At 41.1% G+C, this 72089-nt stretch overlaps 1 protein-coding gene across 5 annotated transcripts; it reads left to right on the forward strand.

Moving 5' to 3' along the window:
- Positions 1-12998: 12998 nt before the first annotated feature.
- Positions 12999-60234, forward strand: LOC102059702 (core histone macro-H2A.1). Of its 5 annotated transcripts, none has more exons than XM_055717932.1 (9): positions 12999-13131; positions 21570-21770; positions 35346-35452; positions 36972-37169; positions 39717-39827; positions 46171-46270; positions 51755-51844; positions 54796-54970; positions 59509-60234. In XM_055717932.1, the coding sequence occupies exons 2-9, from the start codon at positions 21599-21601 to the stop codon at positions 59672-59674; spliced, it is 1119 nt and encodes a 372-aa protein (XP_055573907.1). In that variant the 5' UTR covers positions 12999-13131; positions 21570-21598; the 3' UTR covers positions 59675-60234. The 5 variants fall into 5 exon arrangements, with proteins under 5 accessions (XP_055573907.1, XP_055573909.1, XP_055573908.1 ...); XM_055717934.1 differs by lacking the exon at positions 46171-46270 and adding an exon at positions 47775-47865; XM_055717933.1 differs by having other exon boundaries at positions 39720-39827.
- The last annotated feature ends 11855 nt before the right edge of the window (positions 60235-72089 follow it).

The following is a 72089-nucleotide window of genomic DNA, read 5'->3' on the forward strand; positions in this document are numbered from 1 at the left end:
TTCCCGAGTCCAAACTGGAAAAAAAAAACAATAACGTGTGGCAAGACTGTCAACCCGCAGTGAAAAAAAAAAGGCTGTGTCTTGAAACCATTGCTTCCCAAAGGGTGGAACTGCAACACATCTTCACAGATTCACAAAAGAGATGACTTTCTCATTAGGAAAATGCAGTTTAGTTTCCCTCCTGGCATCAGAGAAAGACTTGCTTTAGACTATCATTCCAAATGACAGCACTGCTGAGAGGTTTATGAAGAGAAGACTCAAATTAAATCTGCTTCTTTAACAAATTAGTTTGTCCCTGTATTTTCCTGGTACTTATATGAAAATCCTTGCTGCATACATGTTATCCTGCTATCGGCTGCCTAGAACCGTAATGAGTGTCTCTGGGATGCCAAAGGCACTAGATCCATCTTGCATCTGAACCTCTGATGAAAACGTTAGATACACAGGCTGGAATTGAGTTGGCTCATGAAGAAAGGCTGATACTTCCCAGAAATAGAAGTCCCACCTCTGTTACTCACCAGCTGGATGAGGACAGCATCAGCTCACATTCCTCATGATTTTCATATAGGGGCATCAACTGGACTATGAAACAGATGAAACTCAAAACCTCCTGCAGTGAGGCCTCTGGATTTGGTGCTCATGCAGAAAAAGAGAAAGAGCTGAGCAGGACTCAACTGTTTTAAGCTCTTGAGCAAACCTGGGACCTCCTGTCATGCTGGTTGTGCATGGGACATGACCTCCTGTCATGCCACTCTCCCCCCCTTGCACCCTTAAACTTGCAGTAAAATATTGTACTTATTCATAAATTCCGTAACCCTCTTGCTATTTGTTGCTGGACCCTGCAGAAACCATTTCAGCATCTCTTCATTCCCACTTCCCTGGCAGCTCTGCAGTCACATTCAGGATTTATTTCTTCTTGGAAGTACAGACCAAGTCCTAGACACAATCATATTACATGACTTCCCCACGCAGAAGTTGTCTTCACATTGTGCTGCATTCCCTGCAAGTTTCTGTATTATTTTAACACTGAATTTTTTGTTGAATTACATTAACTCTGCTTTTATAGCTGTTAGCTTGTCTGACAATCAAAATATGGTCATTGGGGTTGTACATTTAAGTGTTTTAATACAGTACCCATCTTCTGTATGCCTTCTGGAGGAATAGCTATAGCCAAGCTCATGCTGTCTGGGTAACAGGAATCCAGGAGCCAGGGAGAACATGGTACTCCAGCGTATTTTACACAGTTCAGAGCACTGGCAAATAACAAAATAATGCAAAATAATAAATACCTCACACAGTACACTGCAAGTACTGCCTAATGAGAAAATACACATCTTCAGGATGTGTATCTGACAGAGGTCTTTAATTGATGAAATCATCAAACTGTTTTCCGATGAATCTTCTTGCAGCCTCAATAGCTTAAACCTGCTCATTGCAGCTGCAATGTTACATCCATCAGCTTCTCGCATCATAATCCCCTCTTCTAAACAGTCAATGGCAATCCTTACACATTGCAAACTGATCACAACATCTTCATTTTAACTTCAGATAGTGAAACTGGGGGGCTCCTCTTGCTTTTTGAACAACTGCCTTTCATGGCCATTGAGCTCTTTCCTGGGTTTAAAGAAAGGAGCATTGCAAAGCAGAGCTGTGCTTGTCTCACAGCAACTACAGCACAGCCATCTGCAAAGGAACTGCACACATGCATGCCGCAGTGACAGTAACAAACGCTGCTCTTTGCAGCAGGAGGTGAACATTTCATGAACACATGTTGAGGAGAATAACCTAAAAAAAAACAATAGCCCTTGGTGATGAGCTACCATAGGTCTCCTGCATGCTTAAAGCTACATGATGCAGGAGCAGGAGCTCCTGCACAGAAACAAGGGCCCTTTAACAAAAAAAACCCTGAGTTTCCTAGAAACCAAAGGTGATGATCTTCTATAATACCCTCCCATGACCAGTTCGCCATCTTACATTCCTCCCTCCTCATTCCCTCTGACTGGTAGAAGTCAGCAAAGATGTGATAATAATAAAACATCCACTCTCTGCTTTGTCTTCTGATTGAGGTGATGGCATGGATTTCTGCAGAAAACAAAGACTCACTGCTGATGAAGTAATTTTAAAACCATCTGTTGTAATTTACTGACTAAGGAAGTCAAAGCTCGCTCTCCCTAGCCTCACCGCAATTTGCCATTTTTTCGGTACATACATAAAATGCCACTGGCCTCTTCTAGCAGACTCTGTGACAGTCTTGAGGTGACTGGCCAAGCACTCCTGACCCCTGACAAATGTCAAACCCTCCAACTTAGTCTGACTCTCACTGAAAAACATTACAATAGAGCTGGTTTTGCAATACTCTAATAGTAAGTTCTCTGCCAGCAGCTGTTATGTTGGGAGTAAAGAACAAGATCACAGAATATATACAGCAAATTTGAGTAAAACTGGAGCTCATCACAGAACTGATTGACTGAGGTTCAGATGCAACTCAAAAGGCAAGATCATGTATCACCTCAGCATCCCTTCTTTTATCTTATACAGCAAATTACCATGCTTGACTTTGAATTCCTTCCCTCTTCCCTTTTTTTAATGCCTATTCATTTCTTTTGATGTCTGAAATAAAAATCAGTGTGCTGGAAATATTGCAGTTAATACGTGGGAATCCAAGAAGCACATTACTAGTGAGAACCCATCTGATTTCAGGGACATCCCATTGACCTCACACCCCATACACTGGCAGCTAGATTTTGTTCAGAAACTGAAGAAAGAAATAATAAAAGAAAAGTTTATTTAATTAAAAAAATAGCCTGATCTTGGCAGAATTTCCCACTTTTATATATATATATATATATATATATATACATATATACATACATACATACAAGGAAGTTTATAGCTTGCCAGTAGTTGCAGCCTTCATCCTTTGCACATTTTTCTTCCTTTATGTCTGCAACTCCTTTCCAACTGGCAGGTATAATAATGTTGGGACTGTAACCACCGAAGTACACAAGTATGCTGACATCAGGCATGAAGCATTGCACCGGGAGACTGGAAAGGCAGTTTATAGCAAATCATTTCAAGAGTGGAACGCCATATATTTTCTTTGCTTTTTGTAGCTTTCTTTCAGAAGTCTTCGTGGAGTGAGCTGCTGATTCAGCATTGCCTCCTGGCGAGCTATGAGAGAGTGATGACGTGAAACTGTGAAACACTAGACCCAGAACTGGAACAGATCCTTAGATCAGCAAAGCCAATCTTCTGCTATGGCAGAAAGCACATCACCCAGGCCTTTAGATTACTGAGGTTTTCTAAGGTGGCAAGCACAATGCTGTTCATTTTTGCAGCCAGCGAGACAGCAGGAATAAACCTGGCTCGCTGTCTGAGACCACCCAGGCAGGGATGGCCTGCCTCCTGAAATGCTTCCCAGCATTATTTATGACAGCCTCCGTGGCCACGGCAGCTCTCCTTCTCCAGCATCAGTTGCCAACTTTCCTTTTCCTGGTGCTTAGCATGGAGAAAATTCTCCTTTTTGCCAGGTGAAATGTATTCACTGAACTGAGGGTATTTGGTAGTAAATTCTTGCTAGGGCTTTGTTTAACGTTACTTGGGTCGAGCGCAGTTTGTCCAGCTGCTCCCTAGCTGCTGCATCCATCCCTTATGGGTGCTGAGATGCTCATTTTATAGCTCACTCTTTTTCCTTCTCCCTTCTCAGGCATTCTGCTGAGCAGGTGCCTGACTGATTTGGGTATACGAGTGTGTTTTCAGGTGTAAGGACCTGAAAGACATTCAGTCCTCCAAATGCCTGGGCATTCTCCAGCGGTTTTTCTGCAATCTGTGTCATCTGCTGTGAAGATGCTTTTTGTGGTGCTTTGCATCTCTCCTTTGAGTCCTTCATCGCAGGTTTAGTATCACCAGTTCAGAAACAGACCTGGTTTAGGGTAAAGGAGTAGTTTTTCTGTAGCCTCTACAATTGAAATTTCAGCCTGTATATTTTTCTTCAGTGTTTTGCCTGTAATTTGCATTGTCTCTGCAGCAATCAGGTTGTGTCATCATGTGCTTTTAAAGGCTGCCAATTCCCTTTCTTCTCCTGCATAGCTCTGAGGAAGTCAGGGTAACCTGGCAGGCCCTGATCTGCCTGTCTGGTTCACTTTCCCTTTCCTTTTCGCATGTTCCTGCCTGTTTTTGTGTCCAGGATGACTTTAGATTTTACAGACTGAATCTCCATGAGGCTCTGCATTCCTGTCAGAAAGGTGCAAAATTTCACGCTTCAAAACACCACAGCATGCTGTAACCTTTTATTTTTCTTTTTTTTTTTTCCCCTGAAAACTGAGACATAAGGACTTCCCTGGATACCAGTACTGCTTACATCTCTATTAGCCAAAGCAAACCCCATCATTGTTTTTCTTCACAGTCTTACACGCTTACACCAATTCCTGGAGAACAGCAGAAACTGCCTCCAGAGCAGAATAGCTTATCATTGCAGCATGTATAAATCAGATTTTGCCTTTAACCTTAAGCCAGAACCCATAGTGCAAGATAAAGTGGTGCCAGACCACGCAGTTCATCTCTAAGATGGAGGTATAAGCCTTGGAGTTTGGCTTCATTCCCGGGCAGATGCCAGCCATAGCCATATCCTGCACAGAGCAGTCAGCCAGCTCTAGTTTCTCTTGCTTTGGCTGTTGTTCAGCACTAGGTTCATAATAAAGCTTAGTGACAGATGCAATAAACCCTTCTCTCATCTACCTCCCATTGCTACCAATGCAGTGTTATGATTTTTGTCAGATATTTCTTGACCCTCTCTTCTCTTTCAATGCTTAATGCAGCTTCTAGCGAGGCATTGCCATCAAATCCTAACCTAATCCTATCCTAATCCTATTTTTTGCCATCGAGGCAAAAAATAAAAAAGCTTAAATTGATAATTCAGTTCATCCGAGTGCTCCTTCTCCCTTTGTGTCTGTTCAGGTTTCTATAAAATTGACAGTTGACTTTTTTATAATTTTAATTAATGTATACAGTGACAATTATTTAGCACTCCTTTACGTTACTCCAAAGTCAACACAAGCAAGTTAATAAACTGTATGTGCTATCTTTGCACTAGCAATGCGGTCTACATATAAATGGTCTGACAGCCAATGGAAGATTTTACGACCCAAAGCTCTTCCAGAACTGTCAGTAAGAGGCATTTCCAGTAGCACAGTCAGCTAAGCCTTAGAGTCTAAAGTTCTGCTGTTTAAATGCAATTTAAACTCCACCTGCTGGCTGAGCTCCTTAACGGCATCATGTCTTCACATACAGCTGGTGAAAGTGCTTAAGGATGCTCCCCTTTCAGTGGTAAGGGGCTTAAGACCTCATGATACATCCCATTAAGAAAAGTACTAGGCAAGACTTTGTAAAGTGATCCATGATCTCTATAGCTCTGTTTAATAAAGACATGTCTAAATGATCTGATTTGCAAAATCACTAATCATGTTTGAAAAAATTGGTCGCAACAGCCCAGAAATAATCTGAAATGTACATGGCTCCAAGGAGAATCAACAAATGTCCCCTCAGTTAAAAAAAAGTGGAATCTATTTCATGAAGAAGGCCTGAAATAGTGGTTTGAGTGCCAGATATTGCTTTGTTTGCCAAATCCAATTTCCAGAGATACATTTCAAGTCATTGTATAACAGCGGACTTCACTAATTGTACATAGACATGCAGAACATGATGCTTGTGCATGGTAACAAGGGTAATGGGATGGCTGCAGAAAGTTGGCATTTACTTCTGTTGGGGTTCCTGCATGCCTATGTTTTTACAAAACTGTACATTGAAATAAAATTAGGATTTTGTTTTCTCTATTTTAGTACCTAAAAAGGAACTTCAGTGGAAAAACAATCTACAGAGCAGTTTAGGAGTATGAGGTGCATTCAGGAGAAATGCTGTGCACTGGTAAATGCTTCCATGTGTGATAAGGGTAATTTAGCATAAAACTACACATCTCTCACTTTCTTAAAACTGGCCAAAACTTAGAGAAATGTTATGATATTAATGAGACAGAAACCTCTGAGAATTCAGTGCATAACATGGAGGGAAATCAAAAATTAATTTAAGAGGCATATTCGGGGGTTATTCACAGTAATCAGTACATTCAGGAAGTTACCTCCTTCTCAAAATAGTACATAGAAAGATTTAGATTTTCATTTTGTTTCATATTCATATTTCATATTCATTTGTTATCCAATAAACAGTTTATGTGACAGTATTTCTATTGTATGACTCATTTGGAAAGTATTCACCACAACTATCACCCAGAGAATGCTTTACCTTCCATAGTTTAATTTGTGGTATAGGTCAACTGACACTTGAGACTAATTGCTTGCTTGGTTGATCCATAAGATTCAGAATGACCCTCTAAGCACTCCCAAACAAATATCCTGGCATATTTCTCACTGATATTCACCTCAATGCTTTCCATAAGCCATTTCTTATGGACAAAAATGTTATAGATGAATTAGGAAGAAGCAAATGCAAGGAAATAAGATAACCCAAAATGAATTGTAGGGCTTTATGTAAAAAAAGCAACAAGGAATATTTGTCCGCAAAAAAAAAAAAAAAAGTATCTATGTGTTACAGGCATCTGGTTATTCTTATTGTGACATAATGTCTCACATCTCTAGACTTGCTTGGGTTCAGCATAGTGATGTTTTCCTCCCTCTGTAACAGGTAAACCAATGTGGTTTCTTCTTCTTCCAGGGACTATGCACAAGGGCTGGACTGCCAAAGCACCAAAGGATGGACCTGTTCACCTGGTTAGTTGCATGCCGGTTACCCCGCCACAAGCAGCACATGTAACCACAATGATATTGCAAAGCCCTTAGGAAAACCAAAAAAAAAGGCAAAACGCGGCCTGCTCCACCAGAGAGGCAGCCAGCCCTGCAGGAGCCTTCAGCTGCCCAGAGCCTGGCGCGCGGTACAGGTGACTCCCGTAGAGGGAGATGTTGCTTTGTTTCTTCCTGATTTTAAAGTTTTCATCTGTCCCTGCCATGCGAACAACTTCACGTGCTCCAGTCATTGCACGGACACTTCCCAACACGTGGATTTTAAGATGAGAAAAGCTTGCACTAGAACTTGTCATTCATGTCTATCACTGAATTAATTTTTTTCCATTGTCCTGACAGACAGCTTTTCTTTTGACTACTACTCCACAAGGAGCTAAAGCTACACTGCTACAGAATAGCAGCAGTGACTTGCTGATTGTTGAGCCAGCATTACCAACTTAACAATTCATGACTGTTTTCTTAACCTATCCTTATAACATTGCCCAGAGGGGCGGAGATGGAAGCTGTTCTTACGAAGCAATGGGACAGCTACTGCGTTCCCAGCGCTCCTGGGGTCCGTCAGCAAAGCCCAGGCTGACCAATGCACCTGGCACTATTTTTGGCACAAGCACGCAGGTACAATTTGTACTGTGTCCCTCACAAACATCCAGCACCATCGTTTCTTCATTTTGTACCCCTCTTTTCACACAAAAAGCATACTTCAAAATAAACAGAACAAATAATGGTCTCTCTGATATGAGTGAATTTACAAAGTTCAGTTCAAACTGAGGGCATTAGCCTCTAGTAAGCTTTATTTTGCTGTGACGGTGATCTTCGTATCTGCAAGAGAAGTTTTGTTTAATTTAAAGAGTCAAGTTTGTCTTATGAGATGGATATGAAAGTCCCTGATTTCATTGCTGACTGGTATTATGGTGGACTCTAATTCTCTTGACTGCTTCATGAACTATATTCTATATAATGTCTGTTGTCCAGCACAGGAGTTTTTTTTAATTAATATTCCTCAGAGAGGTGATCTGATTTTGCTTCTGCAGGAGAAGAAATGGGTCTGCTTTAAAAATAACCTCTTATTTGAAATGATGTATCATAGCACTCTCATGCAGAACAGCAGTTAGTAAAGTATTCCATAGCAACAGCCACATCTTAATAGAAGATCATCTCCTGGACATCTCCCTCTACATTTCTGCAATTACCAACTATGTCTCCTACCATCTGCAATTATATAAAATCCCTCTGGCAACTACCAGTTATTGCTTACATAGAAAATTAATGTTGGGGAAGCAATGGGATTTAATAACGAAAAATAAGAAATATGACTTATTACTACATGACTATTGGCCAAGCTTTTCACCAGCTACCAGGAACCATTGAGCAGATCATCATGGGATGTAATTTTGAATCCTCTGACTTAATAATATATACCATAGCTCTTAGATTTAATACTTTCTTTGCACAATAACACAGAACCTTCCCCAGCCACTTGACATTAAAAATGCAATCATGCAAGAAGCTGTTTTGAATACCAGAAGAGAATGAACTGCCTTGCTTAATGCACGACCTGGAATCAGGTTATGCTCAGAGCAGAAGGCTGACTGCACGAGAGGCAGACAAGCGTGCCTGTTCCCTGTGTGCTCCAGGGTGCGTCAGTCTTATTTTAGATCACGCTTCTTCCACATTGCTGGGAAACAAGTGTTTACGTTTCCTGATGTCACTGTCATCCTGCTATTGGGCTACCAATCCTAAAACTCTAAACAGCATTTAGCCTTTATTTGGAAGAAGCAGGTTTTGAAATGCTTTATATTGGAGGTTAATAGTCTCCCTAATTTACAGATTAATTACGATTTTACAGACTTTGGCACTTTTTTGAGTCACAGCAGCATCCATTAGCTGTATGAATGTCTTCACAACCTGGGCTAAAAAGTGCAATTGTCATAGTGGCTCTCATTTTTGAGATTTAAAACGGAAGAAGTTTGCCTTCTTTTAAAAAAATGACATTATTTAAAGTATTTTCAAAGTAATTGACCATTTTTTTGATAGGGGACATAATTGATAAAGATTTCCATAGTTGATATTCTAGAAGAAAGTAATTACTAAAACGGCATACACATTTCAAAAAGTTGGCTGGCACGAATTTCATTTTTGGAAGAAAATAAGAGGTAGACTGCCTACAAAAATTCAGAACAGAAGTAGTAAATTATCTGTACTAACTTATCTCTGCCTACCAGCCTGGGAAATGAATCCCAGGCATCCACTTCTTGTGCCCTGGAAGTATTAATCTCACCATAACATATCAGCACCACTTGGCACTTCTGCTACAGAGCAACATGCCTGGCAATTAATAGAGTCGACAGTGCCTTGAGAACATTACGGCAGGAACAAATTATTGTTTTCCATGTTCAGAAGAGGGGGAATATCCTCACAATTGTCATGACTTGGATGTCAAAGCAAACAGTGACTGTCTGAAAATGGAATTAATTCTGTTCACCTGTGGTAGATAAAGGCTGAGTGTAAAACAGCAGCTCACTTTGTCAAAGTCAGCTGTCGGTTTTTGAAGTGTGCTGGAAACCAAATTGCACTTCTCTGTTTGTCTAGATAACAAAGATAAAAAGGGATCATTAAGATCAACGGCTCCAACCCTGTAGAAAGCAGGTATCAAAACACACGATGTTTCCAGCATCAATTTGTGGTCGATCTCACGTGCAGAAGCTCCTGATCTTGATGGGCTAATTTTGAATAATTGGGAAGCTGCGTAGCTTTATGGTGGCTGGAAAGCAGGGCAAAATGAAAGAAAAGCAAAGACCTATCCCACACACATTCAAGTACTGTAGAGCATAGTTTCTCAATATGGTAACAACCACAGTGGATTACAGCAATCTGCTGGAAGGCCAGTGTCAGCCCTCTGGAAATCACAGTTAATACTCTGCTGGGACAGGTACTAGCTCGGTGGGTTGCATTAAGAGCATGATGAACACTGACGGGATTTGGTACAAGGTCACTGTGCACATCTGATGGAGAATGCAAAAAAGTCAATAGCATTATGCACGTTACAGGTACATATCTGAAGCACGGATTAGTCATATAGTCTGTAAAAAGAGAGGTTACTAAGCAGCTGAAGGAGGTTCAGATAGCCCCTTTCAGAGAAGTAGGTTGCACCTGAGAAATCTGTACTTTCTTTTGACCATGTGAAGGTGGAAGGAAAACAGCAAGCATCTGCTGGCTGGGCATACTGCGTCCTGAAGAGATATTTCAGCAAACTGAAGTAATTTAGGACATACATTCTCAATATTCAATAAACATGCAATGACAAATAAACACCAATGACAAATGAGGTGACACATTCAGAATTAAGATAGCTATCTCAAAGTGAAAACGCTTATCTAAGTTTAAGAGGATTAGCATCAGCCATAACCCTTCCCACACTCTGACCCCTCCCAAGTAATATTTCCTTCTCCGCCACCTATGCTGCATAAACAAGTTAGGTGTTTATATTCTCAATCACTCAGAACTATCTTCTGCAAATAGTCCCTTGAGGTGGCTAAAATTGATGATGCATTCAGGGTGCCAAAATGAAGTAAGAATACAGGAATGTAAAAAATATGAACTGTTTATATTAATCATAAAGACAGCAGAGCTCTGGAAAGGTGCTTCTTATCATTCTATATATAAAAAAATACATCACTAAACTGGAAAATGGAATAAAATCTAAGCCAAGGCTTGGTTTAGGTAGCTTATGTAGTGTAGTTTCACAGACCTTTGTAGCAACGCTCCCTTCTAGACCTTCGTGACGTACCATGCGCTTTCAAAATGGGCACTCTTGGCAGACCCAGTAGATGTTCGGTATGGTAAATCTGTGCTTTGGTGGGACGTGAGCCAGTCAATGTTAGCATTAAAATCATCAGCCGCAGTCTCCGTGCTAGCATCCTATTCCACAGAAAAATTGTTCAGGCCCTCCGCAAACTCAGGCAGCTCTCACTTGAGAAACTCTCACCAACTGCCTTTCAAAGGCTTTCTTCGTAAGCATAAAATCCAGAGACTCCCCTTAAAAACCAGACAAAATGAACATGATAGTAGAAAAGCATAGGAAGTGACCTACACTGTTTTCCCAGATGACTCCTTCCAGCTGCCCTCATAGGTCAGCTCCCTTCACCTTGTAGCCTTGTATCAACCCCATTGAAAATGTGGGTTCTTTAAATTCCACACAGGTCTTTACAGCTCATCATGTCAACAGAGGTATTTGGGGGTTGCTGGTTTGGGCTTTTTTTAAATAAAACCTGCGTGGGTGACAGCAAAACAGAGTGGGAAGAGCCAAGCATTGGAGGACCGGTTCTGTTCACTGCTCTGCACAGCACATGGGAAGGGTTACTGTGTGGGTAGCACTACCAGCAAGGAAAAAGGGAGCGGAGCTCCGCTGTGCTGTGAACAAGGAGGAGGAGGAAGTGGGAGGGAGATGGTGTGTGTGGATGGGAACAGAGGGGAAGTAGAGTGTGTCCTCATCTGTGTAAACGAGCCATGGCAGCTGGCCTAATAAGTACTGTATCCATATCCTCGGGTTGTGGGCAGTCAGGGACTACAGGGTACTTTACTTGGGGAGTCTTTTGTTAGGCAAAACTGCGTGTCTGGATAGCATTCAGGTTACAATTAGCACTCGGGGAGCACAGTCAGGCCAAGGTTCCATTTGACCCCGTGCTGCACAGAAACATAATGAAGATGTCTTGGGAGACACAGAGTTTGGCTGCATTAAAAAACAGACCAAACCTGGCCATTTATATGGATGAGAACACCACAATTATAAAGCCTGAGCTTGGCTAGTGGAATTGGCACATGACCTTGCTTTTGTAGGCCACATGCATTGCATGTGCATACTACATCTTTTTACCCCTTACTTCAGAAACACTTTTTGAACACTCAGACCAGCCCCACATTTTATACAGGCTGTCCCCAGTCCCCTGTTTTTCATTCCTCCTTTAAACCATTTTCTTTCTATTGTGCATGGCAATGGTACTGTGAATATGTGCTGATATTGAGCAAAGTAAGGAGAGCTGGAGCTCAGGGCGGTTGATAAGTGGGACAGAGAGAAACTCCTTGCCTCTAGTAGCTGTTGGTAGTTGCAACGATATTACATGACAGTGCCACTGTCAGCCATCATAGCTCTAGCTGTGAAAGAACAGCAAGGGACACCAAGGAAGAGGCTCTGGGCTGGCGTCACACTTGGGCACTGAAGAAAGGGGATGCTCCGTTCAGGTGGGAGTAGCAGAAGAGTCTGGGAGCGTTAGCAAGGCAGGAGTCTTCCGTGACATTCAGAATGCCAGCTGCCTCTAGTCCCGTCATTGTAAACACACAGAGCCAATCTGTTATGGCTCGTCTGTCCTGCAGCCAAGACCCGCCGTAGCAGCCACCCTCTTCCATGGGCAGCCGGCCGGGAAGGCAACTGGAAGAAGGCAGGTGAGGAGAGGCGGTGAGGGGTCACTCCCCCATTTGCCGGCAGCACAGGTGGGCACGAGGCCCTCGCAGCCCCTCTCTCCCAACCTGGCAAGGTGTGCTCAAGGACATCCACGTGTCCCATGCAGAAACTCCTCCAAAAGCTCCATCTGGGGCCTTGTAAAATGGCAGCATGCCACTGTTGTACAGCGAGGAGGAGAGCAGCCAGAGCACGTACGCCTCACACCAGCGGTACCAACCCAGTCGCTCGTTCTCCCCCTGAATGAGAAATTTCTTTTCGGGAGGAACCTGGCATCAACCCCCCGCTTTGTCCTCCCCGCCCTGCCAGATTTAGGAGCGCTGAAGATTTAGGAGCGAGCACTGCCGCACACAATGGCTGGCGAGGAGCGGGCGAGGCGGGCTGGGAGCAGCTGTGGCGGACGCGGTGCCAAGGCCCAGCCCCACGCAGGGGCCGGCGCTTTTCAATAGCCAGGCCGGGCGCCCGCATGGCAGCCAGCTGCCGCGGGGGCCGCAGGGCCTCGCCCCCCGCCTGGGAGAGCCGCGGGGCTGCGCTGGCGGCCGGCGAGGCGGGAGGCCGGCGGGGCGCCGCTGCGGCGAGGCCCCCGGGAGCGCGGGGCCGGGAGCGGGCGGTGGCGGCCGCCGAGGGGAGCGCGGGGAGCCCGCCGGGCCGGCGGCCGCCGTGGGGGGCGAGGGGCGGGGCCACGCGGGGAGGAGGGCGCGCGTGGGGCTGGGGGGGATGTGACGCTCGGGCGCGCGAGGCATTGTGGGAGTTCGCCGCCAGCCCGTCGAGCCGTTCCCGTTGGCCCCGCGGGCGAGAGCGGAGGCAGCGGCAGCGGGGCCGCCGCCGGCCCACGGGAGACATCTTGCCGCCGGAGGCCGCGCCGTAAGTCGCTGCTGGGGGTCGCCCGCGGGGGGCCGCCCGCCGTGCGGGGAAGGAGGCGGGGGGTGTGTGCTGGGGGGGTTGGCGAGGGGCTCTGCCGCGGCGGGGCGGCAGCCGGCCCGGGGTGCCAGCGGCCCCGCGCCCGCCGGGGTGGGCTGTGAGGGAGGGGGGCACGCGGTCCCCCCGCCCCCGGCCTTCCCTGAGGAGAACCGGGGGCTCGAGGCGCGCCGGGCGGTCTGTCGGCTCTGCCTGTGGTGGCTGCGGCTCGGGCGAAGGCAGGCGATCCGCCCCGCGCCCAGCGAAATGGTGGCGGCGGGGCTGGCGTCTGTGGCAGCCGCAGCCGGGCTGCGCTGCGGGGGCTGGAGGGAGCCCGGCGGCCGCCCCGCGGGCGCTCGCCCCGCACGGGGGCTGCAGGCACGGCCGGGGGTGTCGAGCCGCGGCTCCCCCGCCTCTCTCTGCCTTTGCCGGCACGCAGGGGCTCCCCGGTCCCCTCCTGCCCACCTCGGGTCGTCGGGCGGGGGGAGATAATCGAGAGAAGCTGCGTAAAGCGCAAGTGAAAAGCAGCAGAGCGTGTCTGCAGCGTGTTTCACTTCGGGATGAAGAAACCGTGGCGTAAAAGTTACCTGCCACATGTGAATGACTTAATTAAGACGAATCAAATGACGTTTTTAAAACCGTAAGCAAAAGGTGCCACGAGTGGTAAAAATACGTGTTCGGCTGGAAACGGGGGCCCCTTATTCTTTCCGACCTGTCACTTCTCGTACAGCCTGCAATATGTCTGCCTGCAGGATCTGAGCAACCTGCACGGCCTGGCTCTAGGTGTGGGTGTTCCTCATAGGGGACTGCGAGTACTGCAAGACGCAGGTGAATGCAGGTTCCTAAGGCTCAGCACAAGGGATATCGCAGGAGCATCTGGGTTTAGACCGAAGACTGATATGTCTGCGCATGTAGGAGACAGTAAGGGGAACAAACTCTTTCTGTAACTTAGATACTCCTATAATCCTTTTGTCTCCTCTGTAATCTTTAAAAGTAAGTTGCGGAAGGCCTTGTGAATTTGCACCTGAAGCCAGGAGTTGGAGCCAGATTGTATGCAAGTGGGGTGGTGTAAAACTAAGGTTGCTTCATTTATGTTGATGGAAGGAGACTGTTGAAATACATTTGGACGAGGTTTGTTACTTATCTCTTGACCATACAAATGGACGACCATTTTTTCCCCCAGGACTGTGTGTGGCTGTCACTTAGCAACAGGTCTGTAGGGAACTTTGCAACTCCACTGCCTCCCCCCATTCCAAAGAGTAGAAGAAATAAGTGAGCTAAGGAGCAAGTGAGCAATTAATAAAAGCAGAATCCAGAGTCTTGGGTACCACCCAGAGGTAAAAGATTCAAGTGGGAACAAAACAATTACAGTTGCTTTAAAAAATATATTTAAATGCAATTGGGTACAAGATACTTTGTATCCAGTAGTGCCTAGAAAACTGGCCAGTGTGTTTGTTTTTTTGATGGCGGTTGTTTGGGTTATTGTTTGGGGTTTTTGGTTTTTTTTTCAAGCATTCTGAAACAAAGAAACTATATTGATGTTTACTTAGCAATCTTTGCAGGTTGTTTTGCTGTTATGTATCATCTGGATTCCTAAAGAGTAACTTTGTTTCATTGTGTGAAAGGCATACCCTTCAGGTTGCCAGTAAAGCCAGATTTGACAGTGTAGATTAAGCTATAACGCATCTGAAATATAGTAGTAAGACTAGAATTTGGCCTAATGACAGTAATATAGGAAGAGTGCTTAAGCACTGCTGATTTTATACATCAGCATTAGCAAAAAGAGAAGTCCACCACTGCCAAGTGAGTCTTAAAAGAAATCAGCGTGTTTAAATTTGTCTGTAGGAGTTGCTTGGGTCATCAGATAAAATACCAATGTACAGCAACAAGCTTTGATAAAAGATACTCCCTTGATAAGATAGGTGATATCACTCCAGAAGAATGGTCAAAATCTTGTGCTCTCAAAGAAATTCAGAAGTATTTCTGTACAACTCTGTCAGCCAGGATCAAGGCCTGTTGTCTGTTCTGTATAAAAAGTAGTGCCGCCCCAGCAAGGTTATAAAGCAGGAATCTGGAACTGGTGCCACAAGAGGAAAAAAAAATCCTCCAGAGAGAGCCTCCCTTAGGAGAGGGTATATTGACCCAGTGGGCAGTGCAGTGAGTGTTAGGTTTTGTCAGCTCAGTGCTGCCTAGAGGTAAAATCAAAAAAGAAAAATGCAGTGTTTGTTGAAAGAGCGCAGTGTGTGCTTGCTTGCTTGTTGGGGAAAGACACTATAAACATGTAAAGAACTTACAGTTTCTTACCCAGACCCATTCTGAAGAGAGGATGATCAGGATTCATTCTTGATCCTTGCTCCAAAAGGAGTGATGCTAGAATCACACCATTCATGGCCGCCTCAGTGGGTCAAGTTCTTGCACTCCCTTTCCTCAGCAGTAAAGCGTCTATCTTAAATTTCATTCTACATCTGGATTTTTCCTTGGAAGCATCTGTGTGGATCCTTTAGTACATTTTTTGCTTTCTACCAGAAATGTGAAGGGGCAAATATTTTTTTCAAAATGTTCTTCAAAACAGTTTTTCTGAACATTGAATTAATAAATGATCCAGTGATTTAAGGTCCTGGATCACATTTTATGCCTCCTACCTAGTATACAAAAACCTGTAATGAACAAATGGGCTTGATTTCATGCTAGTACTCCCAGCAGTGGTCAGTGAAGACAATTGTATTTACGTTTTCCTGACTACTGGTGGCAGGATGCCCAGCTAAAACTCTTGTCATGCTCCCAGTACTGTTCATAGTGGACGTTTGCACATTAAGGGGATATTTGTTTCAGGGTTTCAGACCCATTGTGGGAGGGAGAGACTTTTGCCAGTTGAATATGATTGTGCAACAGTATTTTGTTTTGCACTCAGATTTTGTGAAAATGTTATTACTCTTTTCCCCATCCTCTATGTTATCACTGTGGGACTTTTAGTGTCATTAATCTTCAACAGAAAGTACACCTATTGGGCAGTCATAGATGAGGAATGTTCTCTCAGTTTTCCAAGTGAACATAAATGTATGTATGGTGCTACCTTCTCAGATGAGAAATTAATATAGTGCTGGAATGGCTGTTTCACAACTGGTTTCACTCCTCTGTTTCAGACCACAAGGAGTTACTGCTTTGATAAAGCACTTAAGCTAAAATTTGAAATCACATCAGATCAAACCATAACTGAGTGATTAGCTCTTCATTTATTACTGTCGTACCTAGAAACCACAGTCACAGACTGAGACACTGTTGTGCTAGGCAAGCATTATTAGAGACCATTTTATACTGACTCTATAAGCAATGCATTTTATAAATATGCCAGACTAGCTTCTGATTAGCCAAGAACAGAGCAAGTTAGTTGTCAAAGCAAATTCAAACGCACCTTTTCAAAAAGAGTTCAGCAAGTGACTATTACTATACTACATAAACAGATTTAAGAGAGAATGGCAGCACTTACATTGTTAATCTTCCAAAACAATGGAAAGAAAATAGCATTGCAGTTAATCTCTTGTGATACAAAAATGAACTTTCCACTTAGTCTTTGTACTGGAAAGAAGAGGAAAAATAACTACTAAATCTTAGTATTTAAACTATTGTAGTAATGGTCTCCTGGATCCCACCACACTTACTGATGCGATGATATAGATGTAAATTTAATCATCTGTTTGCTGACTGCAGTTAATACGCCAGTGTAAGCCCATGATCAGACCAGTCCCTGCCCGACAGCAGTAGCATTCACAGTAATTTAAGTTATTAAGAACCAGTACCTGAAAACTATTAATAGCAGGGGGTTTTCATTACCACTGTTTGTTGAAAGTGTCAAATTGGCTGAGCTAATAAAGTACTGGTATTTGGAAATTAGGTATCACTTTACCAGGATGTGCAGGCTGTGCTTTGACAATTATGTGATGTTAAACCTTTCAGAAAAAGATGCCTATGCTCATTTTAAGAAGATAGCATTTGAAAGCGTGTTTTAGTGGAGTGTCTGTCTTTATAGAGAAAAATATGGCCAACCAGAGTTACTATAGCCAATTTCAAACAGGAAGATGTTACTTATACTGATTTCATCACTACACCTTAATATTATTTTGTTTCTTAGAAAATGTATTTCTGGCTTGCAAAGACATGACAGCAGAGGAGCTTGAATCTTTGCTTTGAGTGAAATTAATCTACCATCAAAATCTCGTTTCTGTGAATTTTGAGATCTTAGAAAGCAGTTTGAGTCTTGCCACAGTCTTTAAGGGATTTTCAAAAGGCTATGAATCGGGTGCTAAATTCTGCAACTAAGGCAATTTGTGTCCAAGCACAGCAGAGCCACTGAAGAATCATACAATGGTTTGGGTTGGAAGGGACCTTCAAGATCACCTAGTTCCAACTCCGCTGCCACGGGCAGGGACACCTGCCACTGGACCAGATTGCTCAAAGCCCAGTCCAACCTGGCCTTGAACGCTTCCAGGAATGGGGCAGCCTCAGTTTCTCTGAATATAGCATTAATCTTGATTTGAAGTCAAAGGTGAACTTGGGTAATTTAACTCCTCAGTGATATCCCCTGATTATCGCAGTGATAATTTTGTGAACTGTCATATATAACCAAAATCATTTTATTGTCAAATCTTTGAAGACTTTGCAATGTATTTGGTAAAGTTTCTCAGTAATTCCCTTGCAAAGGCAGGAGAGGGAAAAGAAAGGAAAGGATTGGTCCACTGACTGTCATTGACTTATTTTTCTTTTTAATTACCCTGCTCAAATCTTGTCTGAACTGTGGCGCATGTGATAAGGTTCCCTTTGGTTGCCTCCCTCATCTGCTGGCTAGCAGTGACTCAGCAAACAGCTCTGGTTCATTAATGTTGGCAGCATTCCAGAGTATCTGGTGTTAGAAAGATAAACTGAGAACATGTAAAGCATGCAGTTTTCTTTAGTTTTTGATTTGTCGCTATCTTTGCATTTAACTTCAATACATGTTTTTGTAGCTGTTGCAAGTGAAATCTCTTCTCTTTCCCTTCTCTTGTGCTGTGGAGAACTAGAAGTAGAGAAGAGACTTCAGGAGCTCATTGGGCCATCCCTTAGCTCAAAGGCAGGACAAACAGGTTCTGCAGAGTAATGATCCTGAATCCATAATTAAGCCTGAAAAAGATCTTCCATGCCAGGCTCTCTTTACCCCTTCCAGATTACATGGTTGGCACAACTAAAAGTGGTACTTGAAACTTAATTGGAATTTCCCTCCCTCCACCCTCAACATCTAAAGATACTGTGATTCGCTACGTGTTGTAGGAACGGGATCCTCGAGACAAGAAGCTCTGAAACTCATCTTTATTGCATTTCACTCTTAGTACTACAAGTTCCAGAAGTTCTTGCTTTTTTTTCAATATGCAAGCCCCCTCACCTTTCTGGTTCAGGCAAAATTTGTCCTCACAAATAAACTTACAGCTAGAAAGCTTGTTAACGTACAATATGAGAGGATCAGGTTAATTGTTGAGATAGGCTCAGGGTTATCCTAAATATTGAGAGAAGTGTCACCAGGAGTATAAAATAAAGGGGGAAATTAACCTCTAGAATTTGCAGAAGTGATAAAATAAGCCTATTATGAAAGAAAAAAAGACACCATATTATTTATGTGTAGGTGTTAGATAGCCACAGATGGCAGGAGACTGGAAGGTAGAAGTAGAAATGGCATGTTAAAGGGAAGAACATCTTCTGAACACTGGATGAAAGAGGTTGGAAACTAACAGCAAAATGTTTTGCTCAAGGGTGTTATAAGGGAGGTTGGTTTAGCGTGACCAATGACAATTGAAAGTACATTAACAACAAACTTAGCATTGCTATGGATAAATGATATGTATCTAGACAGTGATATACAGTACCCATTTGTTTCAATATATGAAGGAACCACTTCCCTTCTGGATGAATAGTCATTTTCTTGGAACTAAAAATGAAAGGGGAGTGCTCTTTCATTTTCTGTTACCAGCTACAGCATGGTCATCCATGTGTGTCTTCCATTTGGATTTTTAGATTGGGTGAGCTGTATTTATTCCAGCTCCTTCAAAGCCTCTTTGGCAGTAATTCTCTATTGCTGCATACTTTACTCATACTTTGGTCCAAATGTTACAGCAACTGATGGCTAGATGACACTCTCCCAAAGAAAAAAGCAATACTTCAGGAAGTAAAGATTTCCATATTCTCTTCCAGCTATTCTGACACTCCCATAAACTCGTAAGCTAAATGGTTAATAGAAATTCACTGCTGAAGTCTTGCAGGTTTTCACTAGAAAAAATAAGTTTTTCGTCGTTCACCTATCGGTTACAAACCAAAGGAATTATGAGGATAGCTAGAAACATGGGTATTTCTCATGCCCACTTTCTCTGGTGTTTGATTCAGTGAACTTCTTGACATTTGTGGGATTAAACATCTGTAGTATTGAGGAAAATGGATTATGAAAATAATTTTTGGCAGAAAGTCCATAGCCAACTCAAAGCCACACCCAGCCTTCCTGCTAACAAAGACAGAGCTAACTAGATGAGAAATGTAATTAAATGGAAGGTTTTTGAAAACACTTGTGAGCTCAAGTTAGGCAGTTTCTCAAGGCAAGAAATTGGCTTTTGTTCTCCTCTTTGCAGAATAATAGTTGTTACAGAGCTGAATTCACAGCAGAGGAAAGGAGAAGCAGCCCTTTTGATGGCTTCCCCCTTCCAAAGCTTCCTGTCTGGTTTTTGACATAAGTTTCATACATGTGGTGTGACTTTCATCTGAGCTACTAAAATGGGATTATTTTGTTTACCTTTAACAAGCAGTAAGCCCATCGCATTTATTTTACTTAATGTGCTATGCAAGTATAGGCTCTTTGAATGGAGTGTGGAAGTGGAAAGAAAAATTATTTATTTACTTATTTATTATGTTTCTTTAGTTATCCTGAGTGGTCTTAATTTGATAGGTAGTCTGAATCTCAGTGACTCATTGAGATTTAAAAGACTGCAAGACACGTCAGCACAGAACAGAAGTTGCAAAACTTAGAAGTGGGGTTAGTGAACCTGTCTTGCTTAACTGTGAGCTCGCTCAATTGTAGTGGATTCAGAAGTATGGCAAATATAGTTAAGTTCATAAGGACAAGGACAGAATTCAGAATAAATGAGAGAAAAACAAGAAAGGAAGCAAAGAAATGGTGTAATGGGAAAGGAAGTTTAAAGGGGTTTCATTGTGGAGTACATAAATACCAGGAAAATTGCATTTGTACTAGGATTTTTGCAGTGAGGAAAGAACGAGGATGCACAGAAGTGTATGTATCACTGATGCATACCGCTGCTTTCCCTAGAGTTCAGACGTGTGGGAGGGAGGGAGGGGGAGATGGGGACCATCTCCTTTCCTCTGAGTTAATTTCAAAACCCAGTGTATTGCTTAAACCTTCAAAGATACCTTGAGATCCTGTAAACCCTCCACCTCTTTGGATTTGTCAGCTTCTATTTACAGCCTCAGCAGAAATCAAAGAGAGAAAAAAATATGTTTGACAGCTGCATCAGCAGTAGGTTTCTTCACCGAGATAAACTGAGATACAGTTGTTAGATATCTGTCGGGTGATTAGACCACCTTATGTTAAGGAAAGGTGGCAGATGAAGTTCATCAAATTCCTAGAGGGCATGTTGAATCAGTGCAGTCTTTAATGAGGAGATAGCTGGTTTCCGGTAGGTTCAAATCTCAAGGGGTTCACTTCAGATATTTCTAAAAATAGAAGAAAATACAGGACATGTATTTTGCTATGCATAGGCCTTTGTCTTGGAAATTCACACATGCTTGAAAATACAGCTTTTTGAGGAAGGTGAATATACTTTACAAAAGCTTTACTGGATACAGGTTTTCCTAGTTAGGAACGTAGTTATTCATGAGCAAAACAGTCCTACCACAAATGTTAAAATGCCCAGTCAAGAGTTTTTCCCAGAGAGCGGAGGGTTGTGTCAGTCTCCTTGCAGAAAGCATCCTCTGCTTCAGTGCAGCAGATCTGTTTTACATTAGGTAGTTACCAGTCTTTGCTCCAGTAACTGTACTGGGTTTAATCTGTTAGGAATTTCAGAAAAGTAATTCCAAAGCAGATCTATACGAATTAATTTATCTGGCTTTATTATTTACTATGTTTATGATTGTTGGCATATATTTACTGTATAAAATTATGCCAAGATGACAATGGCAAGTAAACATTCTGTGAAAAATCATTTTAGGTTCTTGTTGTGTATACTCTGAAAAGGCAACTTGTCTGTGTGTTTTAGGCACCCTGATGCATTGCCTGTGCCAAAATACTGATTTGTCTTGAAATGAAGTATATGGGTATTACAGCATCAGTCCTTACTGATAACTTTTTTTTTTTTTTTTTTTTTTCTTCCCCTCTGTAGAGGGCTATTCCAGACCCAATACAGACAAAATGTCCAGCAGGGGTGGAAAGAAGAAGTCAACCAAGACTTCCCGCTCTGCAAAGGCTGGGGTCATATTCCCTGTTGGAAGAATGCTACGTTACATTAAGAAAGGCCACCCGAAGTACAGAATTGGTGTTGGTGCTCCAGTGTACATGGCTGCTGTACTGGAATATCTGACTGGTAGGTTTTGCTGAACAATGTGAAATAATACAAACTGAATTTGCACAGAAAAACCCAAAAAAGATCCTCTGATTTATAGATGACTAAAAAAAGTTATAGCTGAAGTAAGCTTAGATCACACATCTAAGCCAAAATGAAGGTACGCCCACCGCTGCCTTGGAACTTTGATGGCTTTTGTGCGCTCCAGCGCTGGATTTGCTTTGACCGCTTGTAAACGCTCTTCTTCCCCATAGGCAGTCAGAAGGATTCCTGCTAACATCAATGCACATGGACTGGGCCTATGGTGTTGCAGTCCTTCCTGCTCCAATTTTGTGCCTGGTGGCTTTGTTTGGGTTGTAATTGTCTGTTAAGCATATACATTCCTTTTAAAATGGAGAGCTGCTCAGTGTTTACACTGGGCTGAGATTGCTTACAGCATTGTTTAAACATTTTTGTTTAATTTACAGATTATTTTTGAGACTACATATGCTGTTTGCAATTTGTTTGGTTGAGTCTGTATAAATGCACACTGTGTTCATCTGCCCTGGATCAGCATAGCTTATTTGCTTACATTTGTAGTCCTTTTGCATCACATCAGAATAAGAACACCTTAAATAATTATCCTCACAGTACCTTCTTGGAGGATGAAAGTGTTATTTTTCCTCCATTTAGAAAGAAGCTTCAAAGGAAGAAAATGCTTTGCCCAAAGACATACACAAGTAGGCATGCAAGTAAAGATCTTTACATAGAAGTTCTCAAATGAGACTCAAAACGTTGCAAGTTTACCCCACAAACATTACAAAAGTAGCCTTCTAACAGAATATTAACCCCAACTATAATATCATCAACATATGAGCTTTTCACAATATTGGTTTGCTTAAAACAAAATACACTTTAAAAAATGGATAAGAATTAACCACCAATTTAATCACATCATGAAGCCAGACTGACTTATAAGCATATACCTATAGGCTAGAGGCCTAGCAAAAATCACAAGTGCTAGATGGATTAGCGTTTGGGGACAAATTCTATTAGCATGAGTAAGGAAAAGCCTGAATTAGATCTCATTTCTCATAGCAGTGTTTCTTTGTACAGTGCATCTGCTTATGTCAATGTTCTGGTTGCAGCAGGTTCATGTGTTTCAAGGGACAGTAGTCTTTAAGCTATAATGGTGTGCTCAGCCTCTGAGGAAGAGATACAGTTCATTCTTTCTTTGAATTAAGCACTAAGTAGCAAAGCCTGTGGTTTAACTTTGCTGGGAGTATTTAAAACCGAAGTGACCTGACTCTTAAGACAATTTTAGATACACCTTATAATGATATTGAAGAACAGAAATAGGCTGATATTTTTTTTTCTGCAAAGTTTCTTCTTCTCGTAAAGACGAAGACTGGTAACATTTGAAAATAATTAATAGTGTGCTTATTTTTAAGGTATTCATATTAAATTATTGAATTTTCTCAGCCTTCAAATATCCTTTTTTTTTTTCTTCACTTGTTCGCGTTCATAGTTTTCTTTATTTGGGCCTTTTCTTTAAAAGAATGCTTTTAAACTTCATAGATGGCCTTAAAAAATTAACATTTCCTTCAGCCAGGTTCCTGCTTACAGCAATAACAACTCAAATAAAATGCTTCTTAGGGTGAAGGGTGCTTTGAATGCTGCCCTTTTAAAGAAACAGAACAATACAGGTGAGCTTAAGGCACTGCTAATGAGCAGCACATGTTATTGGTTAACTGTTTGATTTAAAGTGTTTACTGAGGCAGTGATGGTTAAGGCAGCTAAGAATAGGCTGGGGAAATAAAGGTGTTTCTTTAACTGCTGTGCATCCTGGGAAACTGTCTGAGGAGGTTAACAACAAAAAAAAACTAAAAACCCCAAAGTTGCACATGTGGCTTCTTTAGGGGAAAAAAAAAAAGGAGGGGGGAAGGAGAGCTAAGGGCAAAAGTACCTTACTTTTCTCTCCCTTTAAATGTTTTTAAGCTGGTGTGAGAATTTTTTTTTCTTCTTTCTCCTCTGAAAGCAAAGTAGATAGTCCTAGTATCCTGTATCTCAGAGTTTTGTTACATTCTTACACATAGATACATCTCAAAAGCCTAGATACTCTTTTCTTTCCTTACGGAGTTAGTAACAGTTATATATTTTATGACTGTTTCAGTCTGGTGGGGTTTTTTTCCCCCTTTTCTTTCTGTAAGTGTTTCACACTTTATATAGTGTAATTTTTCAGCCTTTAATGCTCAGTATGTTTTCTGAACTTCAGGTCATTCATCTTTTTCAGTATAATTCAGAAACATTCCCTTGAAATGGGGTGCTTGGAGATTTTTGGTTTGTGTTCTTTTTACCTCTTGGCAGTTATTGCTTCACAAAACCAGAGAAATCCTGACTTCTCTCCAGGAGAGTTTTTAAAGATGCTCATGTCAGCACATGATCTGAGACTAAATCAAAGCATTTCAAAATAAAAGCAGGAACGTGACATAATAGGAAGGAGACCATGGGAAGTGGCATGCTAATAAATTGGCTAAATCAAAAAAGCAATCCTGTGCATCCAGGAAGGAGTGGAGAAGCACAGAATATCAAAAGCAGTTGTAGGAAAGAACTTCAGAAAAGACTGGGGGGGAGGGGGGGGGGGGGGAAGTGACAGAGACGTGACCTAATAGAACCTACTAAGGTTTGAAAATTAGTTCATGTGTGTGCAGAATATGGCACTGACTTTAATCCTTTAGAAGATGAAGTGCTAAATTTTGCTGGCCTTTGCTAAAGTTTACCTCTGATGTAAATCTGAAAATTAGTTCGTAATATGTTCAGATCTGGGGTTTTGGTTTGGTTCAATTTGATATTTGAACTTCCAATGTTTCCAGCTGTTCAGAACTGGAGTTCTGTTCTGGATCCATCTGTAGTTATGACTTTATCCATTTTGTACTTTGAAGGTAACCTTTGAAGCTGTTACCATGTATGTACAGCTACTCATCAGAAAGTAAAAATACACGTTCTGTAATTTCTTGTAGTCTATGGGCCCATTTGTAATTTAAGCCCTTCTTCATTCTGCCCGACAAAGTGCTTTTTCAAACTACATTTATTTGTATTAGCATGTTTATACACGGCACAGCTCCACTAGCAAGGACATGCACTGTTTTAGCACACAGGAGTTAGTCTGGCTGCTTCAGTTGCTGAGAACTAAAAACTGCATCTTTTTGGGTTGCTTTTCAGTCTCTTGTCTTCTGACAGCTTCTTGTACAGGGACTGGCTGGCGTGCATCTTCCCTGTGTTGTCTGTTATAGTAACTTTAAAAATAATAATAAAACTGCTATATTATTAGATGTACCGTTTGTCTTCTGGTCTTCAGCTAATGAAGTGTTTTTCCTTATCTTACATTTCAATATACTTGGCACATAAACAGGTTGCACAGTGAGTATTCTTCTGTTACCTGTTCACTAAAGGTTCTTGTTATCTACAAGTAATGCTACAAAAGAACTCACTAGCACACCCAGTGTATGCAGTTCGGTTTCTTAAGCATACTACCTTCTTATTCTTTTCTGGTTTTCATCTAAGGAAATAGTATGTAATGTCCACTGTAGATAGGATGTAAGTTCATGGGTGAGTGTGCAGAAAGTACCTTTGAGTTTTACCAATACTGAAGCAAGTGTATATACTTCTTTCTCTGCTCTGGAGGAATAGTATGGATGCTGAAGAACCATAATGCATGGTTCTTCTTTCTTTTCTGCCCTTGCAGTAGCAGTTCATGCAGTGCTGTCTGTCTTGCAGGGAACAGTCAGAATATTTGATTAACTTCTGCTTATGCCACAGAATTAATTTTAAGCATTATCAACAGCTTTAAGTTGACAAGAAGTTCAGTGTTAGTAATTCCTTTTGTCATCTTCCCTTTTTGTGGCACTTGTTTTACAATGGTTTATTGCCTATTTATCTTCCCTAACGTGTACTTCATAAAACTGCAATCCACTGCAAAGTAGTGTATCATTATCCATTTCTGTAAAAAATAAAATACTAGGTTAGTCAAGAGGATGGCCACTGTCTTCATCTGGGGCATTGCAGCCACTCAGGTGAAGTTGTATGGTTTGTATTTGTCAGAACTGGTCCAGCCATACATGTGATCAGATATATTCCCTTAAGATGTGTATAGCTTGCACAGTTACAATATAGTCCAAACTTTCTTACTAGCTGAAAAAGATTCCTTTGCCCTTAAAAAATAGAGATCTCTTGAGCATATTTAAAGGCAGCAAGAACTAGGCCTGCAAGTGATTTCTGTTCCCCCTGCCCCCCATCGTTTTCTCTACGCTGTAAATAATTTTCAATTGCCAAAATGTCATAGCAAATGAGGAGAAGGAGAAGTTTATAAAACAGCAGGAGAACAGGAATACAGAAGAAATGAGACTTTGATTTATATTTGTTCTGTACATACTGAAGTAAGGTAGGAGAAAATGTTAAATGTCTGTTTTCTCCATTAGATTTTTATTTCTCAACTGGATTTTTATTGCCCATTGTGTACTGTTGATCATGTATTTTGTTAAAATGTAAAATGAGCACCTTTTGAATCCCAGGGTTAGAATGGCTTCTGAGGCATTCTGGTGCTTACCTGAGTTTTTGTTTTCAGGCTTTCTGATGTCACCAGAATCCCTTAATGGAGGTTCATGTGCTGGAGCTCAGTTCGTTGCATTTTCATCTTGATTAATTTTCGATGTGGAAAACTTTCTTAAGCCAGCTGCTGATTGGCTGCAAATTGAAAGTCCTTCCTGAATGCAGTAAGTTTAACTGCTCACTTCAGATGCTCACTTTCCGATGTGCAAGCTGATCAACTTGAACTGCTGTTCACCTCTTGTGTTCTGCTTGCTGCTGAAAATTTTTACAGGGTCACAGAGGAAAACAATGATTTGCCCTGTTTGTCAAAGTAGATGTACTGCTGAACTTCTGCTTGGAAGCAGAGGGGAGCTCAGAGGTCCACAGTAAAAAAGCATTAGGTTAAAAGCAGATTCAAGTTCCAGGCGTTCGGAGGCTACCATAAATAACAGTCCTTAGGGAGTAATGAAATTTAAGAACAAAATTAATTGATAGTATCTCTTTGATACTGTTGAAATGTGCATTCGCTACCAAGATACATTTCTTCTATTTAAACAGACAGCTTTAGAAACACTAATCCCTATTATGGTGTTGTGCCACAAATTGTGTCCCAAAAGAGGTTTAAAATAAATTAGCATCTTGTAGAACCTGTGCCTTACTTGAGCAAGCATGAACCTACCTCTTCAGATCCAGTGTGGTTTTAGTATGGATTAATGTTGGACCTAAAATACAGCAGGGTTGTTTATGGCAATAGTCTCACAAGCAGAGACCTTTTGAACATGTCAGCATAGCAAAGCTCCTTTGTAACATTTCTCTTTTACGTGAGACTTGTGTCACGCTCTGAAGAGAAGTGATTGTCACAATGTAGAATCATTATGCTTGTGAGAAGTGCCTCTTTAGGTATAAAACTTTGCATTGTTACTAACTGAGTGACCAACTTTCTGAACTTACAAATGTATGAATCGGTCTGCTTCAAATATATATAACTGAAGAGATTTCATGACTGATAAGCCCTTCCTTGGCCCCAAGAATTGCAAACACTTCGGTGTGTGCCTATTTTACTTTGTAGTCCCATAAACTTCAGTGGGTCTCTTGAGTTACAAAAGCTAAGTTGATACAAAATTACTTACCTGGTTATGGTTCTAATGTATTCTCCAAGCTACAGAGATCAGGTTTGATGAAAAACAATAAACGCCAAAGCATTTTCTCTTGATAAAAGCCCTAACGGTGCATACTGGTATGTCAACATAGGCATTTCAGAGGGGTAAATGTGCATCAGAATTTGCATTGTGACGTGTCTCGTATTGCGATAACGCAAAAAATGCTGGGCTGGGTTGGTTTGTTTTTTACATCACGTCACTGAATTATTTTCTCCCTTGAAAATATTAAATTTTAGTTATATTTTAATATCCTTAGATCTAGAACTAAATACTTTTTATTCTGGTAACAGGCATTAGATCTATTTATTTGGCTAAGTTGCAACAAAGTAATGGCTTCTACTATAAATTGCTGCTCAATTTAATATTGGTATCACCCTTTGTTTTGAAGAATGGAGTTTAAGTGTAAAACAAAAATTTGGCTGATTTTGCCACACTTTTTTTCTACCCTTATCTTTGTCTTAGCTTGTGTCTCTTCTTGAGAAGAACAAAAGAACCTAGAAAGCTTAAGCCTTTTCTTCTTTGGCCCTTTATTCTTGGGACTGATAGTTGTAGCACAAATTGGTAAAAAGCTGGAAGATATCCTACCTTTCTAGAGTCACATGCAGTTTCTTTCCTCAGATTGTCTCAGACTTTAGAAGTTCTTACATCAAGTATTGTAAGCATGACTCTTCCCCTTTTCTTTTCTCTGTAAGGATTATTTAAGAATGCCTCAGTTCAGATCATGCTATATGTTTGGTCTTCAGTCTTTTTTCCACAGTACATTTATCCATGAATTTTTTTTTAGGGATGAAAATCCATGTCCATTCTTAGGAGCAGTTGGATGAAATACTCCGTTCTCAATATAAAACCTCATTGGGGAAAAATAAACGTAGGGAGTATACAGTAAACAGTGAAATAACAATATTGTTAAAACAAACAGGAGGTACTTGTCCTCCAAACTGCAAAAATGTCTGTAATGTTGTGAGCCTTGTTATTGCAAGATGTTGTGGATACCAGAAAAGAATACCAAACCATCATGAATAGTTTCAGAAAACAATTAACACATCCATAGAAATAAAATCCATCGGGAGACTTAAACACAAAGATGGCATTTCTAGGTTGGGAAACCGCTAGTTGTACATGGATGAAATCAGAGGGCATGTGCTGGGAACAGCATTTCAAGTTTGCCTGTTCCTTTAATCCTCCTGAGCACCTGCTCTTGGGCAGTGGCTGGGGACTGGGTGTCAGGCTAGAGGTATTTTTTACTCTGATGAAGTTATAACTTGTCCATACATCCACCTACCACAGAACATCCAAAGTAATGGATTTTATCTGCTTTGTTCTCAAGACACGGATTATAAAAAAAAAAAAAAAAAAAAAAGGCATTGAACGTGCTGTATAGTCACTCCTATACTGCTTCTGTGAAGTAATGGGGAAAAATATTTATAAGTATTTTTCTTATAAATAATAACAGTTGTATTTGTCTACAGATACTTGTATTTATTATGGTTTCCATTGCTATCTTGATACAAAAAGACTTGATGTGGGGGGAAGACTGAGACAACAGCAATTTAATGAGTCGTAGTATTTTCAGTAATAAACATTGAATCCCACTTTCCTCACTGCAGAGGCAGTATCTAATAAAACCATTATCACCATCTGCCAGATCACGTTGAAATGAGTTACAGTATAAAAATGAGAGCACAGCATACATGGGTTGCATCAGCTTTGGCCATTGTTTAGTAAAGCCTTTGAGACTGACTTGTATGTCTTGCTTCTCTTTGTAGGGGTGTGGGTGCGCATGCCCTTGATACACATACCCATTTCCTCTTTCATGCCCAGGGTTTGGAGTCACTTCAGTAAAGTCCAAAATGACAATATTAAATCCTCTCCTCTTTTGCTTTTGTTAATCACGTTATTAATGTTCACTGAGTTTCAGCAGATGATTGGTATCTGCCACTTCTTTAATGTTTGGAAATGCAAGTTCCTAACATGTGCCTGCAATGGTTAAAGACTAAGCTAGGACCAAGTCTTAAGACATGAGTAGTCTCCTGTACTTTGTAACAGCCAGACCAAAGTGTAGATGCTGCACTTGATCAAGTAACGTCTGGCAGCAGTTATATTAACCATGTTTGAGTGCGTTTCTGAAACATATGTAAACTGTTAGGAGTAACAGCGAAGTGTAAACTGCTAGGTAGAGGAAGCTCCACTGAAAAAGAAAAAAAAGTTAATTTGAGTTATATCAGGATTCTTGAAGTCAGTGGAGAAGAAATAGGCTATCTCTTTTTAACTTAGTACTCAGGGTGTGACTGTCATAATAGATAACATTTGAGATGACATTCACTTTCTGGTTTCCCTGAAAAGTGGACATTCATACTTTTTATAGATCAATAGTAAACCAAGAAAATTTTCAAAAATAGGACATTAAATAACACTGGATCTCTTACAAAAACAATAATGGATGGTATTAAAGTGTAGAGAAGAGCTGAAAAGAAGTGTGAATCAGATCAGAAGGCTCTAAGTGGAAGTGGCTTTTGTGGCCTGAACTTGAGTTTTATGTAAACAGCAGTCTATCATCTGCCTCCCAGAAATGGAAAACTTACAATAACTTGGCAAAGTTAACAGTTTCTTCTTTAAGGGTCCTAGTTTTGATACAGCTCAGACACTAAGGACTGAAAGGTTTGGGGTTTTTTTATCACATCCTAAGAGAACGATTGCCCTGCTGAGAGTTGAGGTTTCATCAAGGCTTGCTCAAAGCAGTAAAATTTCTTGAATTGATTTTCACTGCATCAAATTTCCATGACTTTGAACCAGGGCTGAGAACTGTTTTATTGGAATGCATGAGAGGGAAAGTGTTGTTAAATGACTCTACCTTCGTTCTTGCAACTGCAGATTCCGGAGGGATTGGGTGGAATACACAGAGAAGAATGCAGGAAACTCTTAGCAGTCTTGGTTGATTTGGGCTGATTGAGTTAAAACCTTCTGGAATCATGTGAAATTATTCTGAAGTCAATAAAATGCTGATGGAAGGATGATTAATTTAAAGTACAATAAACAGACTCCTTGTCATGTAGTTGGCTTTGTAGCAAATACATGTTTTCTCGGTGGAATTGTATCAATATTCATTTTTTCTTTGATTTCTGGATATTGTTTTCAATTTTCTTCTGAGGAGAGGCTTCAAAATTTTTTAGAACCCCTGACTTGTTCCTGTTGAAACTTGTGTGTTCACAAATTGGCCTCGTGTCAATACATCACCTGTTAGTTGTTAAGAGTTTAATTTTCAAAGCTATGATTTCATCTCCCTGAAGAGAAGGTGGACAAAGGGATTCAATGCAACAGCAGTGTTTTAGCTTGAAATGTAAACCAAAAAAAAGAAAAAAACATTTTGGGGATGAACTCAGACCAGATTGAATTGAGTATTTACATTTTGAAAGTATTATGGCCCGGAATGCACAATAAGCTAAAGGCCTTGTCATTTAGGCTTTAAAGGAGTTTTATTCAGTAATGACCAGTAATATTTTGTTTCAAAATTAGGACAAATGAACTAGAGCATTCTCCAGGAGTGGGAGAAGAATGCACTTGCTTTTGTTTCCATCCAGATCTGCAGTTGCTACCGTACCTGCTTTGTTTTGGTCTAGTAGTAACTTGTTTCTTTTAACCTTCTGTTGAGTTCTTGTTCCAAAATTTGCAAGTTGTCTGAAATAGCAGAGTAAGGGTATTCAAGGCAGAGCAGTACCACTGTGAAACCAGGAAAGGCAGATAATGAAATTGGGGACTTAGTAGGAGGACCAAGAGGTGCCCAGAGATCAGTTTCTGCAAGCAGAGGATGAGGAACTCGCCCTGAAAACTTGCTTCACGATGAGGTTTCTGCGGAGACTTGTAACACTTTTTGGTTGTTTTTGAGTAGGAAATGCCTTGAGAACAGCTTTTCCTGTGGTCTTATCTCAGGCTTAAGTACAAAGATATACAACCTGTTTTCTTTTCTCCTTTAAAAATATTTAACTGAACTTCTAAAAACCTCACCAGAAGGAAAGCGGTTTTGGTTCAAGTGCTGAGAACAGGCTTAGACCAGTTTTCATTACTCGTATCCATTTGCCTGGTTATAAATATTACAAAAGATTTTTTCAATCAATATAAATGAGAACTACCTTTCAGTTAAATTTTAAGAGAAGATTGCTTAACTTCTAGGACTTTCCCTTCCCACTTTAACCTCCTGCTTTTAATGATGACTGAAAAGAAGAATAACATTAATCAAAACTGTTTGTTGAATCAAATTGATGTGTTCATGTTATAGTCAGATTTCTAAGGCATCTGTCACTTTTCTTGCTACATAACAGCTGTCCAATCATGAATATATCACATGCTGACATGGCATTCCTACTTAATTTTTTTCTTTCTTAATTGTGTACTTCTCACAGCTTTTTCACTGGATTGTTTTGTATCTGCAGTTGAAGCAATATAGGTTGTTTTGCTTTTTTGGTTTGGAATTATTCAAAAGCACAGAAAAAGTAATTGTGTAAATATAAAGAGTATCTCTTCATATTAACCTAAGATTTCAACATGTAGTAGTTGAAGAATTATACCTTAAAATTCTTATAGTATTGCATAACTTGTGTATTTTCCTCATTTTTTAAAAAAAAACAGAGATTTTAGTGTTCAGTACTTCTGTAAAGTGTCTCAGCTGCCTGTTGCCTGAGTAGTGGTGGTGTAATTATTCTCTAGGGGGGAAATGCCTTGAGTAAATATATGAAAGGAATGGAATAGACATTATGCAACTTACATCCTTTCTGTGAGGCCTCATTTTTGTAAAATGTTCTCGTTTTGGTCTTCTGGCTGGATAAATACAAGCTGAGTGAATCCTGATGTCATGGAAGCTCTTAACACTTTCCTTTGCCTGAACACTAAGAAGCAAAGCTTTCTCTCTTGACCCTGTTCAGTTGCAGGAGTTGATTTTTTGAATGTCTGTTTTTTCCCCACTGTTGCATGACTACCTTTAATGAAACAGAACGTTTCAATGACTCAAACCTTTGAACCTGGTAGAATGGCACTTCCAAAGATGGGTCTGACCTAAGAATTCAGATCCAGTCTCAATTTTAAATACCTTTTTCCATCTACTGCTTTTCCTAGCTCCACACCTAAATCCAAAGCGATTATTCCAGAGATTTGAGTCAGCCCCCTTACAGAGCGTGCTAGATTTTCATCTAATTTGAAATTGGTTTAAAACATGGATGAAACACCATTCAAATCTTTAGAATTAAAGCAGCATAAAACAGATGTGAAAGTGAAGCTGCCTGCAAGCGAATTCCAGGCAGGTAGTTGGGATCCCATCCAGATCCAGAAAGTCTTCATTTCTAGCACTTGTAAGTGCTCTGATCTTTTGGGTTTGGATTAGGTTTGTTTCTGTCAGTGCTAAATCAAAAACTTGTTGCCTCTGTTGGCTTCAGCTTGAATACCTCCTAATCTTCTGTTTTCAAACAGGGGGGAATTCCTCCTCCGACCAGACGTGTGTGCAAGCTGAGTGTTGCTGTTCTCTGTGCTGCGGGTCCCTCTGCACGCACAAGCAATACTGGATAATTATTGGAGAACTGAGGAGAAGGCTAGAAGAAAAATTCCACCCTCCATGCCCTCCTCCTTTCTCCCTCTCCCCAAGCTCCTCTTTTGTGGTCCTCGAGGCCAGTGCAAAGCGTTCTGTTCCTGAAAAGGAAGTGGGGTACCTCAACTTCCCTAAAGGACCATTAGAAAACTGTAATTTCGAAATGAGTTTCCTGTCCAAGGAAGAGGGCTTAGCACTTACAAGAACAGTTCTCCACTGTACGAGGCAGACATTTTAGTTTTATGAGGAACAAATAAAACATTCCTCTGTGCTTTACAGGCATAACACTTTCTTAGACTCTTTAGTTACAAAATGACCTGTCTGCATAGTTATGCTGATCAGTTGCAGAGAGTAACACGGCCCAACTGTTTTGCGCTGCCTGATGCAGTAAAGAAGCGGAGGTGGGGGAAGCAGAGGCAAACCAAAAAGTAGTCTGCTGTTTGCTGCAAATCCTTCCCATGCTTATCAGCTGGTAATAAAGCCTGAGATACAAACAAAACAATTCCTGATCTAGAGAGGTAGAGATGCTGGCCTTATTACGGTGACACAGAATCTCTCTGAGGTTAGCGGGGATGCACAGGGTGTAACCAAGAGCACAGCTTGTCCGTTGGAAGGTGATACAGGTCTTCTGTCACAACAGGCGGCTGTATGCGGTACTGAATGCAAGCCAAACCTCACGTGTCTGAGCTGTGGCTTTTCAGAAGTATGTGAAAAGGATTATGCCAGCTTAATTCAGTTCTTTGGAGGTGTGGAAAGCATAGTCAAGTTAACCTTACCCTGCTAATCCTGCTTTAAAAATAAATTAAAGCAATTGTTGTCAGCATGAAATGTTGAGTTACTTTTGGGGGCTTAAACTTAATGTTCTATCTTGCCCTACAATAAAGTTAATTGTGTATTTTGAAGAACACAAAAATAGTGAAAACCTATCAAAATCCTCAATGAAGTTTAACTATAGAACATCCAGAAGCAGCTGTAAGTTTTCCAGTAGGTGTCATAACTAGCTTATTATGGGCCTTACAATGAAAAAATAATTGGAGAATCATGTTAAATTCAGTCTAATGAAAGGCCGTAGTCTGTGCTATATAGTAATACTTAAGATTTACTATGTGTTATGGTAAAGGTATGTGGTCATGTGGGCTTTGATTTTAGTCTTTTCCATTTCCAAATTAACATCTTAATTCAGTTCTATTTGCCTCTAAAGCAAACTTATGGGAGAGCTTTCGTGGTATAGTCTGTTATTAAATCTGAAATCAATCTCATACCCTATTCTAATGTTACATTTTAATATATTAACATAGAATAGATGTGAAAAAGACGTTTTAATGTTCTTTTTTCTCCAAACATTACCGGGTTTGTAGAAGCAAATCTACCAAAAGCAAAACACAGTCTATACAGAGGGAGGCAAAAGGTTATGTATAATAGAGACAGCAGTAGCACATAATTGCAAAGTCAAATAAATATGTTATGTTGTTTTTTTAATTGTTCCCCAGACTTTCTTGTAATTAATTGCATTCTTTGCCTAAGGCTTCTTGAGTTGAAGACAGGTAAGTTAGCAGGTAACGCTCTAGCCTTTTACTTTGTAGACCCTTGCAGGGGAGCAAGTTAATCTTTCCTTATTCCAACAAAAGCCATCAAATGCACAGCTGTTAAATGGATTTTGTCAGGACTGGAAATTTCTTCTAAGGAGATAATTTACTGGGAGCAAACAAACATGATTCATCAATTACTTTCTCTAGACAAAAACTTCTCAGAGGAAAAAAAAAAATCATTAAGTAAGTGTAGCAGCAGAGTGTGTATTCTTAATGTTCTAGCTTGAATGTGTGCTTACATGCTTCCATAACATTAAAAATGAGAAACTGAGAATAGCATCTTTTCCAGTAATAAAAAAGTAGAAGCACTGCAAGCCAGAACTTACATTTATGACAGGTTTGAGGGGGAAAAAAAGAGCATTTGTACACCTAATACTCTGTCCCTGATAGGAGAGGGATCCTAGGAGGTGAAGTGACAGTAGCCTTGAGAAGAACACTGAAAAATCAAGAATCTAGGGGAACTTCTTTAAAAGGACAAAAAAGTAAATGAAGTTTAGACCACAGGACTTCAAGTATGCATTTGTCCTTCAATGAGCAGACATATCAAAAGAAAATTATAATTTTAGAGTTAGATGTCTGTTGAGGGTATTGAACAGCAGTTAGGAATAACACGATGTAATTCAGGTATCTTTTTGCATGGATGTTAAATAACACATTGGTTTTTCTTAATGATCACAATGTAATTAAAAGAGGCTTACTTTCTCCCCAGCGGAAATTCTTGAATTGGCTGGAAATGCAGCAAGGGACAACAAGAAGGGTCGAGTCACTCCTAGACACATCCTGTTGGCTGTAGCAAATGATGAAGAATTAAATCAGGTAAGACAGAACTCCGCCGTGTGAGGGCCAGGATTTCCTTTAGGGCTTTTTAAATTGTCTTTCCATATAGCTGAACTGTAACTCAAGACCTCTGCTTATTGAGTAGCCCACCAGGAAACTGCTCATTCGCTCACTAACACGCTGCCTGTGTAACTAACTACAGCACTCAGCTTAATTATGTATTTCAGGACTCTTAAAACATGTGAAAATGCAATGGATATGTAATATGACATTTGCTTGTGCTATTACAACCACTTCTGTTAGAGTGGGATATTGTCATAAATTCTACAGAGACGTGGAGAAAATCTTGCAGATGCTTTTTTTTTTTTTGTTGGCTTTTGTTTTCCCCCTTTATGCAGCTTAAGACTCAGTGGGACCTATCCTGCTCCTGTCATTGTTACAAAGTCTGTCATTGTTACCACAGAATTAAGAGTTCTGGAACTCTTGAAAGTCTGTGTCCTTTGCAGATTTCAAGATACCTTTAACTTAGCCACAGAAAATTTGGGTGTTATTATTGCAGTGTTGTGGTGTTAGCCAGAGGCAGTGGCCAGGATTAATGCACCTTTGTGTGAGGTGCTGGACAAACACACCTTTTTCTGAACCTATGTGTCATGATGGGGCAGGGAAAAAAGTATCCCCAAATCAACTTACTTCTGACTTTGTCTGAAATTTGATAATAGTTTCCATTCATCATCCTTTTGTAAGCTTGGAGCATCACTGAACTGTGGTTGGGGAGCAGTAAACATGAATCAGAAGGTGGGAGTACGTGAGGGACTTTGATACTCACCTTTTGTATCCTCCCAAATAGGGAATTAGTCCCAGTTAGATGTATAAAAAAATGGGTTAAAGTGGTTTTAAATACAGAACATGATATATTTCACCTCTGCTTTTAAAGGCTTGAATGATCTGCACACTTTTGAATATTGATCTGCTTTTCTTCAACTACATAAAGATTTTTTTGAAGAAAGACTTCCAGGTATAGAGATTTGTATAAATGTTACCCTCCATTTAAAGTTTCTTTTTCTAAGGAAAAAAAAATATCTGTTTTAAAAACATACTTTCAAGAAAATTCAGCAGTTGGGACATATATTGGGTTCACCACAGCGTGGTACCCACTGCAGTCCCATGCCATGGACTTGGGGTCCCATCTCTCTCACACAGGCTGCCCTGCAAAGCCCTCACGTCTGGGGCTGGGGCTGTCCTGTTTTCAGGCAGCTGGGTAACAGTCCTCATTGCATGGCTTCACAGAAAGAGATCTGGTGCGAGCCCAAGAGATACTGACAGTAACAAGCATATGTGCAAGAAGAATACATATTCCCTTTATAGTTAAAATCTAATACGTGAGCATTTCATACGTTTCATGTCTCTCTTCTTCAAAGATAATGTGTTAAGAAACATACAAGAACCCATTAAAACTCAAGGCAATGTACAAAATTTGCATTAAACGCCACTTTCTATTTATTGATGAGTAAATGCTGGGATTTGGCATCTACAACTTTTTTTTTTTTTTTTTTACTAGCTATTGAAAGGGGTCACCATAGCCAGTGGTGGAGTGTTACCCAATATTCACCCAGAGCTGTTGGCAAAGAAGCGGGGATCAAAAGGAAAACTGGAAGCCATCATCACTCCACCTCCAGCAAAGAAGGCAAAGTCTCCGTCACAGAAAAAAACTGTATCAAAGAAAACTGGCAGCAAGAAAGGGGCAAGGAAATCCAAGGTAGAGTAATCTGTTTAAAAATTTAAACCCAGACAAGCTTGCTAGTAGTAGCTGCAGGGAGCATCGCTCAGTAGGATAGGCTTGTTATTATAATCTGTGTGGTAGTAACAACAGTGATTTCGGTAGCAGTGTAAGCAGGTGCTGAAGGGGGAGTACTGCCCCCTCCCTAGTGCTGCTGGAAGGGTGAGAACCCTTGGAAGTAGCACAGGTTTGCTGGACAGGCAGGCAAGCTGTAAACACTGCTCTGTATGAAACCGTCGTTAGGCGGGCACAGGCTGGAGACACCAAGAGACAGAAGAGAGTGTATGGGGCTACACTAGCCATGCCCTGCTGGCGGGCAAAGGAGATCTTATGTAGCAGCTATAGGTGTAGCTCTGCTGTGACTGTGCACACAGGTGCCTGCATTGGGCTAGGCAGAGTAAACTTGCTTGGACTTTGTTCGAGTATTGATATGTGTCTGCAAAAAACAGGGAATCTGGGTATTTTTTTCAAAAGTCAAGTCACGCTAAAGCAACATTTGCAATTTTAGATATTGAAGAAAACCAGCCTAAGTCACTTGCGCTGTAATAGTGTCCTCAGCATCAGCATGTCAGAGTCCTCTTTTCAGGTGTTGTGTTTTTCTGCTGTTTGTTGGGTTTTTAATGGGCTTTGTTGATCTGATGAAATCCAAGAAGTGTGAAATACTCCTTCTGAAGTAGGATGCAATTCTGCTAGATCAGGTAGCTGAGTATCTTGCAGCATCAGAGAAACCATATTGTGGGTACACAGTTTCTTTGGCTGAGCTAAAGACCCACAAATGTCCTCTCTGTTGTTAGTATGCTATAAATGAGACTCTTCCGTGTTTAGACTTGATTTTTTTTAATTCCTCATGATTAAAATTCATTCAAAAAACTGTGGAGGTGAGGAGAAGAATAAGAGGACCAAAATGAGCTTTTTCTTATGCTAGGAAACCAAGAGTAACATCTTTTTTTAAGCTAAGGAGATCATTCCTATATTCCTTTTTTTCATTTCAGTTTGTAGGAGTAGGGAAGCTTTCTTGTGTGTGCCTGTGTAACCAAGGATCTTTTTTTTTCCCTTCAAAAAAAACTGCTGTCAAGCAATGGGTTATGAAAGTAGGAAGAAAAGTACATGAATTTTACATGAAATTGACAATGCATGTGAAAAGTCGCCTTCCGGGCCAAACAAAGCTTCTGTATCACCCTGTGTGTCTTTGTTATTGTCTACTTGTTCACTTTTCTGATTGTTTCCCTTTTTTGGTTTTTGAACTGAGTTTGAGTTTAGCTTGCTTTCTTAGAACACCTAGTAGCTGGCATTTCGAGTGCAGTGCTTCTAATAACCATGCACTAATAATTTCTCTAAATCTGGAATTTTTTTCCCCTACTTGATTACAAAAGCAGGAAGTCTGTTGTGGGGTTCTGTTTTTCTTCCACACAATAAACTGTATTGTCTGCTTACTATATTGGTATTTGGCTAACAGTAAACTCCTGGGGAATTGAAATAGGACCCATGAAAATCTAATTTTCAAAACATTTGTGTAAAGTAAAGCATGGTTACAGCTTCTAGGAGCACCAATATACCTTTGCTTCAGAGTCATTTTAGTTCCTCGGCCACAGATTTAGTTTATATACTTTGGAAAAGGAAAATAGGAGAACAGTGGCTTGTTTAATATTCCAGGTGTGCTTTTAAGCTTCAGCATAGATATTGCTGAGGCACCAAGTATTTGTATAAAATCATTAGTTGTAATTTTATCGAAAATATCACACTATTTTTGGCACCAATTGAGTTTATAACCACAGCAGTCAATTCACTGTCTTCATGAAACATCCTTTTCAAAATGTTCCTAATTCTCATTTTTATTCAGTAAATCAATTAATTCCTGAAACCTATTATTTTACTTCAGTGAATACAGTTGAAAATAGGAATGGTGGTTAGGGGGAACTCCTCTACCCCTGCAGTTTTACTGGAGATAAAGGAAGGTGATGATTTAACAAGACAGAGAAAATTGTTCAGCCCATTTCCTAGTACTAGGTAGGTAGAAGGTAGATGTATTCTGACACTGGCTCTAAGGACCGCCACGTTTCAAAGCAGTATTTCTAAAAATAAGTTTGTGAAATCTGGGAGCACCTCCCTTCACAAAGAGATAAAATTTTCACTGTGACAAGTAGGTTTTTACTTTAGAATGAGTCTGCCCACACATATAAATAGATACATTAACTTTTTCCACACAAGCCGTTAGAAAGCTGTTAAAAGTTTGGAGCTGTTTATATGTCTTCCTGCAACATTTAAGACAACTGCCATCTGAACTGTGCACTGTCGTAGTCAAGAAAAGGCTTATGTAGATACGCAGACGTTGAGGTAATTTTTCCTATTGATTCCTTCAGCTGTAATCAGTCACTTTAGTTAGACTAAAGGATAAAATCCAAACACCAGTGTTTGTACTGGCATTTTATTGCCTGGTAAGCATTTATGGCATGTCATATATCTGAAGTGTTATTAAACTGTTTTTCTCTCAGTCTTGAGTTAACTAATTAACTATATTTTTGGAAGAAGAAGCAGGGAGAAGTGAGCAAATCAGCCAGTGCTGACAGTACAACAGAGGGAACTCCTGCAGATGGTTTCACAGTCCTGTCCACCAAAAGTCTGTTTCTTGGGCAGAAGGTATGCTCCTGCATTTTTATAAATTTATACCTGTTTTTCAGTGCTGTTTAGGGAATCCCCCCTCCCACCACCACCCTTTCCCTAAAACGTCTGGGTACAATGGACGTTTCCCCACTGAGCTCTTGAGGAGGTGTGTGATGCTAGTTTTTGAACAAAGAAATTCTCTCAAACAGCTTTTAGAACATTTTTAAAAATACATTAATGAGTCTTTATATGGAAAGCCTGTGTGCTTGTAATCCATCTTGCCTTATTCATAAACAGTATAATTGTTACAGCTAAGCTTCTGCCAAGGATAAGATTATTCTAAGAATAAAACATCTTTTTTCCAATGGGCAGCCCACTTCGTTGCTGATGTAAATGATTTACAGGTTTTTATCAAAACCTATTTCAGACATTTGTTCATAATAGTGGTTTTATGTTTTGTTCTGCTTTGTTATTTACAAAAGTTAATGCTGTGTAATAATGAATGATGCTTTTATGAAAAGCTAGAAGTCAACAATCCTTTTTTTCCCTGCGAATGTGCTTTGGGACATGGGGTGGTTTAATACAAATACATGTCTGCTTAAAGAGAGGATCCATTTAAAGAAACAATTCATTGAATTAATTTGGTCTTTAATCTTGAAACCTGCCTTTAGTTCATGATACAAAATTTTGTTAAGTAAAACTGCATCTTTCTTCTATCATTCAGTAATCAGATCATTGTGTTGTAAGTCATAAAAGATGAGCCATTGTCCATTGTGGGATATATCTCCTCTGACTCATTTTTATTTCATACTGAGGTTGTTCTCCATTTATCCTGCCACAGTTTGTTTGCTAAGTTTAACATGCATGACAGTAACGTTATTTCTTGCAAGTGTTCTGATTTTCCACGTTTAATTTTACAGCTAGTTAGATTGCTGGTTTGATAGGTTTTGTTATTTGACTAGTACTAGGGGGTAGTGGTTTTGAACATATTTTTAAAAACATTTTGGTGAGTAAATCAGAACCCAAAATTTGTAAACTACATTACTTTTTCAAGAAAGCAAGTAACGTCAGGCTTTTGGTCCTGATTTTGAACTCCTTTTAGCTACCATAGGAAAGCCATAATAAGACCTAGCATTGTGTTCCAGCAAGATTGACCCAGCAAATCAATGGAGCTTTGCTGTTGGGCTCAGTGGAAAAGAATTGTGAATTCCAGGACTGCTTTAAGCTGTGGTGAGCAAAGCCAGTGTCTCTTGTAGAGCTTTTCAGTGAGTACCTTGTACTGGGAAAGGGACTTGCTGGCTTTCTCATTCATGTAGAGCGTAGCCCCCTGAAAAAGTTACTTTCTACACAAAATGCCACTTGTCCATCCTCCTGCTTGTTCATTGTCAGTTAGCCCTGCATGAGGGGGGGCAGGTGTTAGCCTGTATTTGTAACACAGTATGCATATCAATTAAAAGAAAAATGAAACCCCATTTGTCGCCTGTGAGGGAACGCTCCAAACAGATTATCTTCTGAGAGGCAGAGAATGCATAGGTGCTGTTGAGATGTATCTACCACAGATTATATTTTTCTTTTGTTTCCCTGTGAGAACTGTCTTCAGAGGCAGTAAATGGTTAGTGTAAAAAATCTTGAGAAAAGTAGGCTATGTCTAGAAGATACAAGGATTTCCTGTATCCTATTATGTGTGAGTTAAAAATGAAATTCTTACCTTGTTTGAGCTGATAAATAATGTATTTGTTCTGATTTTACCCCCAAAATAGCACATTTGCACCAACCTAAATTCTTTTAAGACTGAAAATGTGGAAAGCTTAAAATGCAAAAAACCTTTGCACTGTAGTGATAAAAGAGATGTTATTTAGCATTAAAAAATAAAACCAAAAAATTATGCTGGTTTACTCCTAGAAATATTTTCAGACCATTTCCCCAAAATTATTTTCAAAACATGGATTTTCAAAATTATCTAAATAACTTCCTTGTGATAAAAAAAGGCAAAGATAAAACTTTCAGTCAGGGAATCGGTGGGAGTTGAATGCTTTCTCTCTCCTAAACTTGAGGTGTGTTTTGCATGGGCCAGGAGGCCCCTGGGTGTGACAGGATGTCTGCTGCTACACGCAGGTTTAGCAGACTGCGATCTCATTGATGGTGGTGGTTGTTAATCATCAAAGTGACACATGGAAGTCTCAAACAATTACCTATAAAAACTCTAGTGACTTTGAATTAGTTAAATGCTTCTGCTTAGCCATTTCTACATGCAATTGCTGTTTAAAAAGATAATACTGATCCAAGTTTAAGTCTGATACTTAACAGAAAAAAAAAATTGGTTTTGTTACAGTTGTCTTAAATTAGTCCCACATGGTATTTATAAACGTAATGAACTAAGAATTTTCTTCAATGGCAGTTCTGCACAGTAGTGTTGTAGTTTGATTCCTTAGACTTGTGCATGTTGCTTTTTTTCAAAGTGTGTGAGGGCAGAAGGTGTTGGCCTCTTTGGAGGAGGACTTGCTTCTATTCAGCATAGCCTCACTCTCCCTAAACAGCATTTTGAGGGAAGGAGAAATCTGCTGGTCTCCTGTGGAGGGAGGACATGGTGTTTAGGTGGTTCAGCTGGAGGCCTGGAAGCCATGGCTCCTGGCTTCTGGTTTTGGCTGATCCAGAGATGTAAATCTCCTTTCTCTGTTGCCTTCCACATTTGTGAAATGGAGATACAGTTATCCTCTTTACCCGGATGGTAGGAAAGCTCAATATGTTAAAACATTTTGAGCCTTTCCATTTGAAAAGCAAAAATACTTGTATTGATCACAGTTATTTGATTTTTTCTTGAATTTGCACATACAGAGTTTCAGTGTACTTTCATGTTCTGTGTGTCCTGAATAAACTACAGTGCAAACACAGAAACCCGAAACTGAAAAACCCAAACAATCAGTATCTTTTGAACCTCCTGTGACATCCTTGAACACCTTTACAGCACGCCTCTTTGGTCTGCAAAACCACTATCTGCTAGACTGGGAAATAATTTGCGAGATGCAGAGAGGGAAGAAAATAATGCAGTTCTTAGTATCACATCATTCCTAAGTGTTTAATGGGAAAAATCTTTTTCTTGTCTCCATGTTTGCAGAAGGGAAAGGGAAGGCTTTTATTTGCAAGGGCACTCTTCATCCTTTTAAAATCCCCAGCTTTAATTGCTGGAAAGACAAATGAGAATGTTGCAAACCTGGGTATCGTTCAGTTTTTAAAAAGTACTATTACTGCATTAAATCTTTAGATAACTGCTGACATTCAGCTAGAAATTCTTAGAGGTCAGGAAATGGCAAAGAACCCTTCAATTATTCCTGTAGAAGTGTATTAGTGCTGCACTAATTAAGTATTAAAATCTAGTTAATATGTAAATGATTTCACATCCTACAAGTGACATCCCAATGGAAACGTGGTATTTTGCACATTAACTAGTTTGTTTTTCCTGAGACAATTATGGAGTAGAGGCAGAGCTGTAAGACCTCAAGCCTAAGCATTAGGGTTTGGACGTTCAGAGAGACCTCAGCTTGTTGTCTGCAACAGGCGTCTTCAGTTTTCTGTACCAAACTCATACCAGAAAAAGTTCCAAGACTTTAAAGGTAATTTTTTCTGAAATAAGAAATGCAAAGCTTGGCTCAGACAATACTCATGGATGTACTAAGTGCCATCTGCATTTTATCTAGACTAACATTTAATTTAAATGTTACCTAAAGTACGTCCACTCTTTGTTGCACATGTATATGCAAGTTGTGCCTATTTTTTTTTTTTTTAAAGTGGCCCTTTAGGGGATCACTTCTTCTAATACATGCTTCATACTATTGGCTAGTAAAGTTGAGCAAATACTCATTGGAGAATTTAATTCTACAGGGAAACTTCTGATTTTTTTAAAGTTGTTTTTGGCAATCAGATAGCTAACAGTGCATTGAACAGTAAACACAAAATTTAGCAAAATAATACTTAGCTGCCAATACATGCTATCAGTGATGGGCAGCTTTTTAAGAATTTTGTTGTTGCTTTTAAATTGAAACTGTAATTACAAGCTGGTTGCTATGTAAATCCCATATATGAGTAGGCGCAGAGATAGATTAAAGGTCTGATCCCAAAATGGTCTGCAGCCAATAGATCTGGGCAGAAACTTGTAGAACACAGAATCAAGGATCGAAGAGAGTCATCTGTAAAATGAACAAAATATGCTTAGGAACATACTAAAATCTCCACAGAACAGTCTTTTGGTGTGTGCATGTTTTGTTGTTGTTTTTTATTTCAAAATTCATAAAGTTTCTTTAATGTTTTCGTTTGATTTGATTTGATTTTTTTTTTTTAAACAGCAGTTGCTTGTAGTCAAACTCAAGACTCAAACTCAGGTTTGAATAACTTGCCACATGTGAAGTATTAAAGGATTCTAAGCTATTTGGAAAGCAAGCTTTCTTAGATTTTATTACAAATTCCCGAACAGACCCGTACTTAAAACAGGGCTGAATTACACTCATTTTTAGCCAAAATCACCCTATTTTGAGGGAACATAGTTTACTCAAGCAACATATGCAAATTACATTAAATTGCAGTCTTTTAAAAAGAGAAAGAAGGTCAATTCATATAATGACACGAATGAAGTGGAAATTTTTTTTTTATAAAACTTAAATATATGGATGTTGGCCTCCTTAAATGACCCATTCACTTGTATTGGTTTCATGAATTGGCTCCATATTCCCATATTACTGAACTGCCACACACAAGGAGAAAATTTGAAGTGTTAAGTTTACAGAATGTGGATTACAAACCAAGAGACAAAATTCAGTTATTGATGAGATAAATTGCCATGCCTAATATATATGTTATGCCTCAGAGGTCGAGCCCAGTGGGCTTTGGATTAGAAGGAAAGCCTGGTTTAACTGCACCTGGCTTGAGGACTTGCATAAATGGAGAACTTTCTTTATTATAGTTGCTTTCCATATTGCCTAATCAGCTACTGAAATGATCTTTTTAAATGCATGTTGCAGATAGAAGCATAATTTATGATGTTGATAATGTATATTCCCATATGAAAGAGTCTGGAAGATTTTTTGCACTTCAAAGTATTTTAAGTTTTTGCAGTAGTAAACTTGGTGCATGTGAAATCAGACTTCCCGACACTGGCTGTGAAGCAGTGCCACAACCCCTGGTTATCAGCTTCCTCACATGCTGTCAGCGTGCTGCAGTTTTGACATTTGCCAGCTCTGGCGTTCCCATCAGATTGCCTCAAATCACAGAGCTGCTCCGTGGCGTGGGTCACGTGCTGTGACGAGGCACCCGAACTGTCAGTAGTAAGCAAACTGTGCTATCACTTCACAACTCTAAGCACTTCCAACAAAACGCCCTTACTAGTATGACGGACAGGGTCAGTTCGTTACCATTGCTGGTCTGATTTTTTCGTTGACTTCTTATTTTATATAACAGTTTGTAAGTCTTACCCAAGTGCGTTGCTAGAAGTTGAAATCTGCACTTCCTCATATTTCACTAATTCTTTTTATTTTTCCAAGAACAAGTAGTGCAGGTGTGAGGTTAATCTCTAGATATCTGTGCTAACTTCCTGAGTTTACTGAGTGCCCATGAGAAATCCTTCTGATTTTGCAAGGACTAAGACAGAAATCGAGAGGCATGCTTGAAATACGTGGGTGTTAATGAGAGGACCTAATGGGCATTAATGGGTGGGGTTAAAATCTCCATTTTCATAAATTACAAAAGGAAGTAAAGCAAATAAAATAAAAACTAGAAGTTATGAGCACGTAATAGTGCCTGTTTACAGTACGTCACCAGCCATTCACAAAGGCTGCGGAACTGTGCAAATGAAAACCGAAGTGCCTGCAATGCAGAATATGGTGGCCACTAATAAGGAAGGAAAAAGAGCCGTGTCCCCTTGTTAGGATGGAGGAATCGCTGGAGGCAAGCGTGTGCTTTCTCAAAGATGTGCTTGTGTTTGCTGCCTTAAAGAAGGAGAAGCAGCATCTTTTATCCAGTTTGTGCTGAATGGTAAAGGCACATTCCTGTAATTGATGCTTAAGAAATGGTTAGGGTGTCCTTCATCTGTACTTTGAGGAGAAACAAATACCCTCTTATAATGCCAAAATAAGAGTCCCAAATAGTGGTCAGCGTAAAGCCAAAATAGAGCTTGTTAGTAGGTACAGTCACTTCCTCCCAGTATGAACAATGTTTGAGTCTTGTGTTTGAATTTTTTGGATAATAACCCTCCTTTATGACCTGCCTTTTATTTTGCATATTTGTTTGCAGTGATGCTATCTCCATCTGTGTTGCAAAGCTCACTTTTCTGCAGCTTCTCTGTGATTTCCCAGCTGTCCTGTTATTTCCCACCTCATGCTTTTCTTTTCAGCTGAACCTTATTCACAGTGAAATCAGTAATTTAGCCGGCTTCGAGGTGGAGGCCATTATCAATCCTACCAATGCTGACATTGACCTTAAAGATGACCTAGGTAAATGGGGCATGGGTTGACACAACTAACGGTCACATGGAAATTATGGAACCCAGAATTTACTCTCTAGAGCTTCTTACATTTAATAAGAGCAGAAATTCAAATCTTGCAGGTTCTGTTTTGTTGAAGAACTACATTGAAAACACTTTCTCACCAAATCTGAATACTTGCAGCTATTGCCGGTCTTCAAGCTGATTTCAGTTAAAACAAGAATCTTAAATTCTTTTCCATAATGATCATATGTGACTGTTAGCTATTTTGGGGGGGTTCTTATTTGGATACTTTGAGGACTAAAATACGTCTTTGTCAGGTTGTTTTCAAAATAAGCAGTTTCTCCATTCTAACTGCAACCTTGAGACTTTTTTCTGATACTCAGAGTAGGCATAAAATTTTTAAAGAGGAATGATTAAATGATTAACTGTCCCCAAATCTTGCCTACCTTGATTTCATGTGTAATTCAGTCAAATAATTTGTTTCCATTATGCTTCAATTGCTCCCTGTCACTTTCACATTCAGCTGAAAACAAATATTATACCAACAGTGTACTTGTAGATGTTATCATAGATGGTGTATTGCTTTTACGAGCTTCTGTCTTGTCCAGATTGAAGAAAAATTTAAAAAATACTTCTTCAACAGAAATCTGTTCTTCAGCAAAAGAAAAAGTGAACGTTCATGCATTATGGACAGCATTCCCTTCTTATTTGATTACACCTGCTGCTGTCTTTTTTTTTTTTTTTTTTTTTTTTTTAACTTCCTTAATGGAATGTAACCCATAATTCTTCTAGTACTGCATTTCCTATGGGAATCTACACAAGTAATCTAACAAGAAAAAGATTTAAGGCAGCTAATTTTTAAATCGGCCTTTCTCGGAAATATGTATGTTTTTACAAGTGTCTCAGCCATTCCAACACATAAGTAGAAAATGTATCTTACCTTTAAAATGTAAGAACAATCATTTATATTTTTTAGAGCAAATTCAGTACAACCCTGTCTGCACATACATGGTTTCCTCCACATGAAGGAGACTGTCATTTTTAGAAACCAAATGAATAGCTATGTATTTGAAGATTAGTGCCTGTCAGCTTATAGATGCTGACAAAATGGAGAAACTAGTTATTTTGTTTGGCTTGATGATCCTGAATTCTTTTTTTTTAAACAGATTCCATATTTTAGTGTCATGCTCTGTGGGGAACTGGTTGTTCTAGGTTTCTGCAAAGTGAAATGGGGTAATAGCTGATTTTAAAACATTGGAAATGATCTCATGTGATTGCTCTGACTTGTCATTTTAACATTTATTTGATCATGTCATACTCAATATTCCTCCTCCTGTTCCCTACACCCCTTTCTCTACACACACCTGCACACACAACTCAGCATACTCCTTTGGCGCAAGGTTTGGAGATGTAAAGGTAGGAAAATATGGACGTTGGTACATGTGTAAATGTAGAGCCTGTGCTGGGTCTCTGTCCAACGTGGTTGATATACATCTGTTTACCTGTTGTAGTTGCAAGTTGTACAGGCTGACATTGCCACGATCGACAGTGATGCTGTCGTTCACCCGACAAACTCTGACATCTACACCGGTGGTGAAGTAGGTAATGGAAAGTTCAGTGCTGCGGAGTTTGTATGTGTGTGCATGGTCAATCAGCAGCCACAAGCTTGTTGTAGCTATGCAGATTTGCATTCATTTCTCACTTCCAGCAGTCCTGCCTGATAATAAAAAGAAAGGAATAATTGCAAACTCAGTAGGCGCTTTTGATTTTTATCACCAAATCAGACTTTCAGAAGTAACAGTAGAACACACCGCCAAAATTTGAAGTGCAGGAACAGTACGTTCAATGCAGGCACGTGACCAAGGAAAATGAATTCCAGCATTATTTGCCTGACACGTTAAATGCCTGTTTTGAATACGGCTTGAGACTTGATCTTTAGATTTCTAACCAGTTCCCAGTACACCCTCTCCATGCTGAGTTTCAGATGTTCACATCTGACGTGCTGGATCTAGCCCATCTGTATATTCTGAACACTTAAGATTGGTTAGTTTTTTCATGTTTTACATTACGGGCTGATTACCTTCACAGCCCTGCTCAACAGTCCTCACACCCACAAGCGCACAGCTAGTGACACCACATACATTTTCCAGGCGGTCAGTCATCTAAGCTACAGCAATGAGAGAAGGCATGATATAAAACATGACAGACATCTTAATTCAGTATCTTAGGCGTCCCCAGAGTAACTCTTATCTCAGTAATACCCCCCACCCCACCCTGTGTACAGTATTTGGAAGGATTTTGTAAAAAATAAAAGGACTGAACAGCCTTTGTAATTTGAGAAGGCAAATGAGAATTTGGGCTGAATCCAGAAGCTGCTGGTAAGGGTGGTGACCCACCACGCTTTAAAAAAAAGTCGCCTGCTCCCAGCCTCTGTTCTGCATCTCTTAACCTCACCATCGCTATGCGAGTGGTCTCCTTCCGCGCCTGAGGCCCCGTTTCACTACTGGCCTGGAGGGACACGGTCCTGCTGCAGAGCTGGCGTGTCCTAAGCCACCTGCTTTTACGGAAGGGGCCACTTTCTGAGTAACATGCAGACAGACGTAGCTCTGTGTAGCCTGTTTGGGCAGCAACAGCTGTGACTTGGCTGGCTAAATATTATGCAGAGACATTAAAATAAGAGCGTCATAAATACCCTTGTATCTAAAGAACATGCTTCTAAAGTCTGTCAGACCGATTTAGCTAATGTGCTTGTCTCCCACCCTTTGACAAAGAAAAGCTTTGCTACCCTACAAAGAAAATTCTCTCTCGAAGCTGTACTGCTTGATCCTTAGTGTAGGTTCCTGTTGCCTCTGACTGCTGTAAGAAAGAATAGAAGTGCACAAATGCTTAGCTTCCAATGATTAACTTTTACCCATCTAAATTTTTTTTTTTTAATTTTTGTTGGTTTTTTCCCTAACAATTTAAATGTATTGGGGGCTTATCCTGAGAATTTTAGAGCCTAAATTTCTGCTAACGCTGTTTTCAACACTGATACCAATGCCTGCTTGGAAAGCATGAGATAATGATCTTATTCTCATGGGAGTGACACATATTTATGCCTGTGAGCAAATAAGCTACTAACCTCGAAGCTGTGAAGCAGGACTTCCATCAAGAAACTTGCTAATGTAGTAGAAAATGGTTAAATACGGTATGTCCTTTCCCAGATGAAGCTAATTTACAACATAGTTCTGAAATATAGTTTCAGTATGAACCCTCTCTATTAATCAGAAGAAGAACATAATTGAGGAGTAAATGGAGAAAACCTCACTGATTCACAGCAAATACTACGTTTCTCTTCTTTGTACCAGGTCTGCAAGAAGAGAGCTCAGTGAAACAAACTGACAGGGTTGTTCATTGCTTTTAATTATAAATTAATTCCCAGTAGAAGGGGAAAAAGCTGATCCTTCTGGACTGAATTAAACCAAACTAGGCTAAATTCCATTAAATGTACCACAGCTTTGCAATGGCAAAGAAATGACCTACTTAATAGATCTTTTCTGTTCCTAGGTTCTGCACAGGCTTAATTATGTTTCCCCTTGAAACAAGACAAATTAAGGGTTATGAATATCATGGCGTTTAGGACTGTTCCGAGTTCATGGACTCAAAGGGAGTATAACTGGAATATATACAAATATAAACAGGAATGATATGGAAATACAGGCAAGAATAGAAATAGGATGGAAGACTGTTTGTTTCCCTCCCCATCCCTTCTCTGTCAGAGGGTTTTGTAAGACCCTGGTGTCAGCCACGTCTGCTCGGCTGGTTTAGCAAAGGGCGCTGTGTCTCGTGCCCTCTGGCGTGCGGCTGCCTTTGAAGGGCAGCGTTTCCAAGCGCCTCCGCTCTGGCGTGCATCTCCTTTCCTAGCACGCTCCTAAGACACCTCGCTGCTGCCGAGAAAGCCGTTACTGTCTTTTCTGTAAGATGGTGCCTTCCGCTCAGTTGCGCAGCGGTAGGTAACTGAGTTTCAGAAAATTCTTAGTGAGGGGTTTGTCTGAATGAACTTACACCGAAGTATTTATATAAAAAAGCTTAAATGAGCACAAAGAGCAAATTACGCTCTGACCTGTCTGACCTTGTGATCCAGCTTTTGGCAAACACCCATTGTGAGTTGGTTATGAAAAAAGCAAAAGAAAAGGCATACGTTTTTTAATTGTCCTCAGCTTTTGTACCCCAAAAGCAATAAACTCCCAATAGCAAAATAGAGGCAGGGTCACCGAGTCAGTTTTGGAATGAGCAAACAAAGGCATTGTTTTCAACTTTCAATCTTCATTTTGAAAGAAATTTAGCAACGGTCTCAAAAGGAAAGTATCTTGCAGTCCTCATACAGCTATAACCCTATTCAGTAAACTGAATCTTGGAGGAGGGGCTCTGCTTCCTTGAGCATACAGTATGTGCACTTCCATCAGAAAATGCATTTTTTTCTTTCTTCATCAGTGAAAGTAAGGGGTTTCACCAAATAACTGTCTAGATCTTTAGAAATCCTAGTTCTGAATTTTTGAAAATCAGTTTTCAAAGTAATATCTCAAATCAGAGCCTTTATGATATCACTGCTTTTTACTTATCTACCTTTATAATTAATATGCACAGTGCAAAATTACGTGGGGTGCTTATGTAGTTAGGAAAATGCTTTCTTGGGCTGTTTCTTTTTTTATTAATAATATTTAAAACTAGAGCTGCAAAATAAGATCTAAACCATTTAGTGATGGACTGCCTTTGTAAACAGCATACCTTTTGGTTGCCCGAAACACTGCACAGCTCTTTTCCTCCCAGAATGACTTTGTCCAGCTCCTTAGCTGTAGTTAGAGAAGTTCATTGGAGGAATATGTTCCTTAGAGATTCTCCTTATTTCTGAGGCTCTTCCTCTTGGTTAAAGGTGGCTCAACAAGCTGGGCAGTTACCAAGTAAAGCAGCCCGCTGCACTCACGAGACTGTTTCATTCCTGGTGCCACCTGTTGGGGTCAGGGACCAAGATCAGGTGAGTTTCAAATTCTTATTGTGGCAAATGGCTCTTTAAAACAATTTGTAAGAGAGGGGAAATGAATCTTAGGGGAAGGAATTATGAACCTTCAACCACTCTTGAGCTAGCACATTCTTCTGGAACATTGCACACTAACAGATGCTCATGATAAGGAAGGAGGCAGGGATGTCATGTCAGATGTTTTGACATTAAAATCGGAGTCTGAGAATGTTAGCAAGGGATACCTATGTGAGGTTTTTGGGTTTTTAGGATTGTCTTTTTTTGTTGTTTTTTTTTTTTCTTTTTTCTGTTGTTGTTGTTGTTTTTTATGACTAGCTAATTCTGAAGTCCCAAAAGGTTTAGATCTTACTTTGCAGTCCCCAAAAAACGTTTGGGCAGAAAACTCAAAAGCGATGTAATAAAAAATAATGATGAGTCACATGTCTGCCATGAAAACCTGGGATCAGGGGAGTAAAATAACAATTCTCTGTTCAGGGAGCACTTTGGAAAAGAAAGGCGGCAAGGAGTTTGTGGAAGCTGTCATTGAGCTTCGCAAAAAGAACGGGCCGTTGGACGTAGCTGGAGGTGAGGTTGTGCGCTTCGGAAACCTGCAAACAATGCTGCGGGCACTGGCTTCGCTGTCTGTGGCAGCCGTCGTTGCAGTCAGACAGCCGAGCTCCTGCTAGTGCAACATTCTAGATAGGTTCGTGCTGCCTGCAGACAGCTTTTATGGGTTACATGGTATTTGTGTTCTCCAAAGTTAAAATACATGTGCTGCATCTTAAGTGACCTTTACGAAAGCATCTGGGAAATGGTGTAGTGATGTAATATTCCAAGTAAAAGTGGGCTATTCACAGGTACGTGCGTACACAACAAATGTTGATTATTAAGGGCACAGTTCAGAAAAGCAATTAATGAGATGCTTATTTTTCAGAACAGTTGAGTCCAACTCTGTTAAACATCTGCTTTGCTGAAATGCCGCTGACTTTCACTGAACTTAAGTACGTGCTTAAAGTTCAGCATCTGCTTGGGTACTTTGTTTAATCAGTGCCAAAATCATCACTATAAAAGCTTACAACTTTTTGATGCCTAGTTATCAAAATTTATGTAATATCTGAGAAAAATCTACTATATGAGTAATAAAGTTTGGTAATGGCGATATATAATTTTACACCATCTGTGAATTTGCTGATACATGTTGTTCATATAGAAGGCTGATTCTGCCATCTGTGTTTATGCTATAAAAATAAATACAGTGTGCGCAGTTTTGTAAACGAATTCTAACTAAAGCTGAAGGGGATATGTAAGATTTCAGCTCTGACAGGAAAAATTACAGTTGTTTACTTCTGGTGCTTAATACTTTTTTTCTCCCCTTGCTTTTTAAAATTTTTAATAAGTTTTTCTTGGAGTTCTTGTTCTGCAAAAATGTGTAGAATCAATTACCTTTTTTTTTTCCGCCCGCTTACTTCTCTAGAGTATTCCTTATCATCCCTGACCAAACTGCTCACAAATAGGTTGCAAGTTGGAGAGAAAAGATTTTTATTTTTTTTCTGAGCTATCAGTGCATCCCTCAGATCTGAGGGCTGCTTGGCAGTTTCACACCGTGCAGAGTTCTGCACTACTCTGGGAGAAACTGGCTGGTAGAGACTTGTCGGAGGGCTCTAGAGAAGAATCGATACACATCGTTTCAGGGTGTACGGATAGCCAGTTTTCAGATTTCTCAGTTATACGGGTATCCCTTTAACCTACCCATAACCAGGATCCTTACCTGGCATGTAATCACGACTAGCACAGAACGTGTCCATGGGCGTCTCATTCTTTTTTTACAGCTCCCCCTTTCAGAGCTTTTGCATTTGAAGTAAGGGACAACTGCTCTTGGTAATTAACAGTTGTCCTCAACAGAATCCTAATGAGTTAATTAATGACTACCCTAGAAAACACTCCCTGAGATATATTAAAAGTTGGTGATGCATATCAATACAGTATTTTATTCTTTCAGGATGAAGATATTATCCACATTTCACATCTGACTAGAGATATGTCAGCTGCTTTTAATAGATTTTTCTTGGATTTATGATGTATTCTGAGTCTGCCAACATTTTAGTTGCACATTATGACAAATTAACATTGCCTAACAGAGGCTATTCAACATGCTGAGAAACTGCAGACCCCTAAGAACAGGAACACTTGCACTGCCGTTGTCCTTCAGCATGTACCCTTCTGATCAACTTCTGGTCAGAGTGCTGTGTGACAAAGTCTGTTTTCTCTTTCCTGCAGCAGCTACGGGGTAGTATCCATATGTGATGATTGTGCTCCAAGAGTTATTTCTACGATACTTAAATAACAAAATGCCTCATAAACATTCCAGAATGGAGCAGAGGATTTCTGGCCTCTAAGCACCTTTAACAAACCTGATTATTTTTCTTTTTAATTATTGCTATTTTTATTACTATTTTAGAAGACATAAGCTGCCATTTTATACCTACACTTTTGTGGCCATGTCAGATTATATCCCAAAGTGTGCGTGACAGGGGGCTGACTCTCTGAAGTATGCTCTTGTGAGATTTTGACTAGGTGTTTTTCTTCCCTCGGCTTGTGATTAGTGTGTTTTTCTTCCCTCAGTTTTTTAGTAACAAACCTTTTAGTCCCCACATGTCCATGGTATATGGTGGTGATAGTATATAATTAGCATGGTAGAAATTCTGCTTTTTTTCTTACAAGGCCTTGTCTGTTGGTATAGGAACAGTGTGAATCAAATATTATAAATCTATAAATGCATCCTCTTCAACTGTCTGTCAAGAATGTGATGAAAGAGATAAACTAAACCCAGCATTGTTAAAGTGGTCTTGGGTGACCCATACACAAAAAACCCCGAATAAGACCAGGCCCAAAGTCTTGAAATCACGCAAAATGTCTTCTTTACAGTTACTCAGAAACAAAGCTGGAAATAAGGCAAAAATCTTAATTCACCTCTTTCCCAGCCTTCCTTACCAGTTTGCAGAGCACTAACAGCTCTGAACTGATCTGGTTTGGGCCACAGCGTGATCAGAAGCTAGGGAAACAAACTGTATTTAGCAGCGGTAACTAAAGGTCAAACAAGTCTTAACTCAATGTGACTGTCCAGCATCCTGATATTTACTGTAGCTCTGCAATAAACTGAACCAAAGCCAGATCATCCCCTGAACGGGTTTATGTTCTAACAGATTACTGCCTTTTTCCTTACACGTTACGCAGGTTCACACAATCCCCAATAAAAATGTGTTTCCTTTGATGTCAGCCACGAATTCTTGCTTTCTCTAAAATAAGCTCGATTATAGCTATGATTTATAAATTGCCACAGCAAAGTGCAGCTGGAAATGGAAAATACAAAGTCTCTGTAATCATGTTGTTATATTTTAAGGCTTCAGATTTGTAATCTAAAACATTCACAGGGGCTAAAGGAATGTCTGTCAATTGTTTGCTATTTTAATCATGTATGCACTCTTTTAATCCTAAGGAGAGGAAAGCAATTAAGTTTCACTTTCGGTTCTCACTAGCTGTTGTCAGTGCTGGCCATGGATTGCCTGCAAAATATGTGATCCACTGTAACAGCCCGGGTTGGGGATCAGACAAGTGCGAGGAGCTGCTGGAAAAGACGGTGAAGAACTGCTTGGCTCTGGCTGATGAAAAGAAGCTGAAATCAATCGCGTTTCCTTCAATTGGCAGTGGCAGGTAAGGCTGTTACACAAACCTAGTGCCAAATAGGTCAAGTGTTCTAAGTGCCATCTCACATGTTCCAAGTCCTTTCTCATGTACAAAAGCCATTGCTGCAATGCTGACTTTATTCTTCTTCCTTTAAATCAGTTCCCGAAGTGAAATCATTCTTCTAGGTTGGTTCGTCCAGGCTGCGCATGGAGCCTGCAGTATTCTCCTGAATACTAGTTCAGCTTTGGCAGGTCTTGTAGTGATCCCTGCAGAGTCTTAAAGCATGCAAATAGGTTAAAGAGCGTAAAACAGACTTTTTAAGAGGCTATTAAAAGACTTATTTCAGGCTATCGATTTGTTCATATAAATTGGGGATGTGGAGGAGAACATGAAGAAAAAGGGTCTATTTTACCTAGGTTTATAATTAAACTTAGTGTGACAACTGTCTTAAGGTGGCCAGAAGACGTGGGTTAGTGTTTGTTTAAGCAGCAAACGTGAAGTGCCTTGTTTCTTAGGATTTGCAGAGTCACTTCAAAATCCCTAAGCTGAATTCCATGCAGTTTATATCATGGGACTCTTTTATAAAAAAAATGCCTTAAAAGCTTTTCCAAGGTCCTTGAAAGCCAAACTAAAGTTAAGGTCCTCTGGCTTTGTACAGGATGCCTTTGAAAGCTGGATCACATCCTTAAGAGTGTGAACACGGACTGCACTTCCAGTGTGAGGCTCTTGGGTTTGGGCTGGGGAGGAAGGTTTGGAACACTTGGCCCTTAATGATGGCTCAGTATGAAGACCAAGGGCCAAATCTAGGCTGCAATTACACGGTTGTGTATTTAACCCTGAGCAACTGCCCCGTTTGAATTTGCCATGAAAGGAGTTGGCTGAGGTACAGCGGGAATATTCTTCCCGTTGTGCTGCATTGCAACACATGATTAATTCCTGCATATTCTGTGGGTCAGGGCAGAAAGCAGCATTTGAGCTTGTGGGTGAACAACAATAAAGAAATAGAAGTTTCAGTAGGATAATAAATTTAAGCAACTTGCATCAGACAAAGTTCCAAATAAGTCTAATTTGCACGAATGTGATTTTAAGGATATAACATGAGCAGACGTTGTGGAACAGTAGAGAAACACAGCGGAGGGTTCATACTAACCCACTGAATGGGCTGTCAGCTTCACAGGCTGGTCAGTACAAAGAGCCACTCTCAGTTGCTCTTAGGAGAAACCGTATTCCTCCATGGACTGTGGGGTGACTATGGAGATGGTTATGTAAAAGCGAGGCTATGTAAATCATCTTCCTCAGAGCTCTTTTTTTCTGGATAGCTCCCAGCGAAGAACCATTCTCAACCTTTGTCGCGAAGTAGTTGGTTGGTACTGGAAGATGATGAAACCCTGCCTAATCATTAGATTGGCATTCCGTTATGGAATCTGGTTACTGGCAGGCAAGATCTGGTTACTGACAGGCTAGAGCTGTGGCTGAGTTCTCAGCTTGGCACACACACGTCATTCTCCCTCGAGCCAGTTGAAGTGGGGCTTTTAAAAGATGGAGAGGAATCAAAAGGCCTTGAGAAATAGATGCAGCTTTGTATATTCCCTTTTTTCTCTTAACTAGAGATATCCAGGCACAAATTAATTTTGGAGAGAAGAGATTGTATTCTGATAATACTCTTTACTTCTTTTTAGGAAGTCAGAAGCATTTAAGAAAAAATAAAAGTAAAGCTTTTAAAGACAGCAAATGCCAAAGACACCACATGTATGCAGCTGTTCTAGTACAGACATCTGTCAAGCAGACATCACTCAGTAAACCCACATAAACAGTTTCATTCTCTTTTATAGTTGAGGAATGGGATTACATGAGGGCAGTTCAAATAAATCACGGGGGGAAATAAAATAGCATGCTTGTAGCATTCAGTGGGCCAGATGCTCAGCTACAGCCAGCTTGTGGGAAGCACAAGTTGGGTGCTGTACAGAGGTAGCCTGGAGTTCAGTCTGGTAGGGCCCGCAGGAGAACAGGGAAAGGAGAGGTAGGGCCTGAACATAAAGTCATCCTCAGAGTAGGGATTTCCCTCAGAGGCTCTGACTTTGATCTGGTTTGACACTGGCTTGGCTAAAGTCTCAAACTGCCTGTTCACAAGAACTTAACCAGACCAGTAGGCCGACGCAAGAGGCTTCTGTTTCTTGCAGCCCACACATGGCCTTTGGGTCAGCACCTTTCTTCTGATTTTTCTGCTCTGTCTCTTTCCTTTCTTTTGGGAGAGTGGTCCTAAACAATGTGCTTTAATCGGCTTCCCTGTGTGCACGCCTCCCTTTGACCAGGCTGCTCTTCTTTCCTTTGTCCTGCTGTGACCACCCTGCTGCAGCTCTACTGAAGTGGCAGTTGTATGCCCTCGGAGTCCCCTGGCAGCAATCCAGAAGTGGCGTACACACTTAATTTTGATTCTGGCCCGCATGACAATTTCTGCTCAGGAGCAACATTCCTTAAAGATCTGTCCAGTGTCTGCCAGGATGCAGCATTCATAAGTAACGAGCAAGCGATCGGATGTGGAGGCATGCTGAGTCCGTGGCTTTTTCTCTGTGCAAACTGACAGTAGGAAGTAGCTCCTGTGTCTAAACTGTGCTCTCAGTTGATTATCTTGTCACACCGCTGATTCTCCCTGACCAGCTCATTTGGCTCTGGGAGAGTACAAGGTTTTCTCACAATGCTCTTTCCTTCTTTTCTTTTTTCTTTTCTTCTTTTCTTTTTCCTTTCCTTTTCTTCTTTAGTACCAGAAAAAATTGGGCATTTTCAGAAAAGAAAGAAACAGCATGAGCTATTTCATGTCATCATTTTTGAAATATCACAAGCATTATCTTCAGGCAGCATGTATAATATCACATTACAGGCAGCACTACCACAGAATTGCTCTCGGAGTGTGTTTTATGGTAAGGTAATGTGCAGTAAGCAGACCATGACACAGGCAGTTGCCTTTCTCATTTTGTGTCTTGCAGCATGTAATGAGAGGGAGAGTACAACGGCATTTTATCATCAAGGTTTGGCGCTTCAGTGAGCAAACGCTAAGCGATGTTGTACCTGTTAGTGCCAGAGGTGAATTTAGCCAAGTTGCTTGGAATTGCTGAGGAAACTCTGAGAAGCTCAGCCATCTGTGTAATCTGTAAATTGGTACTAGTATTAATAGTACACACTTTATAATGGAGTATTGACCGTTGTTTACCTGTAGGTGCATGCCAAGGAACCAAGTGCTCTTTCAAATTCTGTTTGGGTCCTACTCACAACCTTCTGACCTACTCAGTCACCTTCAGACTGAGCGCTGCTTTGCTGCAATGTGTTTTACCGTGGCTCGTGGAGCACTCAGGCTTTGGCTGGGGTGAAGCCGCGGCCTGGGTGGTAGCAGCACCTCAGGAGTAACGCAGCAGCAAAGCTTATGCCACATTCAAAGTAGTTACCAGCTGTAATTTCAGGCGTTTGCCATGACCTAGAAGACTCACAGTTGAGGTCATGGCTTTGTTCAGACCATTTTACTTGTGCTTGACCTGTTTTGAGATTAGATGAAACTTTCAGACAAGAGCTGCTAGATAAAAATGTGAAAAAGCTTGTAAGAAGGGTTCCCAGATTCAGCACCGAGCTTTGAAATTCAGTCCTGCACAGTTCTGGCATCTGAGAAAAGCAGCAAGGTTGGTTTGTTGTTTGAAAGCAGATGTCTTTCAAGATATTTTTCTTAGGACTGTACTTATATTGAATCAGCCTGTAATTAAAAAGCTTGTGAGGAGCATCGGAAGTGCTGCTGAGGTTGGCTTAGGAAAGCCACCAAGTCCCTTAAAGCTGTCCTCAGATCTGGCACAGCTACTTTGGCTTCCCAAGCCCGGTAAATTTAGACTGAGCCCATCTGGACAAGGCTCACTGTGACCCAGGAGAGCAGGCGTGCTCACCTTCACTCACCCTGCTTCACTTTTCCTGCCTCGTTTGACATGGTAAGGGTGTTGCCAGTGTTCTTTCTCACTGCCAGACTGCTAGAACTCATTCTGTCTTCCTTTTCAGTCTGCAGCAAAGCTCTGCAAGTACCTTTTAAAATTGTATGCTATATTATTAACCATCAATAGTGATAAAACCATTTTGTACTTCATGTCTTTCCATTCTTCATTTTCAATCTCAAGTTCTCTGTCCTTTTTTACCTTTCTGTAATGGTTAGTTTGCTTTCAGGATGAGTTTGACTCTAACGTGTGTGCTGCTTTCCTGAACGCTTCGTGCTGTTGGTTTACTTGTCTGTTAAATGAGAATAATTGACGCACCAGATATTGCGATGCTCAACCCGATAACGTGTGTGGACTCTGTATTCATATTTTGGGAATGCTTTTCTTCTGTTTGAACACTGTAAGCCTTGCCTAGACAAACAAATTTGTAACTTCTAATTCAGGCTTTGTGGCCTGAATTTACTTCTAATTCAGTAAACACTGGCTTTGTGGCTTTGTTTACCGTGCTGTGGTAGGGAAGCAGTGGAGCGTTCCTGCAAGGTTGCACCAGGAGTCCGTTCAGCAAGTCTTGATTTTCTCTGTTTTTGTCTCTCCTTCCAGAAACGGCTTCCCAAAACAAACAGCTGCTCAGCTGATCCTGAAAGCCATCTCCAGCTATTTTGTGTCAACAATGTCCTCTTCAATCAAGACGGTGTACTTTGTGCTCTTTGACAGCGAGAGTATAGGGATATACGTGCAGGAAATGGCCAAACTAGATGCCAACTAAGCCTAGAAAGCTACAGTACCAGCCCCCTCTTCTACCCCTTGTCCTCCCCAAATCCTTAACTCATTGTGAAGCAGAGCATCCCTTATTTTAAATTTTGCTCATCGAGGGGAATAAAGGTGGGGGGTTTGTTGGTTTTTTTGTTTTGTTTTTGTTTTGTTTTTACTTTCTAAAATGTTTTATGTTGGCACTGATAGTTGGCATTACTGCTGTTAATGCACTGTATACCAGGCATCGTCTGAACTTAGTGTAAACTAGGAGATTTTATAGTTTTATTTTAATGAAGTATCGATCGAAGCAGAAAGCTATTAGGAGTATGTAGTCTTTTACTTGTGAAAGAAACAGGCCAACCCTATTTTGTAACTGTGTTGTGGTGCTTTATCAATACATTGAGTGGCGTTCCTTTCATTTTTTAAAAGAACAGATCCTATAAACCTAATTTGTGTTTGTTTATTGTCTTAATGATAAATCTGGAAGAAAAAAATACAGAAACCCTGTTGTCCTTAATTATATTTACAATTTTGAAACTGTGTGAATTGATTTAGTAAAATGTTTGAACTGTTGCTGTTGGTGTACTTGAATTAATTTTTCCCTTAAGCCTTCTTTCTCTAAATTCTGTAAAGTTAGCTATGAGAGGGATGATGAAACACCAGATCTGAAGCAGCAGCCTGGAGATACTGGGCCTCTTACCCGTGCTGGGTGGATGCGCCGTGCCCAGTGGCACTCACAGCCAGCTGTTTCCAGTGGGCATGCAGACTTCCCAGTTGATGCTTCAGATCCTTCTGTTCAGAATCTGGCTGAATTGGCAGTTTAGTTTGGGAGGCTGAAGCCTTTTAGATCAATCAAGGCCTAGGATTTTTTTAAGTGGTTCCAGTCATTTAATATTGGCCTGTTTGAAGCCATTTTGTACTTTTTCCAAATATTTATGAGACCAGTTTGTATTGGTTGCTGTATCATTCACACAGCTGAAATCCATACCAACATAAACCTTTACAGAAGCCACTTGCTTTTGTACTTTGAAAAAGAAGAGGTTACACTTTCAAAAGCTATTGCATATGAACGCTCGCTGTGAAGAGGAAGCTCTTCCTTTGAAGTCTTTAGCCTTCTTTCTGGATAGTAGGCATACGTTTCCCATCTCTGTTGAAAACTTCATTTGTTGATGAAAGAGCGATTCACATCCACTCCAGACTGAGCCAGAGCAATGACTGGACCAAATCTGACTTCAGTAAGCTCAGGAATACCAGGTATTCAAATGTATAGCTTAAGCTCCTGCAAGAATTTGTTTGTGCAGAAGTCCAACTACTTGCAGCTTTCAAGCGCACTGCTGTAGAGGAACAACAGCAGCAACAACAGAACTGAAAGTTTAAATTAACAGTGTTATTCTGAACACATACCCAAAGTTAAAAGGAGCAAAGACTAAATTAATTTTATGCCTCAATGGGTACAAAATATATTTAAGGTGTTTGGCCAATCTACAGGCTCAAACTTAAAATTTTTAAATGGCCAAAACCCATTCTTCAAAGGCAGCAGCTGAAGTACTTGCCTCGAACCTTACGAAGCCTGGACCTGCAGTTCCCACAGCTGTCGCTAGGTGTCACTGAAAGGATTGGAAAATGGAGCACGGGGCGGTGATCGGGCACCTGAGGAAACACTCGGTGCGAGAAGGGCTCTAATTTTTCCACCACAGAAGGAACACGCACATTAAAACGAGTGTACGGAGTACAGCTGCTTGGTCGCTTTGCACTGTAGAATTTACTATACTGTATAAAGTCCAACTGTAAAAGTCTCAACATTTTAATGTCCTCTACGAAAAAAATGTTTGTCCACTAATATTTCCAAAATAGTCAAAAATACAGCCTCCGATGGCATTCAATAAATCTGTCTTTTACACTGTTGCACCGTGCTGGGAGGGCCAGCTTTTGTCTTTCAACTAGAAAACCCCAAAGCAAACTGTATTGTAATTCAAATCACATGGACTTGCTGCTTCTGGCCTCACATCTCAGCTGCTGGCTCCATAAATAGCACTGCTGATTTCATTGGGGTCGTCCGTGATGTGCCGTTGCTTTGTTCAGATGCGGGTCCTTTTGCAAAAAAAGGGCTGAACAGCTCCCACCTGATGAGAATCTGAGCTCCCAGCACCGTGTCCCAGTGTCACCAAAAACGGTTCTCAAGGATTTTTTACATTGCTTTGAACAAGGAAGATGCTCCCCTTGGTGGGCATGGCCACAGCCCCAGAGCCTTCAGGTCTTTCTTCTCATTCCCAGTCGTAGCTATGGACCATTTTTGCTCCTGGGTAAAACATGCAGCGTTGAAGCTGGTCTCCTAGTGGGCATCATGTTTTCTCCTTCTGTACAAATACCAGAGCATCCTCTTCTTCCTTACTTATTCAAAAGCCCGTGAACCCTCGGTGGTTCAGGGAATACCATCTTCTGTTGCTTTGACCCAGCCTGTTCTGCAAGTGACCTCGAACCGCTGTGCAGCTGGTCCCGGCCACGCTGGCAGCAGGTGAGCCTGCCCGAGGAGCCCCGAGCTGGTCCTGGCTTGGCCCCACTGCACGGGCAGCTCTCGCCCGCATTCCCTGCAGCCTGAAGAGCGCTGCTCTGAGGTCCTGGAAGCCAGCAGGCTCTTGGCAAGAAAGCCAGAGATCCCAGAACAAGCTTGAACTCGGCCGCACGGGGCAGCCCGAGTAGATGGTGGCATATATTCAAGAACCTAAAAAGTAACAGATCGGGTTACTTGCATAACAACAACAAGAAGAGAAGAAATTCCTGCGAACTGCTGCAACTGAAAACAATAGTTAAAATAGACATTCCCCTCTTTAACTGTTTCAGTACTTCCAAAGGTTAAAAGCATTTTGTGGCCAATAACATTTTCGATTCACTGTTTCAAATCCTGCTCTGCACTACTTTTCTGCTTCCAGTCGACTGACTTTTTCCACAGTAGAAAATTCATTGTAATCACCGTCCTTGGGGTGCACCAAGGTGTGTAACTTTAGAAGTTCCCTCTGGTTTTACAGCCTACCATCCTTCTGAAGCCTTCCTCATTCTGAGTTGTCAGCCTGCATGATTTGTTGAGCCCGTATAATGATCCTACCCCGTTCACGGTCAGGTTGCCAGGCTGGGTTATAGCTGCAATTAGCTGTTGACAGCAGCGTTGCTGTGCCCCAGAGAGGAAGGAAGCAACAATGCAAGTTTGGGGGTTGTTCTCCCCAACCCCCACCCCGAAGAGGAAGAAGAGTTCATAACCATGCTGTAGCTCACCTGCCTCTTTGAATCCTTTTTTCCCTAAAGTCCATTCTTTTAAAAATCCTGGAAAATGGGAACAATAAGCAACATTTGTGTAACCTTTACTTTTCTAAACCAATTTGGGAAGGGCTAAGAGCCATGCGGGTGTGTTTCTGATGGTTAGTGCGCTGATGGACAGGTTAGACTTTCAGTCTCACGTTACATTCCACTGAAATCAACCCTCCGTACTTCACAATTCATTTAAGATTCAGTAACAAATCCTGCTGCATTTCCTTCAGCTCCTTTCCAGATGTCAACTTTTTGGAATTAGTGTTTTGGCAAATTCAGAGGTACACCACCCTGCAGCAGAGACCAGGGTGTCAGTAAGGGGGTAAGGTGGCCGAGCAAGGACCAGCCCTGACAGGAGGAAGGGAAATACAGTGGAGACTCTCCCCTGCTCTGATCCCAGGGGGTCTGGGGACCCCACTGCACCCCACTGTCAGGTAAGTGGGCAGGGTTGCACTGCAGTCCTTGTGCCTGACTCCAAGGTGTTAGGCTTTCCACTGTACAATTTATCATCAGCATTTAAACTTCTAGCACAATTAAGAAAAAATAATTGTTCTCATTGTTTAATAAATTACGGACTTAATTTTTTTAAAATGTAATTTTAGGTTAATAACTCTTATATCACTGATGTGACTGCCTGTGTAGTAAATGTGGTCCCTCCCCAGCAGCATACCTCATTGCCTTACAGACGGTGCTGGTTGCCAGCAGGTACCTAGTCCAAACTATTGCTTCCACCTAAAGACTCCAAGAGCCTCCTCCACATCCCTGCCGTGAAGCTGGTGCCCAGCCTTACACCTCACTTAGAACCACGGTGAGGAGCTCATCCCCTGGTGAGGCAAGCCCTGCTGGCAAGGTTGCCCTGGAAGAGGTCCCATTTTCTGGCCATGAGGACATGCCGATATTTTACAGCACTTTACAAAGGGAGGTCTGACATCTGGTGAGCGGGGTGGGTTTCCTCATAATGCTCCGTTTAGGGAGTTATTTGCAGATTATGTTGGATTTCCATTTGCTACATGTACATTTTCAAAGAAATGCCTGCAGCTAGCATCTTTAAGCGGCATTATAACCTCAAATGTCAGCTACAAGACACACAGGACGTTACTTTCCAAGCCCACATTCAGTTGCTCCTGCACCACCTTCCCCCAAGTATTGATCATCCCTCCCACAAACTAATTAGCACTCCGATCATCTATTGAACGACCTCTCTCCTCTGCTACAAACTGAGAGGGCATTGCTTGGGCTGCCTCTAAACTGTCCCAACTGCAGAAATACAACATGCAGCAGGGTAAGGAATGCACTGATGGGACAGCGTCAGAACATCTGTTCTCCAGAGATTTGTCATGAGCAAATGCTTCCATGTACAAGATTTCATCATAATTATAAAATGTCATTCAAGGGCTCATTAGGAACAGCATCAACATAATTATAAGCATAATGTGAAAATAGAAAAAAATATAGGTGTTAATAGCCAGATAGGAAGGCTTGTAATCTTTCAGCCTCCAAACGTGGTAAGGAAGAGGCAGTGAAATGGCTGGGTCTGTACAAGCACAAGAAAGACTGGAATCAGACTCATGAGATGTGAGCAAAGCACTTCTAGAAATGCCTCTTTCGGTAAAAAGGGGAATCGTGAACCTTTTCTATTTGTCTCCAAAAAACAGAGTACGTACATCCGGTAACCCGAGAGATTAGGAATTCAGAGAAATTATCCCAAAAAGGAAAATAGCACAGATAAAACATAGGTACCATATGCAGGCTGAAATAGCGTTAGTCAAACAGGCAAAAGTTTGCAGAAAAATAAGGCTTCCATTTTCCAGCATTCATTAACACCAAGTGTTTGTGAGCCCCCTTCCCCTTGATCCTAGTTGAAATCGGGTTTTCTAGCCTGAAAAATAGCATTGACAGGAGCTGCAGGTGCCTGGGTACTTGAAGATCAGGTCTGTAGCCTGTGGTAACCAGTCACATACTCTGCTCTACGATGGTTTTACAGAGGACGGTAGTACCTAATGTAAGAGCAGCTCGGAGGGAGCAGCATAATTGCTAGGCCTGAAGAATGCAGGTAAGTAGAAGGATTGTATTTATATCCCTGGCATGAAACCCAATGGGAACCGGGCTATTGCACGCTGGCTAAAGTGCTTGAAAATTGCCACCGATTCCTTTTTGTGTCGAGTTCTTCAGAGATTTAGTTCATTCCTCCATAGAATCCTACTTAATGCCTCCACAACTCATGTTTAACCATTATCACTAGCAACCTGCTCATAAATGCTTCTTCCTTGTCAGGTTCCACGAACAGGAATCAAGGGGAGATGATACTGCAGTTTCCTAATACAAAGGAAGGAGCGACAACATTTCACAGCGCAGCCTACGAAATCCCAACTCTTCCACACTTTTTCACCAGCCTGGTTAACGGAAGAAATTTGATATTTTTGTACCTTGAAATGACTAGCCTTCTCAGGCTTAGGAGAATAAATTAAAGTTGAGCCAAAGTATGCCTCAGCTGCAGCGATGGGCAGATTGATTTGCTTTCCATCTGGGAGATTAAATTCCACTGCCAAAAAAATGGCACCAGCATAATTAGCTGTCAGTCAAGTTGCAAAGAGACAGACTATGTGGGATAATTGAAAGCCCTGCAGCTTCTCATTACATACTACAGTAGCCCTATTTGCAAATTTCCACCTTGAGGATGTTCTCCCAACATAGTCAGGATTGTACTTATTCCTCCTGGCACATTCTTCTGAAGTGAAATAGGAGTATTGTGCAGGGATGGATTAATTCTAAGTAACTTTCGCTTAACTTAAGTTGTTATAACATATTTGTCAACAGCCCCTGACAGCTCCACTAGGCTTTAATTGCAAGCAAATCCAAACAGCTAGAAGGAAACGGTAGGTCTTCAATTCTGGTTATGCCCAGGAGACACCTTTACAGGCATGAAAACCACCTCCCTCCTTTTTTCTTTCTTTTCTCTCCATGCACGGTCCCTCCCTCGTGAGTTCTCTTATTCAACAAATTGTAATTCATAATGAAACTATCAGTATGCGATATTACAAAGATGTATGTTTCATAAAATAATCGACTTTTTCCGCCTCCCCCATTTCACGAGCCTTGAGCATGCTTCAGTGATGGCTGAGCGTACAGCAAAGTTTAGGAGAAACTCAGGAGTCGCCCCGACGATCGGCCCAAGCCTCACTGAAGGCTACGGGGTCATCTTGGCAATGGGGCAAGAGGCAGAAATGTCTCTAGGAGGGAAATACATCACAGCTTTCTTCCTAAATCCATAGGGAATATGTCAAACAGATGTTTTTCCTCTGAGCATGATGGGAAGCAGCACTGCTGCAACCTTCTTTAGGGTGAGATGTACTTTCTGGTCACTCTGACCCAGTAGGGTCCTTACCAATAAACTAGAAAGAATTGGGTCCATCGCTCCCGCCAGTTCCCCAGTTTCGAAGCAAGAGGCAACTCTGCCAGCTGTGGCTGAACACCTCGGGCCTTCGCTCGAGGGGAGGCGGCAGCTGTGCCACCTGCCTCACAGCTGGGCGGTATCTGGTCACATCTGCACTGGTGTGCTTCATCCTGGTGTCCCCGAGGTGGCAGGGGACAGGGCATGTTTTCTGGGCTTCCTCTGCTTTTGGCAGCTCCCAAGTTCTCCAAACCAGAAAAGTTAACTGCTTCCCACAGAAGAGGGAGCCAGTGTCACACCTCCCACATGGCTCCAAAACCTCTGAGCTAATAAAGCCCAGCCTAATACTCTAGTAACTCTTCTTAAACCAGAGCTTTCATTATAAAGTGTAATTTATGTTCACCTTTAAGAGCACCACAAACCTGAGCCCTCTTACAGGCACAGATTTACCTCTTGCCTCCCTGCAGCACTTCCTCAAAGCTGGGAGTGTTTCCAGACCTGACAGGACTCACTGGTGTGAACTGGGAGCCAAACTGGGAACAGAACAGGTGGTTCATAAAACGACCAAAGCTGAAGCAACTAGCTTGCTGCTATGATGTGGTAGGAGACTGGCTTGGCAAAAAAAAGAGCGAGGCAGAAACTTCAGAAAATGGTGTGAAACTATTTCTGATTATTCAGGCTCCATCAGAAATATAAACACCCCAATCTACTCCTGTGTCTAGAGGGAGCGAGTCAGGATTTAGTGCACAGCCAGGTCTCACGCTGGCTTATCCTCATGTATGTAAGGAATGGGAAAATTGCCCCTCTTCTCTGTGCACAATGCCCCTTTATGATTTATTAGACAGTCCTCCTTTTTTGCCTCAATTACTCACTTCAAAAGGGGGTGGAAATGGGACATTCCTAGCCCTAATACTAAATGCATGTAGTCAATAAAAAAGAAAAAACACTGAAAAATGTTTAAAGGGAGGGTGCTTAAGTTATTGCAGCCCTTGGGAGCATTAATGTATGTGCCAACAAGTTACTGTATGTGGCTTTAACATGCTTATTTATTCTGCTGTGCAATAAAACTCTGTCTTAAATAGTGCCAAAACCTGTTTGCCATGGCAACCCCTCATCACACATGTGTTCCAGTAGTACTTACAAGCACCTTCTTAAAGAGAAATACACAGCAGGATGAATGGCTTGTGACCTTCAGGGCATTTTACAAAGTTTTAAGCACCCAAGTAAATATTACTTTGGATTGAAATATTTCTTCCAGGTATTTTTTTTCCTTTTTGAGTAACTCTTTAAGCAGTGAAGCAAAGCTTGTTCCTTGCTCTTTTTTCTCCAAGTGGAGCTCTAATGACTTGGACAAAGCACAGAGCTTGGTTTTTACCTAGCAGGTCTCAGGTGTTGCCAGTTGGCTGGGGAAGCGTGGTAGGAATCAGCTGGTCTTCTATAGTTTCAAGTGCACTGCAGCTGTTCCTGGGGCAATTAGTCATCCTTTGTACTGGCACAAGAATATAGATGTTTTCCCTCCTCCCATCGGCACTAAATGTTTGCTCAGTCTAGCCACTGGCCTTTAAATCCAAGCATACACGTGTCCATAATAAAGCCACATAATGCTAATGTTACACTTAGCAGTCCCGCAAGTGCCCAGCCCAGGGAAGGGGTTGATTCTGCATTCTTTTTCCACTGCTTAATTTACTGTGTCTTAACAAAACTGGAGAGACAAGCTCATTTCCCGCAGCATGGGGAGATACATCCATGGATCCTAGCAGTGAGTTGCATTAAGCAGAGCGGGCATGGGTTAGTCTGCTAAACCATTGTCCAACTACAGGACTCTGCAGCGCAGGAATCCCTGTGGAAAACCAGGTTCCTTGGACTGCTCCCCCCTCAGCTGCCTGACCGTGATATTTCAGCTAGGCACAGCACTAAACGGAGGACCATCTCCACAGCCTTCCCAGACACAAATTCCTAGTGGTTCAACAAGCAAAGCCTGATTGATAGTGGCCCCCTTTTTTTTTTTTCCTTTTTAATTATCATTGGCTGTTTGTTCTGCCAATGCATCTGTTGTGCACAAGCAGCAGCAGTGGAAGGAGCCAGCAGGCAGGTTCTGCCTAGGGAGTCAGTTACCTGCAAGAAGGCGTAACTGCCCTGAGTTACCCCATCTGCCCTTCCCTCCTGCCTGCCTTCCTGCTACTTCCTTTTGTGGGGTTCACTCCTTTCCTTTTCATTTCAAAGAGTTATTTTATATTTCCCAAGCCCATCACTGGTCTGTACAAAATGGTGCTGCACCTTTAGCCCCCAAGGAGGGCCGGGCTGGGTCTGCAGCCCAGCACCCCCCAAGCTGAGGTGGCTGAGGCCATCAGACACTGCTGGTGGAGCCCCCTGAGCAGCCACTCCCCAGCAGCTGCCAGCCCCCCCCACAACAGCACAGCCTGAAAAGCCTTCTCAGCCCCAAGGAGGATTCCCAGGAGATCCCCACCACCACTGCAGGCACTGCCTAGGTGTGAGTCCATGCTTGGGACATCCCTGAGGACACGTGCACCTCAGCGGACCCCTACTGAGATTTCTGGGGGCAAATTAGAGTTATTTCAGTCCTCTGGCATCATATAGAATCAGTTAGGGTGGAAAAGACCTTTAAGGTCATCAAGTCCAACAATTAACCTAGCACTGCCAAGTCCACCACTAAATATCATAAATTTCTCCACAAGAAAGTTCCATTTAATCCTATCAGAAAGAAATCTCTGGACATTATCAGCTTCTCCTGGGCCATGCACTTCCCCTAGGGCTGACAAACCCCTCTCACTCCATCACCCACCTAAATCCCCGTCCCAGGCCCTGATGCAGACTACGGTGGGAAAGAGAGGGCTGACCCCAGCAGGGCATTGGGAACGTTACCAGAAATGGCTGTAGAGACATCCCTTCTTGTAGCTAGGTCCAGGGGAAAGGTCTTTCCAGTACCTGGGAGAGAAATCCTAGAAAGCACCAAAAAACAGTTGTTTTAAAAATAAATAGATGTACATAAAGCAAGAAAAGAAAACAGGGTATTCTTAATGCTCCATTATTAACGGTGCTCAGGAAGGGATTTTCTGCTTTGCTGGAGCATGTAACAGGCTTAAATAAGAATCCCTATCAGAATATAACTTTGTAATTATGCAGATAACATTTTGTTCTTGTAATGACAACATACATGCTCACAGACTGCATTGGTTACGTGTTTCTATAAATAACAGAGATGTCTTTCAGCTTGCATTTCAATAAAGACCACAAGCGTGTCACCTTGACAAACTACTAACCATTTAAGACTCCAGGCATTTAATAGTGTTGTCCTGTTGTTTTTAGGGAGGCTTTCAGCTACTGGTTCCTGGCAAGATTCCTGAAGCAGTTGTGCCAGGGATGAATGCCGATTTCCTAGCCCCTTGCTACTAGTTAACCATTTCAGCACTAGCTCAGGTGCATCCTTGTAGTGCTCAGTGAAGCCTGTAGAAAAAGAGCGATCCTGGGCGATGTTTCCAAACACTTGTTTTGCTCATTATCTCCCCAAACGATACCACCCCTAGAAAAACATGCAGATGAAATATCCTGCCTTTCCCCCCCTCCCCCTCTTTTCTTTCTTTCTTTTCTCAGTGGCTGATCCTGTTTGTGATCTCGGTGACCAATATGGAATATAAACACGGCACTTGCGTGCTTGAAATGTAAGTGACAGGATGTAACTCAAAATTTTGAAATGTACAGAAATAAAATGGAACAGCTCTGCACAGTAAATGATTTCTTCTGGTGAACCGTGACCTGCTTCTGTGCTGTTGCAGAAAATGTGTGGTTTACTGCTCTGGCAGTGGGATCGATCCTTTCCACAGTAAGTGTTGTGAACAGATACATTCCTTGCCGGAGAGCTGATTTTGGATCAACTCTGTGAGAGTTAAAATTTCTGCTGAAATATCCTATAATGAACACTTCTGTCATGTCTTACAGCTTCCTAGATCCCAACTGGAAAATATCTTGATATTATACTGGTGTCATCAGTTTAGAAGAACTGATAAAGTTAAGTTTATGGAGCTGCAATTTTGCAGTGCATTTGCAAAATTCAGGAAATATGTTAATGTGTTATTTCTCCTAAAAGCAGGCACCGAAAACACACACTGATCTACTTGTGCATCTGTTTACAATTATTACTGTACATTACTGTGTCCAAATAGCTGTTAGAAAAATTTCCAAGCTAGTATGAGTATGTTTAGTTTTACTCAAATTCCCATAAATGCACAAGAAACCTCTGCTGCCTAGAGACTTTTCGGTTTTAACTGGAATCAAATACCACGAGTGATACCTATTACTGCATCCTACTCGCCTGTTCCATCATAACTTGGAGGCATCACAATATTTTGTGTCATTACATAGCGCTGGAGGCATGAAAACTCTCCAGGCTGATTAGCATCTTAAAATTTCTCACACTAACGCACCTAATCCATCAGAAAGGACTGTTGGGTCTCGGCTGATCATTCATTTGTCTCATTGAAACCCTATGACTCCATTTTAAGAGCTTTTTTATAGACTCGTATAAAGGAGAAAGTGAACTTTTTAACATGTTTGCACTCCACTAAGTCAATACACATAAAAAGAAGTACAACTGGGGTTCCTACATGGATATATGGCCCAAAAGTGCTAAGCTGGTAAAGAGATACAGCTACTAGTTAGGCATGAGATTATATTTTTTATTTCCTTTTCTTCACTTTGCTATACTTCTTCCTAGGGAAGTGAGAGGCATCCATCCAGGCATGTGACAGTAGGATGAGCCAGATCTCAGACTCTCCAGACAGATGTTTTACCCACTGAACTAGTATATGTTTTTTTTTTTCCCTAAATCATTCTCTTGAAATAGTTCATGATATTCCAGTTATCATTTTGCTGTTGCTTCTCTGTCCTTTGAATGCCAGTCCCAAACCAACAGCATTCAGCAGGATTCCCACAGCACTGTCATTACTGTCTCTATAGGACCTTATATGCAACTTAAAAGTAACAAGTAGCCTCTGTCCCAAGAAGTTCACATGGGACCACCTTGCCCAGCTACCTGGTAGGCTGGTCACAGAAGAGGGGGGTAAGGATTAAGGGTGTATTTTTCCTACATGAAAGCCTGGTGTACTTGGCTGTCCTGCCACCTACATATCTGATGGTAGTTTGTAAATCATGGTGAAGTGTTTCACTGTCCCATCTACTGAGTGCATTACAGAGCATGCTCTCCCCAGCATCGCTGGTACTTGTCCAGATCCTTCCCCCATCAATACAAAGAGCTGAGTCATGACAGAGAGAGAGAATAAAATCAAGTTGTCTCCACTGGTATGTGAGAGGCACTTGGCCCCCTTCTCTGGTGCCTGCGTGATGGTAAAAGAAACTCAGAGGAAGCAAGACAAAGAATGTCAGCAGCTGCAAGATGCAGCAAACAAAGGGAACATGTTTTTAAATAGAAACCATCAGTACCACTACAGCTGTCAACTGCGCTTTGCCCAAAAAGTGAATTTTTATTAAGCTCTGGAAAAGCTTCTAAATCTGAAACTTTAAAAGCATTTTTCTTTTTAGAATGAAAGTTTAAAATGGTAGAGCTTTATTGAAAGCTAATGTTAAAGCAAGAGTTTTGCCAAGAGAATCGCTGAGATGAATACAGTTATTGATTATCATTTAAACATCTCCATCTTCAATAGTCTTTCAAAAACTGTCTGAAGTAGTAGAATCAGGATCTCCCAGCCAGATGGCTAAT

The sequence above is a fragment of the Falco cherrug genome, chromosome 8 (assembly GCF_023634085.1).
Source record: "Falco cherrug isolate bFalChe1 chromosome 8, bFalChe1.pri, whole genome shotgun sequence".
NCBI classification, from domain to species: Eukaryota; Metazoa; Chordata; class Aves; order Falconiformes; family Falconidae; genus Falco; species Falco cherrug.

Excerpts from the sequence above, each read along its gene's own strand:
- LOC102059702 (XM_055717932.1), top strand. The coding sequence starts at position 21,599 with ATGTCCAGCAGGGGTGGAAAGAAGAAGTCAACCAAGACTTCCCGCTCT. Across the intron at positions 39,828-46,170 it reads GTCTGTTTCTTGGGCAGAAG|CTGAACCTTATTCACAGTGA; the intron begins GTATGCTCCTGC and ends TTTTCTTTTCAG. Across the intron at positions 51,845-54,795 it reads GCCGTTGGACGTAGCTGGAG|CTGTTGTCAGTGCTGGCCAT; the intron begins GTGAGGTTGTGC and ends GGTTCTCACTAG.